Here is a 72,089-nt window from a genome sequence, read left to right on the forward strand (position 1 = left end):
TGCAGTGGGTTAAAGCTCTGGCCTGAAGTGCTGGCATCCCTTATAGGCACTGGTTCTAGGCCCAGCTGCTCCTCTTCTGATCCAGCTCTCTGTTATGACCTGGGATAGCAGTTGAAAATGGTCCAAGTCCTTGGGACCCTGCACTCATGTGGGAGACCCAGAAGAAACTCCTGGCTACATAACAGCCCAGCTCCAGCTGTTGCAGACATCTGGGGAGTGAACCAGCAGATGGAAGATCTGTCTCTACCTCTTTCTGTAACTGTCTTTCAAATAAATAAAATAAACCTTTAAAAAGAAATTTATTTCCTTATTAATGGTGATGTATTCTTGCCTTCCCACTTTCTGGTATGTACTAGATTCTTCCTAAGAACAACAACCAGTTATTTCCTTAGCAAGTATCAAAGTATGCAGAGCTTGGGGCTGGCACTGTGGTACAGCAAGTTCAGCAGATGCCTGCAGTGCTACGATCTCCTATGAGGCCTGTTTGAGTTCCAGCTGCTGCACTTCTGATCCAGCTCTGTTAATCCTCATGGGATGGCAGCAAATGGCTCAATTACTTGGATCCCTGAATACATGTGCATGACTGGGATGAAAATCCTGGTTTTGCCCTGGTCCAGCCATGGTCTGTGTGACTATTTTGGGAGTAAACCAGCAGATGGTTCATCTCTCTTCTCTGTCTGTCATTCTATCTATAAGTGGGACTTTCAAATAAATCTTTAAAAGAAAAAAAAAAAGATGTACAACCAGTATGATTCTGGGTGTTCCAAGTTGCTCCAGAAGAGCTGGGTGATGATTGAACTTTTCCTCTTGAGTCACTGAAAAAAGCGAAGGATTTAATAGCCTTGAATTTCAAAGATTTCTTACCTGAATCATACCCTGGATGGTCACTAAAGGAGGCAATGTAAGGTTTATTGGTCAACTGAACCACTTGGGGAAGTACACTATTCTTGGGGTGATGCAGTGCCTGCATATGAACTCGGCACCTGAATAGATGGAGAGTGGTGAAACTGTCAGGGAACTCTCTGGTATGTTGATTTTTAGCATATGTGGTTCTGATACAAAAATGAGGCATCCACTTCTGAATTAGGAGTTAGAAGAGCAAGTTTGAAGTTTGGATAGCAACGAGGGAGCAAATGTAGATGTGGTTGAGGTAGATATAATTGAAAGTGTGCTATTGGGGCTGGTGCTGAGGCGCAGTGGGTTAACGCCCTAGCCTGAAGCACTGGCATCCCATATGGGCACTGGTTCAAGACCCAGCTACTCCACTTCTGCTCCAGTTCTCTTCTATAGCCTGGGATAGCAGTATAAGATGGCCCAAGTCCTTGGGCACCTGTACCCATGTGGGATACCCAAAAGAAGCTCCGGGCTCCTGGCTTTGGATTGGTGCAGATCTGGCCAATGTAACCAATTGGAGAATGAACCATCAGATGAAGGACCTCTCTCTCTCTGCCTCTCCTCCATGTATAACTCTGATTTTCAAATAAATCAATCTTTGGGGGAAAAAAAGTGTGCTACTGGACACGGTGTCTGTCTTCATGTTGAGTAGAGAGCACAAACAGCCTAAGCTCTAAATGATAGTTATTTCCCTTGGGCTCAAGTTAAACCACTCAGCCTTGACCAAGCTTAATTCTCAGTAAGAGCATAACTCACTGGAATCACTTATCTTTCAAAAGGTCATAATGGGGGCTGGCACTGCGTTGTAGTAGGTGAAGTATCCACCTTCATTACCTGTAACCCATAAGGGTGCCAGTTCAAGTCACAGCAGCTCCACTTCCAATGTAGCTTCCTGCTGATGGCCTGGGAAATCAGAAGATGGGCCAAGTGATTGGTCCCCTGGCATCCATGTTGGAGACATGGATGGAACTCCAGGTCCCAATTTCAGCCTGACTCAGCCCTGGCCCTGGCTGTTATAGTTATTTGGGGAGTGAAATGGAAGGTGAAAAGACCTCCTTCTCTGTGTCTCCTTCTAGTTTTAACTGCCTTTTAAATAAATATTTTTAAAAAGCATAGCAGTTGTATTTAAGCATAAAATATACACATGGTAGTATCTGATAAATAGTAGAGATGTAAAATCAATGTTTTAGTTGAGTGAGCTGCAATTTACACTAGTGTATTCTCTTCACAGCAGGGCTCAGAGATGATTGAATCTGACATGCATACAAGACCCCATCCCTAGAAGGGGCACCTCAGTGTCTTTTCTAAAACTCCCTGCTCACAGGTTGTATGTGGATGACTCCCACTGTGGGAGGATTACAGTCCTAACTTGATGCAGTCTCCACAGCTATCAAATCCTTGCATATTTAGGCTTTTATCACTTCTTGGCCTTTTAGCTAAGATCAAGTATAATACTTGGGCATCTTTTTGAGCAAGTACAGCTTTTGAAAACACAGAAGAGACATTAAAATGAAGTTATGCCGGCGCCACAGCTCACTAGGCTAATCCTCCGCCTTGCGGCGCCGGCACACCAGGTTCTAGTCCCAGTCAGGGCGCCGGATTCTGTCCCAGTTGCCCCTCTTCCAGGCCAGCTCTCTGCTGTGGCCAGGGAGTGCAGTGGAGGATGGCCCAAGGCCTTGGGCCCTGCACCCCATGGGAGACCAGGATAAGTACCTGGCTCCTGCCATCGGATCAGCGAGGTGCGCCGGCCACAGCGCGCCAGCCGTGGTGGCCATTGGAGGGTGAACTAATGGCAAAGGAAGACCTTTCTCTCTGTCTCTCTCTCACTGTCCACTCTGCCTGTCAAAAAAATAAATTAAAAAAAATGAAGTTATAATATCAACAAAAAAGCACCATTCAATGAAAATAAGTTACACAGGATAAGAGGACTTAATTATCTGTAAATACTCTCAGAACATCCTCCAGAATCACTCCATGAAGTGAGTGAACCCTTACTGGGTAACACAAAGATTCTTGATAATAAGTCTTGACATATACCTGAGTATGCCCATAGCTTCAGTGAAATACAGAAGCTACTTACAAGAATAGCCATCGCAATGTGCTAAATGTACCATGATCTATTGAAATATAGGTACATAGTAGGCCTTGTCCAGGAAGTCAAACACAAAATGTGTGCCCTGTACTGTATAGTTGAAAGGCAGAATTAAATAGAGAGGGTGAGACAGAGACATCTTCCATATGCAGTTTCACTCCCCAAATGGCTGTAATAATTAGGGCTGGATCAGGACTAAGCCAAGTGTAGATATAGGAAACCGAGGACTTGAAACATAATCTGCTGCTTTTCCAGAGGCATTAGCAAGGAAATGGATCGTAAGTAGATATGCCAGAACATTGGCCCAAGTGGTCTCCAGTTTTAAAGACTTTGCCAGGCGGCACTGTGCCATAGTGGGTAAACTGTTCCACTTCCATTCCAGCTCTCTGCTATGGCCTGGGAAAGCAGTCAAAGTTGTCCCAAGTCCATGGGCCCTTATATCCATGTGGGAGACCTGGAAGAAGATTTTGGCTCCTGGCTTTGAACGAGCACAGCTCCAGTTGTTGCAGCAAATTGGGGAGTGAACCACTTGTTCAATTCACATTTTTAATATAGACTATATTTTTTACAGTGCTGCCAATATATACAAGGAATATTTTGTCTTGAGATGTAAAATCCCAAATGAATTTGACAGTAAATAGCAGAGAACTGGCTCACTACCTAATACTAAAAGGCAAAATTACAGAGAGAAGGAAATACAGAGAGAATCTTCCATACACTGGTTCACCACTCAAATGGCCACAATAGCAGGGGTTGGGATAGATCAAAGCCTCCACATGTGTGAAGGGGAACAAGGACATGGGAGATCCTTTGCTGCTTTTCCAGGTGCACTAGAAGGGAACTGGATTGCAAGTGCATTGGTTAGCAATTAATCCTCTTCACCAATGTGGAACTGGACTGGCCCAGTAACAAGGGAAGGTCCATCATGGCAGTGAGGAAAAACAACAAAATCAAGCTACAAGCTGATCTATCAGTGGTGCTTTCAAAAAGCTGAGAAGGGCGCTGTGAACAGAGCTACTGATGTTGATCTAAACTAACACTAATAAAGCCACAAGAGTAAGGATGGGTTCTTACTGCATGTTTAGCTGATATCAGCTAACATGTTAGATGGGGCCAATTTGTCTCTAAAGAAAGCTACCACTTCAAATGAGAAATATTAACTAGATATGATGCTTGGTATTATGCTTTGTACTAGAACCTATCTACTTCTGAACTTCATCACACAAGATCACCCACTGGGTTTGTGAAAAAGGAGGCACCTATAACACGTGGCAGGAGGAAGAAATATGCTCTTGTGAATATGCCTCCTCCTATGCTGCCAGTTCTGGTCAGTATGGAGGGTCACTTCTGCCAACATGGGGAGATGCCAAGCCATACTCTTCCATAACCTAAATGTACTCTAAAGACAAACTCTTGAGGTCATCCTTGTGGCATACCAGGCTGAGATGCCACATTCAGTGCTGTTGTTTGGGGAGTGAATCAGCAGATGGATGATCACTGTCTTGCCTCCCTTCTCCATAGCCTTTCAAATAAATAATTTTTTTACAAAAAAGTTTTGGCTTAGGGGGCTGGCACTGGAGCACAACAGGTTAACCTACGACCTACATTGCCAACATGATATCTGTGCTGGATAATGTCCCAGCTGCTCCATTTCCCATCCAGCTCTTTGCTATGGAATGGGAAAGCAGTGGAGTATGCCTCATGTCCTTGAGTCCCTGCAGCTCTGTGCAAAGACCTGGAAGAAGTTCCAGGCTCCTGGCTTCAGATAGGCCCAGCTCTGGTGGTTGTGGCCATTTGGAAAGAGAACCACCAGAGGGAAGACCCCCCCCCCCCAACTTTCTCTGTAACTCTGCCTTTCAAAAAAATAAATCAATTTTTAAAAAAAATTTCCCAAAAGAACATGAATAGCCAACCAGTAAGAGGAAGGTCACAAGCACCACTGACCACTCAGGAACTTGAACACAGCTGAATACGTACCTGTCAGTCCCAATTTCAAACTGTAATAACACTTACCTTTAACTTCTTGGGGAGCCCTGGAGTTAAGAAATAGATGTCCTGCTCCTTTCTCTGGGATATGAAATAAATACTTCTTTCCTACACCACCCCATTGATTGGTTACTGTGTGCCAGGCAAGCATGTACAGGTTAGGGGATTCCATAGCAACCCAAGTCCTTAGGCCTCTGCAGCAAAGTGGGAGACCCAAAAGAAGCTGCTGGCTCCTGGCCAGATCAACTCTGGCAATTGCAGCCACTTGGGAAATCAAATACCATTTCAGAAATCGAATACCATGTTTCACTGTGTTCCCAGGCCATAGCAGAGAGCTGGATCAGAGGTGAAGCAGCCCAGACTCAAACCGGAGCCCATATTGGATACTGGCACTACATGCAGTAGCCCAACTAAGCCACAGTGCCAGCCCTAGCAATTTTTCAACTATTTCTGGTTAAGGTCTGGGGTGCTCCTTTTCTGATCCAGTCTGCTGCTACTGCACCAGAGAAATCAGTGGAAGATGGCCCAAGTACTTGGATCCCTGATGCTCATGTAAGAGACCTGGATGGAGTTCCATTCTCCTGGCTTTGGCCTAGTCCAGGCCAGCTGTTTGACATTTGGGGAGCTCTCTAACCCTACTTGTTCTAAAGTAAAATACTGTTGCATGAGGAAAAAGTAAAGATATGGAACAAATAACTGAAAAGAATTGCATCTGTTTCTCCTACATGGAGGCAGGGGATCAAGCACATTTGTCAACTTCCATGGCCTTCACAGTTGCAATAGCAAAAAGCTAGATCCGAAGCTGCTTAACTGGAATGCAAACCAGTACTCTGGTATTGAATGCCATCTTTTATTCCTACTGAATTTCTCCAAAATTCCAAGTTCAATTGAGTTGTCCTACTTCAGTAAGTTTATTTACATAAATTTATTAAGAATCCACTCTCAAAAATTCTTGAGAGCATTGGCATATCTTCTGAAGTCAGGAGTTTGCAATCTTGCAGTGAATAACATTGCCATTAATTAGTAGACATTAAACCTTCAAGGACTTGGGTACTGCATGTAAAAAAATTCTAAGCCTACAGATGCTGAATGGTAGAATGTCCTGAAATTTTCCCAGGAAAACAAAATAAGAAAATCTTGTGATATATGGTGACCAGATGCTCTGCCTGTCTTGTGGAGAGGCATCCCACTATGAAATTTTCCCATGTACCTATCTCCTACCATTTACATAGCTAATGTTTCCTCAGCCATTGCCATGTCCAGTAAACTCTCTAAAAAACACTCCATTTTTTTCAATTCACCCAAAACTCAACTCTTCATATTTCTAGTTTCCTTCCCCCATACTACACACTTGTCAGGCCCTCACGAAACACCTTCACAGATGGAAAACTCACTACCCTCCATTTGCACATGATGTATTACAGAGTGGCTGCTAATTTAGGATATTCCCCTAAAATCCTTTCTAAAATGCCAGTTGGGATTAAAAATGCCTTTAACATTCAGAAATAATTTGTTTTACCCATGTGAAATTGTCCTGAACATTGGACTGTTGCAGAAAAAAACCTTAAGTTGATTGTTGGCAGTGGAGAACATTTTAACAATTTATTACACGTTGTACTAATGCCATCTGACCCATCTTATTCTGGTAAACAGAAAGTGATTGGCCAACCAAAAAGACAGGACCACAATAGCTAACAAATATCTTCCTATGTGGGGCTATTGGGGGGCAGGACTAATTGGGTGCGCAATCCCATAAGATCAAGCTATCTAGGCAGAATTAAGGAACTTGTGTGCATGGGCAGTTCCAAAGGAAGCCAACTATGACCCTCAGGATGCTCAGTGAGTAATATGAACATTGCAAGAAGAATCTGTGAGTTACACAAAGAAAATCTACCTACTTCTACCCAGCAGAAGGAGCTTTGCACGTAGCACAGCATGACTTATATTAATGCTGTACTGAATGTAAACAATATCCAACATACATTTCCCCTTAAATATGACATCACACAATGACATGTGCTGTGCTTTTACAACATGAATGCATTTTTTACTTGTAAATGTAATATCCATTCACAAAATGATTTAATATTAAAAATAACAAAGATGGAACTCATAACACAAATATGAAAAGGAACATGCTATTTATACTGCTCCCTAAACTGGAAGAAATTCAAATGTCCAAAGGTGAAAAGATATATTCATCCAACACAAAATTACTTCAGATTATATTAGAACAGATTACAAACAGCAGAGATAAAAAAAACCTCACTATATAAGATTTCCAATAACACTAAACTTTTATAAAGATTTATTTATTTACTTACTTACTTACTTGAGAAATAGTTACCAACAGAGGGGGAGAGAGAGAGCTCTTCCATCTGCTGGCTCACTCCCCAGTGGCTACAAGGCCAGAGCTGAGACCTTCCGAAACCAGAAGCCAGGAGCTTCTTCTGGGTTTCCTTCATGGGTACAGGGGCCCAAGGACTTGATCCACCTTCTACTACTTTTCCAGGACAACAACAGGAAGCTGGATTGTTAGTGGAGCAACAGGGACTCAAACCAGCACCCATATGGGATGCAGGCATTGCAGGAGGATGCTTAAAATACTATGCCACAGTGCCGGCCCCAACACTAATTATAATGTGTCCAAGTGAATCCCTATCATAGCCTGATATTCACAGAAGTGTTAAATATAAAGAGTACGGGCTGATGGATGGGAGACATCTCTCTCTCTCTCACTCTCTGCCTTTGCTCTTGGTAACTTTCAAGTTACAGACAAGTAAATAGATAAATCTATTAATAATTTCAAGAGAAGGCTTTAATCTATACAGAGAGTAAAAATATGACTGCAAAGTGCCTGTATTTTTGAGAGCAGAATAACTAAAGGAACATTATTATGACAATACTCTTACCACTGCTGGTCACAAGCTCTCCCAACTCTCTGGTGACATCATTGGGTGAGCTACCAGGGAGGTCAATTCAGACATTATCCACCTCAACTTAGCATCAGTTCAAGTCACAGGAGTTGCATTTTGAGACAGCCTCATGCAGGACAGCCACATAAATCATGACATTACCGCTGAGTTGGAACAGCAACCATGAAATTGCTGTGCTAAGCCTTCATGATTGGCTGGGGGCAATTAAAAATATTGGAGGGGAATTGAAGCCAAGCCTCCTGAAAGGGAGGTTAGAATTCTATTGTTAAATCAGTAGTGGGGCTGCTGTTGAGGCATCTGCAGTGCCTGCATCCCGGCTGCTCCTCTTCCAGTCCAGCTCTGCTATGGCCTGGGGAGCAGTAGAGGATGTCCCTAGTGCTTGGGCCCCTGCACTCATGTGGGAGATCGAGAGGAATCTCCTGGCTCCTGGCAAGGATTGGATTAGCTCCAGCCATTGAGGCACAGCTCTGGCTTTGCAGGCATCTGGTGAGTGAATCAGCAGATGAAGAGCCTCTCTCCCTCTCTTTCTCTCTGCCTCTCTATAACTCTACCTTTAAAATAAACAAACAAACACTTCTGCCCTTGAGGTTTGGTATGTCAATTAAGCATAATGTGGAAAAGGCTCAGGAAGCCCTTTGGATCTCTTTACTGGACATAGCAAATGAATAGAAAAGACATGCAGTGTAATGACTTGCTTAGGGAACATATTATCCAACACTATTCACTTACAGCATTCAAACAAAATTAACTGATTCCAGTGAGTAAAATTCTAAAACAACTGTTGTAAAACCAGAAAATGTTCCTCTATATAAACATATCAGAGAACATGAATGAGGGGAACTCATCCACTACTTGTGGAAATACAAATTAATGCAGCCACTGTGGAAAACATTATGGATATTTCCTAGAAAAATAGACAGCAATATATCCAAAAAATGTGAAGGTATTGTATCACAGATACCTAATTAAACAGGTTTATAGTAACATTGTTCCAAATAGCCAAAATATGGAATCAACAAAGGATGAGTTGGTAAAGACAATGTGGCACTTATACACAAAGGAATACTTTTCAGCTATAAGAATAAGAACCTATGGACCCAAGGCTGTAGGGTGGTGGGGTAAAGCCACTGCTCGCAATGCTGGCATTCCATATGACCCCCTGTTAAGTTATTACCTGAACCACACTATGGAGGTCACTAAAGGAGGAAAGGTCAAGGTACTTCAATTAGAATGTGGGAAGATGTTAGAATGTTGCTCCTCTGTAAAAATTACAGCTCATTGCCTCTTTAGTCCTTTGTCAAACACTTTGACATTCACACTTTACTTTTTTAATGCTTTGATCACAATTAACCTGAACAATAAAGCATAATATAAAGCTAATCTCCTTTGGTGCCAAGGAAAGTCAGAGACAATAAAAAACTAACTTTCAAGCTTTCCTGTTTTTTCTCACTCTATCTCTTTCCTTCCTTTCACCCACACCACACCCTTCCACCTTCTTGCAACATCAGCATTTACTCTCCACCCTGAAGATCAATCAAAGATCTTCTTGATGTCTTCAAATCAACTAGAGATACACTAGGCTGATGCTATGGTACAGTGGGTTAATGCTTTGCCTGAAATGCCAGCATCCCAGTTCTAGTCCAGCTGCTCTGCTCCCAATCCAGCTCTCTGCTGTGGCCTGGGAAGGCAGCAGAAGATGGCCCAAGCACTTGGGAACCTGCACCTAAATGGGAGACCCACAAGAAGCTCCTGGCTTCAGATTTGCCCAGCTCAAGCTATTGTGACCATTTGGGGAGTGAACCAGTGGATGGAAGACCTTTCTCTCTGTCTCCCTGTCTCTGTCTGTAACTCAGTCTCTCAAATAAATAAAATCTTCAAAAAAAAAAAAAAAACTGCAGATACAACAATACCTGTATGGGAAGAGTCACTAAGCATGCAGTGTAGAAAGTTATTAGTTCAGCTTTTTACCGGCTTCTGTTAAGAGTTGATGGATGGAAAACTGTCATTGTAAACTAGTAGTGAATAGGTGGTGCACCCAATGAGTTAAGCACTGTACATCAGTTGTGCTTGAAAGAAGTTGCTGATAAGGAAGTTTGAGAGACAGCATTTGTGGCTCTAATATAAAAATGAAGCACCCACTTCTGAATTAGGAATTTATTTAGAAGTGCAAATTTGAACTTGGGAAAGCTATCCAGGAGCAAATGCAGATGAGGCTGAGTTAGTGTGTGCTACAGGATATGGCATAATTGAAAACATGCTTCAGGATATGGGGTAGATCTTGTTGATGTAGATGGCCCAAGTGAATGAGTCCTTTCACCCATGTAGGAGACCTGAAATTAGCTCCTGGCCCTGGCTCCTGGCTTCGAATCAGCTCAGCTCTGGCCATGGTGACCATTTGGAGAGTGAACCAGTAGATGGAAGACCTTTCTCTCTGCTTCCACATCTCTCTGTACTCTGTCTTTCAAATAAATAAATCTTAAAAACTGTCTCTTTATGGATCAGCTCTGTGGTGCAGCAGGTTACAAGGCTGGTTGCAATGCAGCCATCCCATATGGGTCACAGTTTGAGTCCTTGCTGATGGCCTGAGAAAACCGTAGAAGATGGCCCAAGTGCTTGGCCCCCTGCACCCAAGTGGGAAACTCAGAAGAAGCTCCTATCCCTGGTCTTAAAATTGGCTCAGCTCTGGTCATTGTGGCCATTTGGAGAGTGAACCAGCAGGTCGATCTCTCTCTCTCTTTCTCTATGTCTGTTTCTATCTCTCCTTATAAATTTGTCTTTCAAATAAGTAAAATATTAAGAAAATCCTTCAAATAAATATTTTAAATATTTTAAAAACCATACCAGTTGTGTTTAAGTTGTGTTTAAGTCTCTGGTTGATACATAGTGGGGATACAAAATTAATGTTCTAGTTGAATGAGTTGCACCTTACTCTAATGTATTTTCTTATCAACCAGGGTGACACTTGATTGAATCTGACATACATCCAAGGTCCTTTCCTCAGACTGACCATCTCCATGTCTTTCCCAAGACTCCCTGCTCACAGGCTGAATGTAGATGTTTCCCACTGCGGGGGGATTACAGTACTATCTTGTTGCAGTCTCCACACATAACAAATTCCTTTCAGTACTTAAGCATCTTCTTGAAGAAGTACACCCCCTTGAAAGGCACAGTAGGGAGGGGGCATTAAAATGAAAAGCTACAGCTACAGTTACAATCATGGACAGAGATCAGCTTGAAATTATTTTTCCCTAGCAGACTCTTGAGTCTTGGGAAAAGAAAGATTTTGGGGCCTCTACTGTGGAACAGCGGGGTTAACACCCTGGCCTGAAGTGCCAGCATCCTATATGGGCACTGTTTCGAGGTCGAGATGCTCTACTTTCAATCCAGCTCTCTGCTATGGCCTGGGAAGGCAGTAGAAGATGGCCCAAGTTCTTGGGCCCCTGTACCTGCATGGGAGACCTGAAAGAAGTTCCTAGCTTCTGGCTTCAGATCTGCACAGCTGCAGCCATTGCGGCCAGTTGGGGAGTGAACCATAGGATGGAAGACCTCTCTCTCTCTTCTCTGCCCCACTTCTCTTTGTGTAACTTTGACTTCCAAATAAATAAATACATAAATCTTAAAGAAAAAGAAATATTTTGTCTTGAGATATAAAATTATAATGTATTTCCCTGCAAACAATGGAGAACTGGCTCACAACCTGATACTTTCTTGAGCTAAAGGCTTTCTGCTCTCTCCCCCCCTCTCCTTTCAAATATAAATAAATAAGTAAAGCTAGCACCAATAATATGTATTCATTTTTTTGTTCTGGAGGCTGAAAGTCTGAGGTCAGAGTGTCAGCAAGGCCACATTTTCTCTAATGATGGGGAAGAATACCTCCTTGCATCTTCCTTGCTTTTGGTAGCTGCCCGCAGTCCTTGGCATTCATTGGCTAGAAGCTGTATGTCCCAAATCTCTACCTCTGTTGTCATGATGTTTTCCTTTCTGTGTGTCTTCAGGTGACCTTCTTATGAAAATACCACACCTTGAATTTAGGGCCCATCTTGATCTGGGATGATCTTAGTTTAGCTAGTTAGACCTGCAAAGATTCTATTTCCAAATAAAATCACATTCTGAGATTTGAAGTTGACATGAATTTGAGTGAAATAATATTCAACCCAATACAGTCTAATATGCTTCTTTTTCACTTCATTTAAGGAAACTTTTAAAACTACTTTTGCTGTTTACAAAGAAAATAGAGTATCTCATTAAATTTTGAGCTTCCAGTTATTGGATATAGTTAAACAAAAGCTCAAAACCTTTTAAGAGTAGACTTGAGTAGATACACATGAATTGCTGAACTTGACATTAACTGAGAATTAGAAATTAGGTCATAGGTCCCTCTTCAGCTTTCCATTAGCCTACTAAATCATGTTTCACCACCTAGATATTCACCTGTGACCTTATAAAATATAATGAATCCCCTGGGTATTGGCAGTATATTTGGCCTGGGTCAGAGGACTATGCAACTTATTGCTGAAAACAGTTGCTCCACCAGCCCAATGATTTCTTTCTCTTGTCTGGAAATGTAGGGGCTGCATAAGGGGTCTGGGTAACGTTAAACCATATAAGGACTCTTTGCCAAATGGGAAGTGGCTTGGGAGTTTCCCTCACCCAAGGACAGCAGGCTACTATAGTTCTCTGGTATCACATTCCCATACAAGATCTTCTGAGCATTGTCCAGGTCCTGTTGCTCCTCCTGGCTGAAGCCCACAGTCAAAACCTGTAACAGCACATGTCTCCAAAAGACATCAGCTCTGAGTCAAAAAAAAAAGAGAGCTACTTTCATTTCTGCGTCTACTATGCTTCCCACATGAGAAGCTAGTTTTTGTGTGCTATATGTCAACAGAAAAGTGAGAATAAAAACACATTACCTGTATATTAACTTTGTAATTACAAAATTTACTATACTCTAGTTACTCATATTATAAGGGCCTGAAAGCCCAGCAAGAACAAGATGAGTAAAATTCTGATTCTGTAAGGAAATCACAATGTAATCTGTAGGCATGTATATACATATCTAATTGAAAAGTGTTAGCTCAAGTGAGACAGATGTTCAAAGTAGATCAGGGTAACAAGGTTTTTAAAAATAAATTTGGGAGCCGGTGCCGCGGTTCACTAGGCTAATCCTTGACCTTGTGGCGCCGGCACACCGGGTTCTAGTCCCGGTCAGGGCGCAGGATTCTGTCCCGGTTGCCCCTTTTCCAGGCCAGCTCTCTGCTGTGGCCAGGGAGTGCAGTGGAGGATGGCCCAAATGCTTGGGCCCTGCACCCCAGGGAGACCAGGATAAGCACCTGGCTCCTGTCTATGGAACAGCGCGGTGCGCCAGCCGCAGCACGGTGGCCGTGGCAGCCATTGGAGGGTGAACCAACGCAAAAGGAAGACCTTTCTCTCTGTCTCTCTCACTGTCCACTCTGCCTGTCAATTAATTAATTAATTAATTAAAAATAAATTTGGGGAGGATGACATTGTAGCATTTTAAGTAAGGTCACTACCTATGATGCCAGCATATAATATGGACACCTATAACCTAATCCCAATTTAATTCCTCCTGAATATTCTCTTTTTAATGGTAGATTTAAAGGATTTTTTTTTTATCATTCCTTTGGATAATGCTGACTGTGAAAAATTTACCTAAATAATACCTGGGGTTTTGGTGGCAGGACCTCAGATTTGCCTTTTCATCTTCAATGTCAAAATAGATCACTTACTCTTTTGGGTTGTTTATTTATTTATTTATTTATTTATTTTGACAGGCAGAGTGGATACTGAAGAGAGAGACAAAGAGAAAGGTCTTCCTTTGCCATTGGTTCACCCATGGGGTGCAGGGCCCAAGCACTTGGGCCATCCTCCACTGCACTCCCTGGCCACAGCAGAGAGCTGGCCTGGAAGAGGGGCAACCGGGACAGAATCCGGAGCCCCAACCGGGACCAGAACCCGGTGTGCCGGTGCCGCAAGGCGGAGGATTAGCCTATTGAGCCACGGCACTGGCCTCTTTTGGGTCTTAACCTAATTGATATCTATCTTCCCTTTTCAAAACAGGAAGAGAAAAATTAGATAGGAAGATGAGCAGTCGGAACAAAAACAGGAACCCATATCAGAGGTAGGCACCACATCACCAGCCCCCAGATTTGCATTTAAGACAAACTCTGGAAGGAGAATGGAGAGAAAGAAAGGAAGAATTGGATAAGAAATCAGAAAGAAATATCATCACTAACCATTAAACATAGAGTATTAAGAATAGAGAACACAAGAGATAGGAAGCACAAACACAATTCAGCACCAATGGGTTGTGTGGAGGGTTAAAATGAGTTCAAGTCCATGATGTGTGCATGAAAGACTGCATGGACATGGCACAAGAAATTGAAATTGGGGAAAAAAATCAACAAGAATATGATGGAAAGAAGTGAGACTGAACTTGGACACATTGTGTTTGAATTTTCTGTTGTTAATTGTGTTGGGATCAGCAACTGGCAACTAGAAATACAATGTAGAGCTCAGTAGAGACCAAAGCAGCAGAATTTCAGTGAATAGAGTGAATGAAATATCCTAAAGAAAAAGATCAAAGAATGCAGAAAAGGAGAGAGAAGGGGATCTGAAGAAACCTTGTACCTACTGGAATAGGAAGGGAAGAACATAATAAGAAAAGGACAGGAGAGAAGGAATATTGATGTTTATACCGGGGATAATAAAAATCTCAATGTTAAAAAAAATCTCTGCCTCTTGGGTCCAGTAGTGTGGTGCATCAGGTGAATGCTCAGGCCTGAAGCACCAGCATCACATATGGGTGCCAGTTCTAGACCCAGCTGCTCCACTTCTGATCCAGCTCTCTGCTATGGCCTGGAAAAGCAGTAGAAGATGGCCCAAGTCCTTGGGCCCCTGCACCTGCATGGGAGATCTGGAAGAAGCTCCTGGCTCTTGCTTAGGATGGGCCCAGCTCGGGCAGTTGTGCCCAATTGGGGAGTGAACCAATGGATGGAAGACCTCTTTCTCTCTGCCTCTCCTCTCTCTGTGTTACTCTTTCAAATAAATAAATAAATCTTAAAAAAAAATCTGCCTCTCCAGTGTAACACTCACTTTCAAATAAATAATAAATAAATCTTTTTTAAAAAAGGAAATTATGGCATATGTACTCCACATAATATTAACAGAGATTAAAAAATAAAATCCTGTTATTTGCAACAAAATGCATGAAACTGGAAAACATCACACTTAACCATATGTTCTCCCTGATCTGTGATAACTAGTAGAGCACCTAAAGGTAATTATAGAATTGAAATTGACAATTTGAGAAGAAATAACTTTGAACAGCCTTTCTCAACTATTGAACAGTTTTTTCATATTATTTGTTTAACTCTTTAATTAATATAGTTAATCATGTGTATAAAGTTAATTGCAAATAGATCTTAGTAAAAAATAAGAATGGGAATAGGAGAGGGAGGAAGAAGAGGTGTGAGAGTGTGGTGGGAGGGTGAGCATGGTGGGAAGAATCACTATGTTCTTAACATCATAATTATGAAATGCATGAAGTTTGCATTCCTTAAATATAAAGTTGCTGAGAAAAAAGATATAAGCTTAAGGAGCATTCCAGAAAAATTTTAATTTTGATTATTTCGGTAAAGGATATTAGGCAGTAATATTTAAAATGAAAGAATGAATTATGTGTTTTTAATCTTATTTATTTTTAATGATTAACTAACTTCTTTTGAAAGACATAGTTTTGAGAGACTGAAGACAGAAATAGATCTGCCATCAGTTGCCCCGCTCCCTAAATGGGTGTAACAGCTAGAGCTGAACCAGACTGAAATCAGGAGCCAGAAGCTTCGTCTGGTCTCACACATAGGTGAAACCCAGTGCAGGTGCCCAAGCACTTGGACTATGTCGCTCCCCGTCTTCGTGGAGGAGCAACACAGGACCCTGCGCTGTTCTTTCGTCTGCTCGGCCCTCCCCGGGTTTGCTGCTGGTTCTTCCCGGGTTGGGTACTATCCCTTCCACCTCTGTGGAAGGGCAGTTCCCCCTGGCCACATTCCCCACTTCCGCAGGGGAGCGGCACTCCGCCGGCCGGCTCTCTCGGGGGCTGCACAGGTGTTCCTTCAGCTAGATGTTCCCCATAGATGTTCCCTATAGATGTTCCTGGTGAATGCCGTCTCTCTCCTCCTTTATAGTCCTCCTCCGCCAATCCTAACTCGGCTGCCCACACGCCGAGCACGCCGCTCTCCTCCAATCAGGAGCAGCTCCTGCAGCTTGTCAAGTTGGTGAGAGGCAGCTGGGTAGAAGCTGTTTACTCCTCTCCCAGCGCCATATTGTGGGAGAGCAGATGCATAGAATAAGTCTTAATTCCAGTAACAGTCTAGTCCGAGTTGCTCCCCACAGATCCCCCTTTCTTTTTATTTTTTGGCGTTGATACGCGCCTGTCTTCGGTGTCCCGCGGCACACACTCTGCTCTACTTGATAGAGTTGCCACAGGCTCTTACAAGTCCTATCAATCAGGCAAACCAAATCCGGGTCCTCTCTTGGCCATGTTGTGAGGAGGTTTTTAGGCGCTGATGCGTGCCTGTGTTCGGTGCCCTGCAGCGCATGCTCTGCTCTGCCTGCAGGGGCTTACAAGCCCTATCAGGCAAACTGAATCCAAGCCTTCTCATTGCCTTTTTGTGGGGAGGCCTTACTGATGTTAATTCGTGCCTGTCTTCGGTGACCTGCGGCGCATAAGCTGCTAGCCGCCGCAGGTGCTCATCGTGCTCATCGCCTCACTTAATCAGGCAGACCGAATCCAAGCTCTCACATTGCAGTGTTGTAGGGAGGCCTTTCTATTTCTCTATTTCTCTATCTCCGGGCATTCCTATTTCTCCCATTTTACTTCTATCTTCCAGCATTCCTATTTCTCTCATCTTACTTCTAAACTTCTGTTTCTCTTATCCCCGCAGCTTCCCGCTGCCCGCCCCGAGGCTGCTTCTCGGCGGCTTCCCGGCTGAGCCACTTCAGCCCGCGCCTCTCTCATCTGCGCAGCTTCCCGGCTTTGCGCGGCTTGGCTTCGCGCGCTCTGCGGTCTCCACGCCCTTCGCGTCTGCACCACGGCCTCACGCCAGCCCCGTTCCCTATCTATTCACGCCCCGTGCTCTCTCTGCACGCGGCGGCTTCCGCGAGTAACACAGCGTAGCTTACGTGTCCGCCACTAGCATTCAATCTAAGTTCCCCGGGCTAGCCTGGCGAATTCAACCCAGCATACGTCTCCGCCCCACGGTTTGGCTTCCTGTCCTTTGCTCCCCGGGCTAATCAGACGGATCCCAATCTGGCTTACGTTTCAGCTTCTGGTTTCAACCTTTCGCCCCCTATTCCCGGGCTAACTTGAGAATCCCAAAATGGCTTCCGTTTCCGCCTTGGCCTGCCCCCCGCGGCTTCAATTTCCCTAACATTTTCTCTACCCGGTATGTTTCCCCAAGCTTTCCTCCAACAATACTCCTCCCTCATTTCTCCTGGCCTCTCCCCACAGTCCGCATCCGAGTCTGTTTGTTCTAGCTTTCACTTTCGCTTTCGACCTTAGAGATTTCTCCCAGCTTCCCCTCGTAGTCCGTATCTGAGTCTACGCCTAGGCTTTCAATAGCTTCTTCCGGCACCCTTTTCGTCCGGCTTTTCCCTAGGCTGTTTGCTAGTCTCTCTCTCCGATATTTTCCCAGTTCTTCCCGTTTCTTCCCTCCTAAGTTTGCTATCCGTTCTAGGTTTCCTATCCGAGCTAGGTTTCCTATCCGAGTCACGGCACCATTATGTCGCTCCCCCTCTTCATGGAGGAACGACACTAAACCCTGCCTAGGCTTCATATCCGAGTCACGGCACCATTATGTCGCTCCCCGTCTTCGTGGAGGAGCAACACAGGACCCTGCGCTGTTCTTTCGTCTGCTCGGCCCTCCCTGGGTTTGCTGCTGGTTCTTCCCGGGTTGGGTACTATCCCTTCCACCTCCGTGGAAGGGCAGTTCCCCCTGGCCACATTCCCCACTTCCACAGGGGAGCGGCACACCGCCGGCCGGCTCTCTCGGGGGCTGCACAGGTGTTCCTTCAGCTAGATGTTCCCCATAGATATTCCCTATAGATGTTCCTGGTGAATGCCGTCTCTCTCCTCCTTTATAGTCCTCCTCCGCCAATCCTAACTCGGCTGCCCACACGCTGAGCACGCCGCTCTCCTCCAATCAGGAGCAGCTCCTGCAGCTTGTCAAGTTGGTGAGAGGCAGCTGGGTAGAAGCTGTTTACTCCTCTCCCAGCGCCATATTGTGGGAGAGCAGATGCATAGAATAAGTCTTAATTCCAGTAACAGTCTAGTCCGAGTTGCTCCCCACAGACTAACTTCTTTTTTTTTTTTTTTTTTTTTTTTGACAGGCAGAGTGGACAGTGAGAGAGAGAGACAGAGAGAAAGGTCTTCCTTTTGCCGTTGGTTCACCCTCCAAGGGCCGCCAATGGTGTGCTGCAGCTGGCGCACTGCGCTGATCCAATGGCAGGAGCCAGGTGCTTCTCCTGGTCTCCTATGGGGTGCAGGGCCCAAGCACTTGGGCCATCCTCCACTGCACTCCCTGGCCACAACAGAGAGCTGGCCTGGAAGAGGGGCAACCGGGACAGAATCTGGTGCCCCAACTGGGACTAGAACCCGGTGTGCCGGTGCCACAAGGTGGAGGATTAACCTAGTGAGCCATGGCGCCGGTGGACTAACTTCTGCTGCTTGCACAGGTATGCTAAACAGGGAGCTGGATTGGAAATGGAGCAACCAGGAAACAAACCAAAATCCTTAAGGGATGCTGGCATCCTAGGCAGCTGTTTAACCCACTATACCACAATGTCACAATGTCAGCCCCAGGTTTTCATTTTAGATTTGAGCAGCTTGAGGTGCCATTTGGATGGCTATAAGGAAACACTCAACAGGGAGTAAATATAGTGGTCTACATGCTGTGCAAGAAGCCCAAGCTGGAGATACAGATGTGTCAGATGATATAGGGTCAACCTGTCAAGGTGAATTGCAGAATGCAATCAATAGGACACCAGTAAAAAGAGAAGAAACTTTCAGTGATGTCATGATACAAACAGGTTAACTTCCAGGAGAAGGCGTGCAGCAGTTTCTATCATGGCAAGGGAAAAGAGTCATTTAGCCTAATGCCCTGGTCCCACAGCAGCATTTCCAGCTGTGCTTTCAGGGCTGGCTCCTAATTTTAGATTTTGCAAATCTAGACACTAGAAGTCAGTGTTGACAACTCTAGAATGTAGGCTTCTCAACTCAAGTGAGAGGCCAGGACTACATTCCTGGTTCTCACCTATGACCCTGTCTCAGCCCTGCCTGCTGTGGGTGTTTGGAGTGTAAATCAGTTGACTGAAAGTCACGGTCTCTCTCTCAGTGCCAGTGTTGTGGCATAGTATGCTATATGTCCACTTATGGTGCCACCATCACATACGGGCACCAGTTTGTGTTCTGCATGTTTTTCTTCTTCTTCTCCTTCTTAGTAGAGTTACAGAGAGGGAGAAACAGAGAAGTCTTCCACCCACTGGTTCACTCTCAAAATGGTCACAAAGAACTGGAGCTGGGGCACCAGCTGTAGCGGCCATTTCGGGGGTGAAGCAACGGAAGGAAAACTTTTCTCTCTGTCTCTCACTGTCTAACTCTCCCTGTCAAAAAAATAAAATAAAATAAAATAAACTACAATGTGAAAGAAGCTGAGGAATAAATAACTTACTGGCAATAAATTCATTTTTGTTTGTCTCAGGTACATGTAGATGTCTCCAGGATCTTATCTGAAAGAGAAGAGAAATTATTCAGAGAGAGTGGTGAGACAAATAGTCTAGATTCTTCCTAAAGTCTACTGTGCTAGCAATATCATGAAGGAAATGCATATAGACAAATGGGCATATAAGCTGGGCAACAAAAATAAACTACCCTCCCTATGGGGGAATATAGGCTTTACACATGGGAAGAGCAGAAAAGACCCTGAAAGAGCACACACAACTCTACCAATCAGTCAGGTTAATATTTTTGTTGGGCTAATTAAAATATTAATTTGTTACCAATTCTGTAAAAAACATCAATGCCAGGGCCATCACTGTGGAGTAGTGGGTAAAGCTTCCTGCTGCAGTGTGGGCATCTCATATGGGCACCAATTCCAGTACACCTGCTCCACTTCTGATCTAGCTCTCTTCTATGGACTGGGAAAGCAATGGATGAAAACCCAAGTCCTGGGGCCAGCACCGTGGCACACTGGGTTAATCCTCTGCCTGTGGGACCGGCATCCCACATGGGCACTGGTTCTAGTCCCGGTTGCTTCTCTTCCAGTACAGCTCTCTGCTATGGCCTGGGAGGGCAGTGGATGGCCCAGGTACTTGGGTCCCTGCACCCATGTGGGAGACCAGAAAGGGTCACCTGGCTCCTGTCTTCAGATTGGCAGAGTTCCAGCTATGGTGGCCATTTGCGGGGTGAATCAATGGAAGGAAGACCTTTCTCTTTGTCTTTGTCTCTCTCTCTCATGGTCTATAACTCTACCTGTCAAATAAAAAAAAAAAAAAAAAAGAAGAGAAGACCCAAATCCTTGGGTCCCTTGCACCAACATGGGAGACTTGGAAAAATCTCCAGGCTCCTGGCTTCAGATTGGCCCAGCCTCAGCCAATGAGGCCATTTGGGGAGTGATCAGCAGATGGAAAACCATCTCTCTTTCTGTCTCTGTCTCTCTGTAACAGCCTCTCAAATACATAAATAAATCATAAAAAAATCAATGTCACTGCCTAACTAATTTATAGTATTCATCAGGATTGTCCAATTAATTAGCAGTACACCAAAAAGAAACCTGCTTTCATTAGTATCTATATTACACAGAAAATTACTCAGGCCATACTAACTGTTTCCCTTACAACATCTCTTGCTTTTATGTAACTAAACTTTCATTAAAGTATGCAGCTTAAAAATTAGTTTTTGGCCACAATCTTATGTATAGGAAAAATTGACATAATATATCCATAACAGCTTTCTTTAACTGTTCTATGACAAGCCTCTCTGTATACAAACCTTGATATAATTCTTCTCCACAGGGACCCCTGACATTTTCCAGTTCACTTTTGTTCTAGCCCATGAGACAACAGTATATATGATACCAACATAATTTGAAAAGTATTTTACCTTTGGGAGTTTCCTTTCTTGTGCAGTAATCATATGGAAAATCCTGAGACTTTCCTGTTGGACACATAGGGCCTAGGTCACAGGCTGCACAAACCAGACATTGGAAGAGTAGGCATCATGATACACTAGGTTAAGCTACTTCTCTGGACATACCACATATATATCAGAGTGCTTGGTGTGTGTCCTGGCTATTCCACACCTCCAAACCAACTTACTGTAAGTATTTTTTTAAAGTTATTTTTTGAAAGTTTTAGTTATTGATTTGAAATGCATAGTTACAGAGACACAGAGACAGAGAGAGGTCTTCCATCTGCTGGTTCACTCCCCAGGTGGCTGCAATGGCTAGAGCTACACTGATCCAAAACCAGGAGCCAGGAGCTTCTTCCAGGTCTCCCACACAGGTGCAAGGGCCAAAGGACTTGGACCATCTTCTACTTTCTCAGGCCATAACAGAGAGCTGGATTGCAATTGGGCAGCCAGAACTCAAAATGATGCCCATATGGATTGCTGGCACTGCAGGTGGTGACTTTACCCACACCACAGCACTGGCCCCAAGTGTTCTTTTGAGTCAACAGATCATGGCTCAAAAACTTGGATTTCTGCCATCTGCATGGAAACCAACATGGAGTCCCTACCTCCTGGCTTTCATAGATAGAACCCTGGCTGTTGTGGGCTTTTGCAGAGTGATCAGGCAGCCTTGGTTGGCAATGTTCAGATTTTTAAATATTTCACTTTTCTAGATTTTTGAGTCAGTATTCTGAGTCCTATTGCTTCTTTATTACCAAGAATTCCAAGACCTAACTCAGTATGGGTGCTATGTATAGCATAATGTGAGAGTTAAGATGAGATGAGAGAACTCCCAACATTGTATCTAGGTAGCATACCTTAGAAATAGTGGCAGTCTGTAAAAGTTGCAAATCTACCTACCAGAGTGGTGGGACAGTTAAGGGATTTTAATAATTTCCCAAAATTTAATAAAAGGAAAAATGGTAACATGGTAAGGGCTGGCTTCCCATGATTCCTAACCATCTTCATCTTTCTGCACTACACACCCTCACCCATCACCCTCATCCATCCATGATCCATGCCCACCCTGCAATGGCTTGCCTGGGCCGCAGCTCGGTGCCCAGCCACGCCTGTGGGAGGGAGCTCCAATAGGAGAATAGCAGCTGTAGGCACCTGATCGCAGCTGGGGGAGGGGACATGGATAGCAGAGCACCACCACTCCAGTGGGCCCTGTGGGTGCTTGCCTGGGCCAAGGGTAGAGACTAAGCCCCGACCTCCCTGTCCCCAGTTTGGGGCCAACCAGAGTACACCTGTGAAATGCATGTCAGTAGAGAAGAATTGTGGTTACCAGCGAGTGAGGGGGAGAAATGGTGGATTAAGGACAAAGGGGATACATTGGTCATGGGGTACAAAGTTTCCAGTGGACAGGAGAAACAAGTCTACAGCTATACTGCAAAGCATGGAACTACAATGCTGTATTTCAAGTTAAGAGAGGCTTTTGAAAGTACTCACCATACAGTGTAGGAAGTGATGAATGAATTATTCTGATTAGACAATTCCAGAATTAACACTCATCGGATGATCACATTGTACCCCACAGATATCTACAGCTATTTCTCAGTTGAATAGTTTAAAAAGGCAAAGATTACCAGGCTACACTAAAAAAGCTAGGAACAATACAATGTGTATTAATATAAAGAGAAATGTTTAATGATTTCACAGTAAGACAAAAATGAATCTTAAAGATTTGTTAAATTGAAAGGCAGAGTTAGAGAGAAGAGATATAGATCTTCCATCTACTGGTTCACTCTCCAGATGGCTGCAACACAGAGCTGTGCCAATTCAAAGCCAGGAGGCAGGGGCTTATTCTGGGTGTCACATGTGGGTGCAGGTGTCCAAGTACTTGGGTCATCTTCTGTTGCATTTCCAGGTACATTAGCCAGGAGCTGGATGGGAAATGGTGCAGCTGGGACTTGAACCTGGGCCTGTATGGGATGCCAGTGCTGTAAGCTGCAGTTTATCTTTGTTTAACACAGCAGTGGCCCCCAAAAAAAAAAAAAAAAAAAAAAAAAGGGATACAAAGAGTTCAAAAGCTGAATGATGAAAACAATACATATAGAAGGGGCTGGGGCCATGGCTTAGAGGGTAAAGCCATCCACCTGCAGTGTTGGAATTCCACAAGGGCACCACTTCAAGTCCCACCTCCAGTGCCGGCATCCCATATGGGCACCGGTTTGAATCCCGATCGCTCCACTTCCAATCTAGCTCTGTTGTGCCCTGGAAAAGCAATAGAAGATGGCCCAAGTCTTTGGGCCCCTGCACCTATGTGGGGGACCTGGAAGAAGCTCCTGGCTCTGGATCGGCAGAGCTCTAGCTGTTGCAGCCAACTGGGGAGTGAACCATTGGATAGAAGACCTCTCTCTCTCTCTCTCTGCCTCTCTTTCTCTCTGTGTGTAACTGACTTTTAAATAGAAAAATAAATTCTTAAAAAAACAAATGTGTAACTGTTCATATAGATAGGCTCAAAGGGATCACATAAATAAGATCAAGTGTATACTAATAACAATAGAATTAAAAAGGAGAGAATGATCCAACATGGGAAGCAGGCCACACAGCAGACTTATAGAATGACAAATGCCCTAAACAGCACATTGACATCAGAATCAGCTTTAAGTCCTTTGGATCTAGCTAAAAATCCCATGAGAGCATTTTAGGCATGGAAAGCCAAGAACTGTAGCAAAAAAAAAAAAAAAAAAAAAAAAAAAAAATCTACATAAATGATCTCTGTGAGTGAGACCCCAGTGGAAAGAAGAGGACATCAAAGGAGGTACCTTTTTCAGAAGGCTAGAGAGAACTTTACACTTTTTTTTATGGCCCTGTCTACATACTAACAGAGTTTGTGGACTCAAAAGGCTTCCATAGCCTTGGCAGCTCATGACAAGAGTCTCAGGTGATCATTGACACCATAAATAAGTGTCAATTGTTAAATCAACAATAGGAGTCACTGTGTACTTACTCCCTATGTAGGACCTCTGTCCTTAAAGAGTTGTGCTATGAGAATTAACAGTAAAACTCATCTTCAAAAGTACTTTAGACATTGTGTGTCTCTGCAAACTGTTGAAATCTTTACTTAGTATAGAGTTGGCCTTCTGTATATAAATATAATTAAAAATGAATCTTTATGAAGAATGGGATAGCAGAGGGAGTAGAAGGTTGGGACAGGAGTGAGGATGGGAGGGTGGGAAGGGGGGAAGAACTGCTATATTCCTAAAGCTGTACCTATGAAATGTGTATTCATTAAATGAAAGCTTTCTAAAAGAAAAAGAGCCAAGAATGAGCCAAGTATCTGGAGCCCTGCTATCCATGGTACAAACCTGGCTTGAGTTCTAAGTGCTAGGCCTTAGGCTAGTGGCGTCCAGGTATTGCGGTAGCTGGAGAAAGCCAGTTGATAGGAGATCCCTGTGCTTCTCTCTCCCTTTTGCTCTGTTTCTTAGTTCCTCAAATAAAAAAAATAAAATATTTACAACTCTGGAAACCAAAACCAGAAGGATATTAGAGAATTCTTCAAACTTGTAATAAATAAGAATCATATTCCCAAATGGACAGTGAGTTATTGAAGAAACCACATGGGAAATTCAGAAATAAGATGATTAGAATCAAAGTACACCACAAATTAATGGAAAAATGCAAAGCAAGGCTTGGGAGGAAATAGCTGTAAAGATCTATATTTCATAATAAGATATGAAATCAATTATCTACAATTCTACCTGAAGAAACTAAAAAAAAAAAAAAAAAAAAAAGGCAGAGAAAACTGGAGCCAAAAAAGGCAGAAGAAACAAAGAGTGGAGTAGGGTGGAGAAAGGAATGTGTGGTGCTCCCCACTTTGTGTAGGAAAGACACAGTGCTGTGATTCTGGCACATAGCAAGGGATGCATGCTTCTCCCACCAAGAGCCTACAGCCTCTGCACCGTGATATGAAGCTACCCAGATGTAAATAATCAAGCCCTCTTATTATCCTAGGCTTCCAAGGTAAACATTTTAACATTTTTTATTAACATTTTTAACATTTATTTATTTATTTTAAAGGCAGAGTTACAGAAAGAGAAAACAAAAGAGACCTTCAATCTGTTGGTTCACTTCCCCAGTGGCCACCACTACAGGGATGGGCCAGGCTGAAGCCACAGATAGAAGCTTCATCCTTGTCTCCTACAGGGCTACAGAGACCCAAGGACTTGGGCCATCCTCTCCTGCTTTCCCAGGTGCATTAGCTAGGAGATGGATCAGAATTGGGCCACGAGGAATCAGACCAGTGCCCATTTCAGTTGCTGCTGTCACTGGCAGCAGCTTAACCTGCTATGCCACAATGTCATAAAGATAAGCATTTCTAACTCAGGCCACAATAAAGGAGGAGAAAATAGCTTACAGGAGATGACTAGAAATTTGAAAGGAGTCAATCAAATGGAAATTTAAAAAAGCTGCAGTTCAGAAGATGATTGAAAATGTTATTAGAGGTTGCCCTCATTGTGGCATAAAATGTTAAATAAACCTCCCCCTTCAGTGCTGGCATCACATATGGCCACTGATTCAAATCAAGTCCTGGCTGCTCCACTTCTGATCCAACTCTCTGGGGTGGTCTGGAAAAGCAGTAGAAGATGGCTGAAGCCCTTGGGCCTCTGCACCCATGTGGGAGACCCTGAAGAAGCTGCTGGCTACTGGCTTCGGATTGGCCCAGCTCAGGCCATTATGGCCATTTGGGGAGTGAACCAGTGGATGGAAAACCTCTCTACCCATGCCTCTCTGTAATACTGCTTTTCAAATAAATAAATAAATCATTTTAAAAAATAGAACAATGTTTTAACTAAGACATAAAAAACCCACAAATTTCACCAGTTCATTGACTCTCCTATGATTACTTTTTCTCTTTTGATCTCCATTAGCAGTTTCACAATTCTGTTTTATTTTTCAGAATTCTAGAAATTCATGGTTACCCCATTGATCTTCCATAAGAACCCCATATTTATAATTAATTTTAATGGTCTTATAAATATAAATCTTCCTGGAGAAGAACTAGAACAGTGAATGACAAAGACAAAATCATCACAATTGAAATTTTTAAAGTAATTTAGCAAAGGAGATGCCCACAGGATTTGAAAAAGCACAGCAGTATCTTACAAACCAGTTCATCATTTCAGTCATTGATAGCACTGGAGCAATTTCAAAATTCTTCTAAAGTACCCAAGGAACCCTCCTCCCCTTTTTTAATAACAGCAGCTTGTAATATTTCACCATTGGACTTCTCAATGTTACATAACCCCTGGAAAACTTACATCAATAACATTTCTATATCAATGTAACAACCTAAAATTTATGATATTGCAACTAGATAATACTTTTCATGTAAAGTGAGCCTAATTAGCCATCATCTCTGCAAGTTGAAAACTACATCTTTTGTTGATTTCCAGGGATCCACAAAGAAATCAAGGGCAAAGCAGTTAATTTAGAACTTTGATTTTGAAAAAAATGTCAAAGATATCAAAAATTTAAAAATACTTGGTTAACATAGGATCTCTGATCATTATGAGACAATAATCATTCACTTATATAGAGTCAAATTATGTTTAAATATATTTTACATATTAAGTATATTTAATATTTGATTACTAGAAATATACACTTAAAAGATATTAAAAATCAACTCTTAACATTCAGTTTTCTAAACCCAAAGATAGAAAATACATGAGATTATCTTGACAAAACACAAAATTTCTTTCCCTCATGTAATTAGTTACCAAAAGATAAAGAAAATCCTTTTGTACTGTGCTTCTTCTAGTGGGAAGTTCCCCCAGATAACTTAGAAGTTAAACCTAATGGAAGGGTACCCAAACTTAGACACTGAAATAGTATGTGTGGAGGCTGTAAGCATTCAACCTTATAAAAGAATGAGAACACTTAGAAACAAGTACACCTGAGGCCGGTGCTTTGGCACTGCAGGTAAAGCCACTGCCTGCAGTACTGGCATCCCATAGGGGGTCAGTTTAAGTCCTGACTGCTCTACTTCTGATCCAGCTCTCTGCTATGGCCTGGAAAAGCAGTAGATGGCCCAAGTAGTTGGCCTCTCTGCACTAGTGTTGGAGACCCAAAGGAAGATGTTCCTGGCTCCTGGATTCAGATTGGCATAACTCCAGCCATTGCAGCCTTTTGGGGAGTGAACCAGCAGATGGAAGACCTCTCTCTAACTCTCTCTCTGCCTCTCTGTAACTCTGCCTTTCAAATAAATACATAAATCTTTAACAAAAAAGACAATAACATATCTTAGAAACAAAAGCATAAAAATCCATAGAACAGTTTAAATACATCTAGAAAAGTCAAGTATAGTGGCCAGTGTTGTGGCATGTTGTGTAAAGCCAGCCCCTGTGACACAGGCATCCCATCCTACATGGGCACTTGTCCAGTCCTGATTATTCCATTTCAGATCCAGATCCCTGCTAATGTGCCAAGGAAAATAATGAAAAATGGCCAAGTCCTTGGGCCCCTGCCACCCATGTGTGAAACCCAGAAGAAGCTCCTGGCTCCTGGCCATTGTGGCTCAGGTCCAGCCATTGTGGTCATCTGGGGAATGAACCAGTAGACCAAAGATCTCTGTCTCTTCTCTCTCTTTGTGAACTCTGGCTTACAAATGAAAAAATCTTTAAAAAAAAATTAGGTACTCTTAGTATCCTAGTCTTCTAAGATAAGCATTTCTCTTTAAGACTAATTAATTTCAAAGGTAGAGTTACAGAGAGAGAACAGAGAGAGAGAGAAAGATCTTCCATCTGCTAGTTCATTAGCCAAATGGCCACTACAACCAGAACTGGGCCAGGCAGAAGCCACTGCCAGGAGACTCATCCAGGTCTCCCACATGGGTTCAGGGTCCCAAGGACTTGGGCCATCCTCTCCTGTTTTCCCAGGTGCATTAGCTAGGAGATGAATCAGAAGTGGGCCACGAGGAATCAAACCAGTGCCCATATGGGTTGCTGCCATCACAGGCAGCATCTTAACCCGCTGTACCACAATGTCAGCTGTAAAGACAAGCATTTCTCATGACAGGCCATAACTAAACAATAAAGGAGGAGAAAATAGCTTATAAGAGATGGCTAGTTGTTGGAAAGGAGTCAATCAAATGGAAATTTTAAAAAATTGCAGTTGAGGAGAGGGTTGAAATGTTATTAGAGGGGCCAGGCACTATAGCGTAGTAGTCTAATCCTAGAAAAGCAGTTGGTGGCTCACTTGGTTAACCCTCCACTTTGAGTGCTGGCAACCCATATGGGTGCTGGGTATAGTCCCAGTTGCTCCTCTTCCAGTCCAGCTCTCTTCTGTGGCCCAGGAAGGCAGTGGAGGATGGCCCAAGTGTGTGGACCCCTGCACCCACGTGGGAGACCTGGGAGACAGGGAGGAAACACCTGGCTCCTGGCTTTGGATCCACACAGCACTGGCTGTAGCAGCCATTTGGGGGTGAAGCAATGGAAGGAAGACCTTTCTGTCTCTCACTGTCTAACTCTGTCAAATAAATAAGAAAAATAAAAAACAAGAAGTTGCAGTTGATTAGATGGTTGAAAATGTTATTTAGAGGGCATTGTAGGCTAATCCTAAGCAGTGCAAGGTGTGCTTGAGCATGGGGGATCTGCAAGAAGCTCCTGCCTCCTGTTCTGGATTGGCTCAGCTCCAGCCATTGTGGGTATTTGAAGAGTGAACTAGTAGATGGAAGACATTTCACTCTCTCTCCCTCTCTCTACCTCTCTCAAAATTTTTAAAAGTTATTAGACTGGGGCAGGCACTGTGGCATAGAAGGTCAAGCCTCCACCTCAGTGCCAGCATCTTATATGGGTACCAGCTCAGTTGAATCCCAGCTGCTCCACTTCCAATCCAGCTCTTTACTAATGCACCTGGGCAAAGCAGAGAAATGTGGTACTTGAGCCCCTGAACCTGTATGGGAGACCCAGAAGAAGCTCCTGGCTCCTGCCTACTGGCTCCTGCCTGACCCAAACCCCAGTCATTTGGGTAGTGTCATTGGATGGAAGATCTCTTTCTTTCCCTCTTTCTCTCTTTGTATCTCTTCCTTTCAAATACATAAATGTGTTGTAGAAAGTTATTAGACTTTAAAATCAAATATGAAAAACCTCTTGCACAAATCATTAATATTTATATTTTTGTAAAAAAATTTACTAACTTAATGTAGGGTATAAACCCTAGTTTTATTTATTTGAAAGAATTCCAAAAAAATAAAGACAATGAGAAAGTGATCATCTGGATCACTTCCCAACTGACTGCAACAGCCAGAGCTGGGACAGATTGAAGAAGCCAGAAGCCAGGGAAGTCCATGTGGTTCTCCCACATGTGTGGCAGGGGTCCCAGCACTTGAGCCATCTTCTGCTATCCCAGGCACATTCGCAGGGTGCTGGATTAGAAGTGCAGCAGTCTGGACTCAAAGAAGCACTCTTATGGGATGCAGGTATGATAGACTGCACTTCACCTATGATGCTGGCTGTACCTTGAACATTTTTAATGTCAGGGCTGGAATAGTGATGTTGTGGGGAAGGCCACCACCTGTGATGCTGGCATCCATATGGTCACATGTCACAGCTGCTCTACTTCAGATCAAGCTCCCTGCTAATGGCCAGGGAAGAGCAGAGGAAAATGCACAAGTGTTTAGATCCCTGCCACAGATGTAGGAGACCTGAATGGTGCTCCAGGCTCCTGCCTTCAGTCTGGCCCAGTGCTTGCTTGCTGCAGACGTCTGGGATTGAACCAGTAGATGGAAGATGTCTGTCTCTTTCTACCTCTCTAACTCAGCCTTTCAAATACATAAATAAAACTTTAAAGAATTCTAAATTTTGGTATGTTGATTTAGAATTATTTTTATTGGGGCCAGCACTGTGGCATAGTAGGTTAAACCTCCACCTGCAGTGCTGGCATTTTGTAAGAGCACTGGTTCAAAATGCCCTAGAAAAGCAGTGGAGGATGGCACAAATCCTTTGGCCTCTGCACCCATGTGGGAGACTTGGATGAGGGTCCTAGCTCTTGGCTTCAGATTAGCAAAATCCAGCCATTGCAGCCCTCTGGGGAGTGAATCTGTGGATGGAGGACCTCTCTCTCTCTCTCTCTCTCTCTCTGTTATTCTGCTTTGCAAATACTTAAATAAATAAATCTTAAAAAAATATTTCTTATCCTTGATAACTTGATTTTTTTTACTTTGAACTTTTATTTGGCAAAGCAGCACTGCATAAACTGTGCAGTAACAAAGACAGTTTACACAGAATGTTAAATTCATATACATTATTAGCAAATTAAACAAACAAAAAAACCCTAAGCTACAAATCCCCTATCACTTTTAGAGAGAAAGAATGAACTCTGTCAGTTATGTCCAATCTTAACAGCAGTGTCTACAGCACATCACCTGCCATTTTAAGTTTCAGTACTTACAGATGCCTACTTGGAAGGTAACAAAGCAGTTGACTGTATCTACAACATGCTATTCTGTGACACCACCTCAAAAGCTTTAAAAAGAAAGCTCATCTCTACTTTCTTAGTAGCATCTAACAGATATCCAAATACCAAGAATCTTAACTTGTGAATGGTGGTGTTATCTGATACACAGAAGAAATTTGATATATTAACATCAGAACAAAATTAAGTGTCCATGAAAAGGAAAGCCACTCCTCAAAATCAGTCATAAACTAAAATTTTCGATTTTGCAGAAGCCCTATTTTCCTATTTTAAACTGTGGGCATGTGAAAGAAGTAACACACACATTCCTATTCTGCAGCCTTCCTCTGCCAGTCAGGCTCTCTGCCTCTTTGAGGAATAAGAAACCCCTACCAAACCACACATTTTCATGCTGAAAATAACAGTGTGATGAAGTCCAAGTGAGCTGTGATGCTGTTGGTTTCCAAACAGCATCAAAAAGCTTTAGGGCCTGAGATGAACAATCCACTGAAATATCATGGGCTGGTCAAGCTGATGGTCTTAGAGTTCATTCCCTGCACATGTGGAAGAAAAGAGCAGAAAATAAAATCACTCCCACCTAGACCATTGTTTTTATCTGTTAAAGGCACATATACCACCCCTACCAAAGGCTTCATTTTGACACTGCCATCTTGCAGGTAACTTATTGTTTAGTGATAACTTAGCAAGGAATTTTGAACAGCTGTGTATTAACAACTTATGAAAACATTTACCAAAAGACCCAATCCCTTCTATATATTTTAAGCCAAGAGTACATGTATTTAGAAAAATCTATCTTTTACACTTAGCAATTCATTTTTTATTTTTTATGAGCATTTATCATTTATTGGAGAAAAAAAAAGTCATCCTACTGCAGAGTAGTTCTTGGTCTCTCTAGCTGCTACACGGCTTTATCTCTCTGTAGCCACTGTAAGTCAGAGATGCTCTTATCCCTGGCAGGAAAACCTGAGGTTCATTACCTCATGTCAAATTGGATAGGGTCCCCAAATCAGTAATCCATCCCATGATCACCTTGAGGAGATGATCTGGGTTGTGCATGGCACAAGCATCATGAGCCATCAGGGGTGGGATTCCCTTTGTACCCAGTCATCCTCCTCACCTTGCACAGCTTGTAGTTCAGTTTGTATACCACCTCCTGCTCATGTCTGCCACCACATGCCTTCTGCTGTGATGTAGTGATCAGCAAAATGGCCCCTTGGTGTCAAGGATGAGGCAGAAATGCTCACCTGTCTTCTTGATGCTAGCCAATGTTTGCTCCATCTCACATGTATCCATGAATGCAGCAAGGTATGCAACATCAGTTTTTGAACCTGGTTGCTGATTCTGATCAAGCACTGCATACAGTTCTTTACCTCCTCTCCAGTCACTGCATACTTGAGTCCATTTCTCAGGCAGATGATGAGAGGGAGACACCCTTAGGTTGCAAGGACATGATGATGCACAAGGTGCCACAGCAAAGTGCAGAGAAAGCAAAGACCACCAATTCATTTTGAGCACTTATACTTAGATTGCCTGAAAAACTAAAATATTAGATAAGTATGGTTATTCTTAGGTTATGATCTTGCCAAAGAACAACTTTAAAATTGAACTTCATAGAAAGCAAAGAACATTGCATCACTTTCATATATTGTTTGTGCTTAGCTGAAAATTATATTTTGATTTTAACACAAATAAGCACAACAAACTTTTAAACATACTACAGGTACATGTATATAAGGCATAGCATATGTTATGAGACAGAAAAATATAGAAATCGCTGCAACAGTTTTTAAATCTTTTAACTCCATTACCTGACAAATAATCAGGCCCTTATGGCTCACCACGTGGGTTGCCAATTCAACAGAAATGAATGTTGGCAAGAGGAAAAAGCTTATTTCTAGAAGCTGGCATCTTGGGGAAAGATATTTATCTTTTTTTTTTAAAGATTTTATTCATTTGGGGCCCGGCGCCGGCACCCCATATGGGCACCGGGTTCTAGTCCCAGTTGCTCCTCTTCCAGTCCAACTCTCTGCTGTGGCCCAGGAGGGCAGTGGAGGATGGCCTAAGTGCTTGGGCCCTGCACCAGCATGGGAGACCAGGAGGAGGCACCTGGCTCCTGGCTTCAGATCAGCACAGTGCCAGCTGCAGCAGCCATTTGAGGGGTGAACCAATGGAAGAAAGACCTTTCTCTCTGTCTCTCTCTGTCTATAACTCTACTTGTCAAATAAATAACTAAGTAATATTTTATTCATTCATTTGAGAAACAGAGCCATGGAGAGAGGGAGAGCCAGAGAAAGGTCTTCTACCTGCTGGCCCACCCCCAAAATAGCCAAAATGGCCAGAGCTGGGCTGATTCAAAGCCAGGAGCCAGGAACCTCCCCAGCTGGGTGTTGGGCCCAAGCACCTGGAGCATCCTGCACTGCAGAAAGCCGAATCAGGAGAGAAGCCAACATGCACATGAAATGGTGCCCACAAGGGAAGACAGCACTACAGGTGAAGGCCTAGCTCTCTATGCCACAGCATGGCTCCAAGAGAAAGCTCTTGATGTAAAATGTTCTCTTTCTCCCAAAGAGTTTTTAAAGGACAAGGGTAGCTTCAGGGGGAAGTTAGAAATAATGAGTCACTTTAACCGCTGATATGTAGATGTTCAAGCTTTTTTCTGATGGAGACCTCTTAACCAGGGGAGTCAGCATCAGTTGGTTGGAGGATCCTTGTCAGTGGGGTCAAAAGTCCACCATTATGAGGCCAGCACCATGGCACTGTAGGTTAATCCTCTGCCTGTGGTGCTGGCATACCATATGGGTGCTGGTTCTAGGCCTGGCTGCTCCTCTTCCAATCCAACCCTCTGCTGTGGCCTGGGAGAGCAGTAGAGGATGGCTCAAGTCCTTAGGCCCCTGCACCTGCACGGGAGACCTGACTCCAGATCAGCACAGCTCTGGTAGTTGAATTACTCTGGTAGCTCCAGAGTAATTCAGGTAATTCAGAATATCAGTAAATGGTTTTTGCTATACAAAATGTGAAAAGGAAAAGGGAAGGAAGATGGTTTTATTATGGTTACAACTCCTTTTTAAAACTCCCAAAGAAAAATAAATAAAAGTTCTAATCAATTAAATATAATTACTTCTTGCTTTTAGTAACCTAAGTTAACCCTATTGTTCCACAGCTGAAGCCTGAAAAACTTACTTGAGCATTTAACTTGGAAAGCAACTCTAGTCCCAGTGATGGTACTGGACACTAACATACACAAAGATAATTATATCTTCATTTCAGGTTCAGTTGGCACTCTGCTCAAAAAACACCTTTTATCGTATTAATTCTTGTTCCTCACAGTCAATTTCATCAGAGGCATCTGTGGAAATTTACAACAGGTTGTTAAGAGATCAGGGAGCCAGGAAAGTGAGGGTTTAGTTCAGGTAGGAGAGAGGGGAAAGTCTGGAAACTAGGGCAGTGTCCATACCACTCAGAGAGCAGGCCAAAGCCACATGCAGCAAGCACCTCGAGCTGCTATCCACCACTTATCACCAGCAGCAATGCAGAAGCAGAGAGCGTTCGTTATTTAAGAGAGAGAAGTAAACATGGGTTCATACTGAGCACCAGGAACTAGCCGCATGGAGGAGCATCTAGGCCTGGAAGCCTAGGACGCAGAGCTACAGAAAGCCCCCTCCTGGCAAGAGGTCAAGGGAGAGAAGGGCCGGACACATCATGTCCTAGGAGTTTAACCCACTTCCAAAGGGGAGTGGTTAATTAACCTGATTGGCTGGTTGGCACCCAGGTGTGGCCAGGTAGGGGCATGACATCACACAGGGGCGAGGTGAAGGCGTGGCCTTCCAGCTCACAAACCTAATCAATTTTAACCTGCATGCCTGCCGACTTCAACTCTGACTTTCAAATGAAATAAATATTTTAAAAATCCACTTAACAGCCATCTTCTCTTAAATTTAACACATACACAGGCCATGCAGTATTACAATAGAACACCACTTTCTTCTTAGTAATAGGATTGTAACTGTAGCTGCTTAATCAGCCACAACACAACTCAAGGTGCTTTTGGATGGAAATTAAATTGAACCACTCGTATTTCACCCAATGAGTACTCTTCCAAACCATATCCAAATCTTCCTCACAGAGGGGCTGAGGCAAAAATCTTAGAATCTTGTCTCCCACATGAAGCAGGCAGGCATACAGGTTAAAATAGATTAGGTTTGTGAGCTAGAAGACCACGCCTTTGCCACGCCCTTGGTGGCCACATGCCCCTACCTGATGCCTTTGCCATGCCCCCGTGTGGCCTCATTCCCCTACCTGCCCACACCTGGGTGCCCACAAGCCAATCGGGTTAATTAACCACTCCCCTTTGGAAGTGGGTTAAAAGCCCAGCCATGATGTAGCCCTGCCTGCTCTTCTTCTCTGGCCTCTTGCCAGGACAGGGCTTGCTGTAGCCCTGCACCTCCAGAGCACAAGGCCTTCAGGCCATGTGTTCTAGGCTTCCAGGCCTAATGCTCACTCATGTGGCTGGTTCCTGGTGCTTGGTATGAACCCCTATTCACCTCTCTCCCCTAAATAAAGCTCTCACTCTCCTATGCATCTTTCTCACTAAATAAAAGCTTAAAACGTACCATGCTGCCTCGTTTATCTGTACCCGTATTTAGAATTCTTCTCTAAATATTAGGCAAGAACCCTCTTGGGCTTATTAATATCGAGGATTTAGTAATAAGCCCATGGTGAAATCATATGTCACCCCAAATTCCGGTAGCACATGTGGCACCCCAGATAGCATTTCTAGGGAACTTTAAGGGGCCACAATTTAGTATGGATTTTATGGGGTATTCTCCGATTTCACACAAACCAGTGTTAGAGTTGGATTGCTCTTGCCACCCCAAAAACGCTCCAAGAGACCTTCTCTCATGCAGTTAACAAAGGGTAAGGTTTATTGATGATCCGACATGTCGGGGCCCCCGTCCCAGTACAGGCGAGCGGCCCCAGATAGTCTTGGGTTGGGGTTTTTATACACGTTTAAACAAAGAAAATCAATCATTGCATAGATCAGACAGAGGTATAGAGTAAACAATTGATACAAGTTAAGTGATTTTACAACCAGTTGATTTATGAATACAGGGAGTACAGGATATGGAGTAAGGGCCTGATTAGACCTCAGAGAACCATATGGCCTATACAGAGAGTATCAAAAAGCCTCTTATTGCCAAAAGGGAGGGCCACACAACAAACACAACAAAGTTGCAGGAACTGCCTTGATGATACCTAGGAATGCAGCTGAATGGGGATAAGGGACACATGGTGGGGTCAGGGGTCCAGGAGGCAAAGAGATATATGGTGACTTCTTCTATCTTACTTAGGTGAAACTAAGGTTACGCTCACATTGGGGTAATTTACTGACTAATTAACTTTATAGAGAATGGCTATGCAGAGCAAGTCTAACGAGGTCAGGAAAGTTCACCAGAGGAGGTGGGGGGGGGGAGCGGCTTTTAACTTTTTAACCCTTCACCAGTGCCACAAAAAATGACCTAAGCCAGGTCCAAATTCCATGAACCCAAAGATCAGAGACAGAAATTTCAGTCTCAGAGCTGTTGACTCTGTACACAAATGGAAGCCATTATGCTAATAGGTAGCTAATGCGCAGAAGGAAGAGAAAAGAAAGTCCCGGAGAGAAAGTGCTCTCAGCAGCTGCTGGATGTCCCGAGTCCCAGCCAGCAGGTTAGCTCACAAGCAGCTCTGGGGAGGGAGTACAAGTGGCCATTGCCCTCCTTACCAGTGTGAGAGGGTCAGGCCACTGGAAGAATACACCCAGCTTCTGGATCGCTCACCAATGTGGTTATTGAGTGAACAATCCAGCTCTTGATGCTCGCCGCTTCAATTCACCAAAGATGAGGCCTGGCCAGAGGAAAAGGTTTATTGCAAGAAGGCAGCAACAGCCTTGGGGAAAGAAAAAGAAGTTTCTCTCAATCCAAACACCCAGTACAGAGGATTTTTAAAGAGACAGGGTAATTGGAGGGTGAGGATTCAAATAAAACAATGAGTCTATTCAATTGACAATTATGCAGATTTTCAGGCTTTGTTCTGAGGCACAGCCCACTACCCAGTCAGAGGAGGCCAGGGTGTCACCCCAGGGGCTTTCTGCCTCAGTTGTTGGGGGGGGTGTTCTTTGTCACTTGGGGCAAAAGCCTGACATTCCTAATCATCTCCTTTTTTCAGATGGCTTCTGAAATTCTTATGCAAATATTATTCACTAGATTACAGCAACAGAGGGTGCCTTCATTAAGGTAAACATTTGAAAAGGAAAAATGCATTTATTGTGGTTACAGGATTACCATTCTGTTGGAGGAGGGTATTTGAGGGCTTATAAAGAGGTTTTAAGGAAGGGTGTGCTGGTGTAAGGACTAGATGACCTAATGGGGAGTCCTTTTAACAGTGGGCAAAGACACTTGCTTCTCCCCAGAACCTGTGTATTAGCAAGACAGAAGTGGACTGCCCACTCCTCTGAGTTTCTAGTTTTATCATGAGAATAGAAGGGAAGTTAACAATCCCACCCTTCTAACCTGGTTTTACCACGAGAATTTGCCTATTGGATAGTTCCCAAGGTTTTTTGTTTTAACAAGAGCAGGCTAGACAAGATTATGATTCTGTCCCTCTGATAGATTGTTAGCTGTTATTATTCTGCTCATCCAAACTGCAGTTAAAAAACTCCACTCCATTTTTCAGGTTTCCCTCTCTTGGAGACCCCCTAGTGGCTGCTGTGGCAAGAGGTTTCTCATGTAAATAAATCTGGCTTTGCTCACTGCCTGTCCACATGGAAATTCCTTGTGAGACATGCACCCTAGGCACCTTCCTTCATCACCATTTTCCTCCATTACTTTGGTGTGGTGAAGTCATGGAAGAGTTGACGGTCTCTGGTTTCAGATATCATGGCTTGTTGCTAGATCGATGACAAGGCTTAAGTTCTCTGATTCCTCCTGGTGGTCCTCAAACCTTCCAGCACCTGTGTCCTTCAGCTCTACCTCAGCCTAATGGTAGAACAGAGACCTGGGGCTCCCCTGCTCTCTTAAAAACCTACTGTAAATTTCCACAGATGCCCCTATGAAGTTGACTGTGAGGAGAAGACTTAATAATCACTGGGATTTCTAAGGGTTGGGTGTCTGGGTGTCTACTTCTCACTGTTTCTACACACACGCACACACACACACACACCAGTCATGGACAAAATATTTCCCAGGTGCAAAATTAGGTAATGTTATCAGACTCAGTAACCTCCTTTGCACCAAGCAAACAGGTTTCTCCTGGTGTGCCTTTATTGGAGGGGCAGGGTTTTGTAGTGTAAAGTACTGGGTTGCTTTCCTAGGCCTGCTTCTAAGGCTGCTGCATTCCTTCTGCAGAGCACATGTTTTGTTTCCCATGACTGCTTTCACACACATAGGCTAATTTCTATCTTCCTGTCTAAAAATATTATTAAGAGCATGAAAATATTTTTTTTAATTTATTTGATAGATAGAGTTAGTGAGAAAGACAGAGAAAAAGGTCTTCCTTCTGTTGGTTCACCCCCCAAATGGCCGCTATGGCTGGAGCTATGCCGATCCAAAGCCAGGAGCCAGGTGCTTCCTCCTGGTCTCCCATGTGGGTGCAGGGGCGCAAGCACCTGGACCATCCTCCATTGCCTTCCTGGTCCACAGCAGAGATCTGGACTGGAAGAGGAGCAACCTGGACTAGAACCCAGCACCCATATGGGATGCCGGCAGGTGGAGGATTAGCCAAATGAGCCATGACACCTGCCCCATGAAAACCTTGAATAGAAAAATACCCTTAGAAACAAAAGCTGAAGGAATTGTCTGATTACATGAAAAAAATTAAACACATTAAGAAAAGACAGAAGAATCAAGTATCCTATGACCTTAGGCTTCTAAGATAAACAGTTTTAATGTTAGGTCACAAGAGTCAGAACCAAGGAGGAAGAAATAACTTGCAGGAGATGCCTAGAAATTTGACAAAGAAAATCACCAATTAAGTAGAAACTACTAAAAGGAGAAACAGCATTAAAAATAGATTTCAAAATGAAACAGCAAGATTATTACAAATATGTATGTTACCGGAGGGAAGGCCATGGAAGCTGTGGGGTTCTTGTCTTCACACAAGAAAGAATTCAGGTGTGAGACAGAGGGCAGAGTGCTAAGGCTTTATTGGGGATAGGGCATCCGTCAGTACAGAAGGGACAGAAAGAGCGCCCAGTTGCTCGGACTGGGGAGAGTGAGGTTACATGGTTGAGTGGAAAGAATACACCTGGGCAGGCCAGGTGGGTGGCTCAGCAGAGAGGCAGAGGGCAGAGCTCGCAGTCTGCTTAGACTCCCTAGGTTTTTAAGGGAGTCTGTTTACCCTCCTCCCCCTCTCCTCCAGGACAAAGGATGGAGAGTCCAGGTGGAAGGGTTTGTTGGGTGAAAATTAGCAAATTCCTCCCCAGATTTGCTGGCAAAGTAAGGAGGCTTCCCTTAGGGCATCTGAGGAGGTTTTATTGCCCCATGTAATCAAGTAACCCATTTGGTCCTGAGCAGAGAGAATTCCCCTGGGAGCTTTCCTAGGGGAGGGGGGGAAGGGCTGGTACCCCCAGGGAGGTTATCAGGGTCTGGGGTCTGAGCAGGACTTTGAAGTGCAAGTTGCTGGGCTTCCAGAGTTTCCACAGTAGGTGCTGGTCTTCAGGCCTGCCTCACAAACACATAGGCTAAATTCCTGACTTCCTAACATTTATATGCTTTGAATAACCTTATTGCTTTCGCATAGTGAAAAATCCATAGTTCTGTTTCTTTGAACTTTCATAAATGCTACCAAAGGCAATCTAGATGAGCCCTTGCAAGAGACTTCCTCCCTAGAGACCCCATTTCAAATCCTAAAGGCTCTTCTACAAGCACCTGCCTTGAGTCTTCCTAACCCACTTAAACTGTTCTTCACTCTACCCTTCTCCAGCCTGTTAGGGTCGAAATGCGTCCACCACCCGAGGAACAACTCCAAGAGACACTCTCATGCAAACAGCAGGGGGTTTATTGAACCAGCATGCTGGGGCTCCCTGAACACGCATGAACAGAGAAGCCCTGAGAAGTCAAGGGCCAGGGTTTTTATAGGGTTTTTAGAGACATTTTACATCACAGCAAATCATCTCATTTGGCGGGAAATTCAAAGGACATCTCCTAGATTTGATTGGCACATCCAGTGGCGGGAACGGACCCACTAAGGTGGTTGGATGGCTCTTGGGGTTGATGCCCTTTGAATTGAAGCATAGGGTCTGGGCCATTGGAGTGTACGTGCCAAACTGCAGGGTCTCACACAAGGTCACACAAGATCACGGGAAGGTTTGTGGCTTATCTAGGAACTCAGGGACAGGGAACTGGTCAGGTGAGACAAGATACAGGAAAGGGGTAGGCAGGGGCTCTGCACAGCTGGGTGGGTGAGGCAAAGGCCACATAGTTTTGGTCCCTTATCTTTACAGCTGCACCTAATTTCAGCTTTGGGGGAAAAAAGTTTAGGGCTGTAATTTTAAACTTAATTTTTCACATCCCACTGTTACTTTTCATCCCTGCTCTTCTCTCAACCCAGCTACTCTCCTCCCCACTTCTCTCATCCCCTCAAACCCTATTCCTGTCCTCACTTCCTTGATTTTTCCTGACTACATTTCATCACCTCAGACACTCCTATTCCCAGAGCCCTGGATTGGGTCATTGATGGTAGTGCTTCTAAAGCTCCCCCTTTTCCCACTGGATATGCAATAATTGAGGGGCATCGTGATGTCACCTCCTCCTCTTCCCTGTATAGGGTCATAGAGGCTGGGCCCCTACCTCAAGGCACTACCTCCCAACAGGCCGAGTTGTTAGCCTTGGTTCAAGCCTTCACCTTAGCCAAAGGAAAGACAGTCAATATACATACAGATTTCCGATATGCCTATAACATTATGCATTCCAATGCCCAGATATGGCAAGCCCGAGGGACCCCTATAATAAATGGCAAGCTGATTAAAACTCTACTTGATGCTGCTCAGCTGCCAACAAAAGCTGCTATTATTCACTGGAAAGGACACCAGAAAGGTAAACAATCCCTATCTGAAGCTAATAACAAGGCTGAACTGACAGCTAACACAATGGCTCCTGGGGAGAGGATCCCATCTTTTCTCTGTAACTTAGCTCCTGTGTATTCAGACCTAGAAATCTCTCAGTTTCAACAACAAGGGGAATCTAGAAAGGACTCATGGTGGTTTCTAGATGAAAAACTAATACTCCCTTCTTCTCTCCAAGTTACCTTTCTAAAGAACCTCCATTCTCTCTATCACTCAAACTCAAACTCTCTTCTTCACTTCCTGAGATCACATATACACCTAACTCCTGCCATAAGAGAAACTCTGCATAACATATCTCAGACTTGTAGCCCCTGTCAAACTGCTAACCCCAATTCTAATATCAGGCCACCCCATTCCCCACTCACCAGGCCCATGGATCACTCCCAGGAGAGGACTGGCAGATTGACTTCACCCATATGCCACCAGTTAGGCAAACACGGTACCTTCTGGTGATGGTGGACACCTTCCTGGGGTGGGTGGAAGCTTCCCCTACTACTAACAAAAGAGCTTCCACCATTTCCACTGTATTATTAAATGATATTAACCCAAGATTTGGATTGCCTGCTTCCATCAGTCAGACAATGCACCAGAGTTTACCTCTAAAATGACTCAAATAGTATCTGCCTCTCTTCATAGCTCATGGCATTTTCAGATTCCCTATTGTCCCCCCTCCTCAGGAAAAAGTAGAATGGATGAATGGAATTTTAGAACAGGCTCTAACTAAACTCTAACTCTCCACCCAGGTTTAGTTGGACTGGGTAAAACTCCTCCCTTTAGCTCTGTTAAGAATCAGATCTCTTCCCCAGAAGCCCTTAATGCTTAGCCCATTTGAAATTCCCTATGGAAGGCCTCTCCTTCCACCTAGCTTCCCTCCCCTACAGAGCTCTGAAGCTATTCCTCCTCCTCTCAATTTCTCTCTTCTTACTGAAATGTGCTCTGACTTATGGATATATGCAGACACACATCTACCCAAACCACACTCTCTGCCTCCTGACTATATCCCTACCTTTCCACCTGGTGACTGGATTTCTCTAAAACAAAATGAGGCTGCTCTAAAACCAAAGTGGAGCAGGCCCTACCAGGTGATATTGACTACCACCACTACAGCCAAACTCAAAGGGCACCCTCCCTGGGTGCATTTTACTTCGTTAAAACTAGTTACATCTCCCTCATATAAGTCCACCCCAACAGGACCCACCTCTCAGCTCGACACGCTAACGTGAGGCATTTACAAGGTAACTCTGCCTCATTTTGGCCATTGTTTCCACCATGGGCCATGGCTCTAGTGTCTCCTTTTGCCCTCATAATCATAGTGCTCCTATTTCTGCCATGCATAATTAACCCATTCCAAAGGTTCTTGCAGGAACAAATAACTGCTATATCTCAAGCCAACTCACAGGAGCAACGCAAGGCTGCTCTTCCTCTTCAATCAATCCTATCCCAAATATAGGTCACTGCTCAAGTCCTGGCTCCATGTCTAAGCCCCCTATCAGCAGGAAGTAGCCAGAGAGAAATCGGCACCCCTCTCCTTATCTATACTCAGAGTCAGGATTGATGGAACAATGACATAAGCCTCAGCCATTCTCCCTCATTGCCCAAAATAGGTAAACACTGGAATGTATTCCTTGCCCTTGAAACTCAACTGGATTTCACACCCTATTGCCTTCATACCCCACCCCTTACAGCCACCTGAAAGACCAGTTGCTCTGAACACCTGAAAGACCAGTTCCAGGAATTCCCCTCTGCCTGCTGGCCCCTACCCAAAATATAAAAAGGCCCAGCCCCTGGGGTTGGGGACTTCTGCCCTGTGCTCCACTAGTGTGCATGTGGGCAGTTGATCACCCACCTCTACAGACTTATTTTCTCTGAATAAATGCAGTCTGTCTGTAAATTTGTACACTGCCCCCTCTCTATTCTGCACCTCTTTCCCTAACATTTTGGTGCCCTGTGTGGGGAAGCAAAAATCTGCAACTCTTTTCCTAACAATTACCAATGCTCAATTTTGAGAAACTCATAGAATTAATTTCCTTCTAATCTAGCCAAAGTAATCTCACACAAAATTATCTGCTACAAATCTGTAACATTCTTATATTACCTAAGTTATTTATTCTGTTTTGTTCCTCTCTCTCCTTGCCAAACACCAGTTTTATTTCAGGTTAGACAAAGATCACTTGCTTTCTTTGTTATTCAAAACACATCTTGAGTACCAAGACACATTCTCATTCTCACGTTTATAGCTTCCTTAACATTTTTCTCTCCCCTATCTATTGGTTCCTTAATTTGCAATTTAAAATGATCCTAAAAAGCCTCTAAAATAAGAACAAAGCATTTTAATGAAACATAAAATTTCAAATTATTTTAAAGTAGTTAAATCCAAAAGTCCATTGTCTTTTACAACTTTTACAAGACCAACAGTACAAAAGTTTGAAAACATTTCTTTTATGTTTTTTATTATTATTATTATATACTTATTATTAACAATTACAGATTTTTTAAGAAACTAAAATATTAGACTAGTATGGTTATAATCTTGAGTCATGTTTTGCCAAAGAACAACTCGAGGAGTTAAATTTTACTTCAAACAGGAATTAATGAACATTGTGTTATGCCACTAACCTGCATCATTTTTTCTTGTCAAAATTGAGCTTTTATGACTTTGAGTATCCAAAAAAGTAAGTATAACTTTTGCTTGACCAGCAAATCCAGGCACAAAACATGTCAGTAACCCTGAAAATATTTTAATTTATATCTATCAACAAAGTTAAAACAACCTATCAGATACTTACTTAGGTCACATGAATCAAAAGATATTTGAGGCCGGCACCACTGCTCACTAGGCTAATCATCCTCCTGCGGCGCCGGCACCCCAGGTTCTAGTCCTGGTCGGAGTGCCGGATTCTGTCCCAGATGCTCCTTTTCCAGTTCAGCTCTCTGCTGTGGCCCTGGAAGTGCAGTGGAGGATGGCCCAAGTGCTTGGGCCCTGCACCCGCATGGGAGACCAAGAGGAAGCGCCTGGCTCCTGGCTTCGGATCTGTGCAGTGCTGGCTGCAGCGGCCACTGTGGGATGAACCAACAGAAAAAGGAAGACCTTTCTCTGTCTCTAACTCTTCCTCTCAAAAAAAAAAAAAGATATTTGGGTTAATTAAATAGTTTTAATTTATGTGAACACTCATTTGCCTATGTCAGTTAAAACAAAGCTCTTAAGGAATTTTTTACCATTCAGACATAATATACAATATACAACATAATATACAATATACAACAAATACACACATATATATAGCATATATCATGAGAAGGAATAATGTCATTTTGAAATCAGACACGACCCCCTAAATTCCACACTGAAATGTGGGCCTTAAGTTTCCCAGAAGTGCTATCTGGGTGCCACATGTGTTACCAGAATTTGGGGTGCCACATGATTTCACCATGAACTTATTAATCCCCAATATTAATAAGCCCAAGAGGGTTCTTGCCTAATATTTAGAGAAGAATTCTAAATACCGGCACAGATTAACGAAGCAGCATGGTATGTTTTAGGCTTTTATTTAGTGCGAGAGGTATCTAGGAAAGTGAGGGTTTAGTTCTGGTAGGAGAGGGAGGAAAGTCTAGAAACCAGGGTAGCATCCATACCAAGCAGGGAACAGACAAAAGCCACGTGCAGCAAGCACCTCAAGCTGCTATTCACTGCTTACCACTGGCAGCAAAGCAGAGGCTGAGAGTTAGGTAAATATGGTTCATACTGAGCACCAGGAACCAGCCACATGGAGGAGCATCTAGGCCAGGAAGCCTAAAGCACATGGCCTGAGGGCACATGTCCTGGAGGCACAGGGCTACAGCAAGCCCGTCCTGGCAGGAGACCAGGCAAGAAAAGAAGGCCCAGACACACTGTGTCCCAGGCTTTTAACCCACTTCCAAAGGGGAGTGGTTAATTAACCTGATTGGCTGGTTGGCACCCAGGTGTGGCTAGGTAGGGGGATGAGGTCACACAGGGGTGTGGTGAAGGTATCAGGTAGGGGCATGACATCACACAGGGGCATGGCGAAGACATGGTCTTCCAGTTCACTAGTCAATTTTAGCCTGTATGCCTGCCTACTTCATCGCCCCTTTATAAAATATTTAACTCCTTTTGAAAATTATCGACATAACAGAATTCTTTCAATAATTTAATTAACCATAATTTTTTTCTCAATTGGGACTGGCAGGAATAAAATCTTAACATAAGCATTTAGTTTGGAAAATAACTCTAGTCCCAGTAAAAGAGTTGAACATCTACACATGAAAAGAAAATTGTATCTTCAGTTCAGATTCAGTTAGCACCTTAATAAAGAAATATTTTGTAGTGCATTATTTTTCTGATTCTTGTTCCCTGCTTTCAATTGCACCAGGGGCTTCTGTGGGAGTTACAACTGGCTTTAAAGGACCAACGGGACCTCATGGGCCTCCTCATTCTTTAGAATGCAATGCAAACAAATCCATGCATTATCACAATTTTTCTTAGTTATGAGGCCAGAAATATTGGCTGTCCTTATCAGCTCAGAGGGATTTGGATGGAATTAACATCTGATTACCTGTATTTTACCCAAGATAAACAAATTTTTACTCAGTGACTCTTCCAAACAAAATTTCCCTTGTGGAGGGACTGACTGATCAAAGAGTCTTAAAATATCATCTCCCCAGGGCCGGTGCTGTGGCGTACTAGGCTAAAGCCTCTGCCTGAGGTGCCAACCTCCCATCTTAGAGCTGGTGTCCCTTACGGGTGCCAGTTCTGTTCCCGGCTGCTCCTCTTCTGCTGCAGCTCTCTGCTATGGCCTGAGAAAGCAGTAGAAGATGGACCAAGTAGTTGGCCTCTGTGCCCATGTGGGAGACCTGGAAGAAGCTCCTAGCTTCAGATCAGCCCATCTCTGGCTGTTGCAACCATTTGAGAAGTGAACCAGTGGATGTAAGACCTTTCTCTTTGTCTCTCCCTCTCTCTGTCTATAACCCTACCTCTCAAATAAATAAATAAAAATCTTTAAAAAAAAAATCTACCACCAGTTGGTACTGGAACAAATGACCTAAGCCAGGTCCAAATGGCATGAAGCCCAAATGTCAGAGGAAGAGGATTCCCAGTGGATATCATGTTTAAGCAGTCTTGGAGCCTCAACTCCCCAGCAAACACCATTTCTTTGTGTCAACAGATATTCGGAGGAAGCTAATGCCAAGGCAGGGATAAAAGGGAGAGTCCCCCAGAAAGGATGCTTGGCCTCAGCTGGGGCTGTCTCTGAAATCCCTGCCCAAGGTCTGCTCATAACCAGCAGCCACAGTTGAGAGCTGACACAGGGAGACAGCCTCACCCCCCTAGGAAGAGCTGTGCTAAGAGGACTGGGTTGTGGACTTGGTGACCTGCTTTCTAACTGAGGGGAATTCTGTGATCCAGGAGGAGAAAGAAGGGACAGGGGTCCCAAAACTCACAGCTTCTCCCCCCAATGCTGTGTATGAAGTCTGGATTCTCCCTGAGGACCCATGAATCCTAACCACACAATTTGGAAAAATACAGAGCTCTAGGGCTAAGCCAGTCACCACATTCAGGAATGAAACAAGATATCCAGGGTCCCATGCCAGCTGCCAGCCCAGCTGCCATCCTGCAAGAGGGAGGCACCTGGCCCCCACACACTCACCTCATTCCAGATTCTGAGCTGCCCAGGCATCCTTCCAAGGGCTCTTGTACTGAGAGAAGTGCACAGAGAGGCAAGGACTGAGCATCGTGGCACCTGCATGAGCAGCAGACTGGAGAAGCTGTTTAGCAGCATACAGAAAAAGACCTCGCCTCGCTCTTCATTATTGCTCCTGTGCGTCTGATTGGACAGCTTGCTGAGCCAGTGAGCAGGCAGCAATCAGATGATGCAGCCAATCAGAGTCACAGCTGCCAGATTTCCCCAAGGGGTTGGGGGGAGGGGTGCAGTTCATCCAGGTTGTGGCTGGTGGGGGAAGTGAGGGTTGAGTGTTGGGCTCAGGTCTGGTGGTGCTCATGGGGGCCTAGCTATCCTAAGAGCCAGGGCTGCTGTCACCTTCCTGCTGACCCAACCATACAAGATTGGAGACACTCCATCCACTGTGATCCTGCTGGGATCTTAGGACCTGGAGCTTCCAATAACCTCCTTTACAAGGGATGCAATTCACTCACAATTTACTGAATGCGGAGCTTTTCATCCTCTTCATGTTGTTGGCTTAATTGTCTTTTAGGTTTTTCATTTTGGTTTTTTCAATGATTAGAAAATATTTGTTGGCTCCGCGGCTCACTAGGCCTGCGGCACTGGTACTCCGGGTTCTAGTCCTGGTTGGGGCACCGGTTCTGTCCTGGTTGCTCCTCTTCCAGTCCAGCTCTCTGCTGTGGCCCGGGAAGGCAGTGGAGGATGGCCCAAGTGCTTGGGCCGTACACCCACATGGGAGACCAGGAGGAGGCACCTGGCTCCTGGCTTCAGATCTGCTGCTCCCTTGCCTGCAAAGGAACAACACTGTTCGCAGCTTATCGGTCTTCAGCAGACTTTTAATGAGAAAATAACAGTGACAGAGAAAGAATGAAGGGAAGAGAGTGGACAGGAAAGCCCCCTCCTTCCTCAGCACACAGCTTATATACAAAATCTGGCCAATTGCAAGTGGGCTCAAGTCCATGCACGGAACACTCCAATCCGCTGTCTGTTCACGCAGTGTGCACGCATCCTTGGGCCAATCAGATGAGGTGTCACGCAGCAGGCAGGCTCACTGCGTGGTCCTCGGCGCCATCTTGTTGTTTACGAGGCAGGCTCAGTGCCTCTGGAAAGTCCTGACCGTGGGAAAGCATTGCCCTAACCGAAACTAGCAACATCCACCTTGTGATAAAGACACAGCAACAGCTATCAGACTGACCTTGACGTGGGGGCTCCATGGCTGCGCATCCCATGGAGCCCCACAGGATCAGTGCAGCACACCGGCCGTGGCAGCCATTTGGGGGGTGAACCAACAGAAGGAAGACATTCTCTCTGTCTCTCTCTCACTAAATCTGCCTGTAAAAAGGAAGGAAGGAAGGAAGGAAGGAAGGAAGGAAGGAAGGAAGGAAGGAAGGAAGGAAGGATCTAAAAGTATTCTTTTTAAATTTTTTTTGACAGGCAGAGTGGACAGTGAGAGAGAGAAAAAAGTCTTCCTTTGCCGTTCTTTCTTCACCTTCCACTGCAGTTTAGTTCACAGTGCAAATATGGAATAGGAAATAATCCGCAAGAACATGAACATAAAACTCACTTGCTGGGACTGGCATTGTGGTACAGCACATTAAACTATCACTTATGATGCCTGCATCTCCTATCAGAGTGCCAACTTGAATCCTAGCTGTGTTCTTTCTGATCCAATCTCCTAACCTGTGTCTAGGAATTAGCAGATAATGGCCTGATTACTTGACTCCTTGCCACCCACATGAAATACTCAGATGGGGTTCCTGACTCCTGGCTTCAGTCTGGCCCAGGCCCAACTGTTGAAGCCATTTAGGGGAGAGAACCAGTGAATGGAAATCTCTCTCTCTCTCTTTATTCCTCCCCTATGTATGTGTATCTCCCTTCTCACTCTGCCTTTCAGCAAAATAAATAAAATATCTCCCTTCAGGATCAAGCATCTGGGGGATACTACACTTTAGAAAGAAATGGATTGACTTGTTCAGAGTACTCAAAGCAGTTTCTTTATATCCCAGTTCTTTCTCTGTACATATTTATGTTTTTATAGTACTGATTATGGCACCAGTGTGAGTTTTCATTCATTTTCTCATATCTAGTGTGTGACCTATTAAAAAGCAGCCTTCCTGATTGTGTGTCTTTTTGCTGCTCCATCCCAAATACTTAGAACAGTGTCTAGTGCCTGACATGTGAAGATCATTTGTTGAATGAACAAACTGAACTATTTACTAAATGTTAATGAAGGAGCTTATGTTCAATCAGTCCATTTATAAAATAAAGCTCAGCCAACTATGAAATGTTTATATTGTACATAAAATATATATGAATTTGCAATCTGCCTTTGAACTCGGTCATAAGCATCAGCATCCTGGTCTCCTTAATTTGTTGTAGGCAGTAAGAAGACTTCTGTTTGCTCTGTTTAAAGATCCCCATGGTTCTCAGTGTTCAGAGAGCTTTTCTGCTGGTGACCTTCCATGTCCACCTGGTTTCTCTTTGTACCAAGCCTGGACTTGAGGATTGTGATTGTGGCTATGGATCCCAGCTCAAAACTCAAAATGTACCCACTGAAATATTTTCTGATTTCTTTTTTGATTTCCTCTTCAAGCCAATGGCTGTTTGACACTGTGTGGATTGACATCCACATATGTGTGACTTTTCCCATTTTTCTGGAGTTGATTTCTATTTTAATTCCATTGGTGTGGGGAGCAACTCGGACTATACTGTTACTGGAATTAAGACTTATTCTATGCATCTGCTCTCCCACAATATGGCGCTGGGAGAGAAGAAAACAGCTTCTACACAGCTGCCTCCAGTTCAGCCAATAAACTGTAGGACTTGCTCCTGATTGGAGGAGAGCAGCGTACTCGGTGTGTGGGCAGCCGAGTTGGGATTGGCAGAGGAGGACTATAAAGGAGGAGAGAGACGGCATGCACCAGGAACATCTAAGGGGAACACCTGTGCAGCCCCCGAGAGAGCCGGCCGGCGGTGTGCCGCTCCCCTGCGGAAGTGGGGAAAGTGGCCAGGGGGAACCGCCCTTCCACGGAGGTGGAAGGGACAGTAGCCAACCCGGGAAGAACCAGCAGCAAACCCGGGGAGGGCCGAGCAGACGAAAGAACAGTGCAGGGTTTAGTATCGTTCCTCCACGAAGAGGGGGAGTGACATAATGGTGCCGTGACTCGGATAGGAAACCTAGGAGGGAAAAACCGGGAAGAAGTGGGAAAATACCGGAGAGAGAGACTAGCAAAGAGCCTAGGGGACCTCCTCGCAGCTTTTCCTCTAAGCAAGGGAAACGAGGGGGGAGGAAAATTCATGCATTCGTAAGAGCAGTCGTAGAGACGTCCCCCTGGTTTCTACAGCAGTGGAGGCAGGTGGGACGGAAATTACGCGAGGCTGGGGAATCGATAGAAGTGCTGAAGCTGTGGCAGCTCGTTGATCAGGTGCTTCAGGACCCCACGGAAGGGATCGAGTTGTTGCTTAATGAGGGGAGTGAATTGCAGGAGGAATTATGGCAGGGTAGCCAGGTGAGCAGCTATTGTAACGAACAAATGAGAAGAAAATCAAAGAAGGATTTAGAGAGCCAGGAAGCTTATGGGGGGGAGAAGGAAGCTGAGGAGGGAACCTCGCCCCCGAGAGAGATGCCAAGAATATATCCTGGCCATACAAGGCTGGCAAATTCAACCATAAAGGATGAATCACCACCCCGGTATCGCCCATTGGTACTACCAAAGTTTCCTCCTGTAAAGAAAAGCCCCTTTTTTCCACATGAGATTGAAGAAGAGTGGGAGGAAGAAGGAGTGATGGAGGGAGTAGGTATGCAGGAGGAGATAGAAAGGCCAAGAACCAAAAACAAGCAAAGGGGAGCTGTTTATAGAAAACCTGCTTGGGAGCAGTACCAGGAACCAGGCCAGGTGTTTCCTGTACTTCAGGATCAACAGGGAAACAGGGGTTGGACGCCTCTTGACCATAAATTACTTAAAGAGTTGCAACAATCAGTACAATTGTATGGGCCCCATGCAAGTTTCACTCAGGCAATCCTTGATAACATTGGGCAGCAAGGCCTAATACCCGAGGATTGGAGAAACTTAGTACAGGCGGTGTTAGGCGGGGGTGACTTCCTCTTATGGTTAGCTGCTTATAAAGAATTTGCGCGAGAATATTCAAAGCAGAACTATCAAGCAGGGAATCAAGCATGGGATGAGGAAATGTTAAATGGAGAAGGGCGATTTGCCAATCCCGATGAGCAGGCCCGATTACCAACAGCTGTCCTCTTACAAGTGAGAGAGATAGCAAGAAGAGCCTGGAAGGTGATACCCAGAAAAGGAGAAGTAAGACACAGCCTAAGATAGTACAGGGCCCTACCGAACCTTACGCTGACTTCGTGAACAGATTAATGGAAGCAGCAGGAAACATTTTTGAAACTGTGGAAGAAGCAATGCCCTTAGTCAGAAGATTGGCGTATGAACAGGCCAATAAAACATGTCGTGAAGCTCTTAGACCATGGCAGCATAAAGACATCCCTACCTTTTTGAAAATCTGTAGGGATGTCATGGATGATGTAGCTTCTGGATCACATGCTGCAGTAGCAGTAACCCGACAATTTAGACAGAACATGAGGGGACGAATATGCTTTAGATGTGGTCGAGAAGGGCATCTAATGAGGGAATGTAGGGCCAAATTTCCAGCCCGAGATCGGCAGGGCATAGAGAACTCGAGAAGACCAGGCCTTTGCCCACGCTGTAGAAGAGGGAATCATTGGGTCAGTGAATGTTACTTTAAAATGAATAGCGCAGGCAATCCCCTGAGGATGCCAAGTGAGCCGGGCCCCATAAGAAGATCAGGTGTATATGGACAACAGCAAAAAAACGGAATGTGGGCCCCTGCACCCCGGGGCCAAAACAATCGGTGGGTGCCACGGTCCCAACAATACAAAAACCAAATATTTACCGCGCAGAGTTACGAGCCACCGAATATTCGGTACTAACACCTCAAATGGGGCCACAAGCCATAGAGGTGAGGGCAGAAACAATTTCAGCGGAGCATAACGGACTTGGAATAATTGTAGGAAAAGAAACAAATGCTTTAAGAGGCCTAATGGTCATCACCGGAGTCATTCAATTACCTTTTGATAAGTTAAAAGTGCTAATACAATCTACAAAGGGTATTATACAAATCAATCCAGAAGAACCTGTGGCTCAAATGCTGATTATGACTGGAGCGCAGGATGTTCATGGACCCCAAGGGGAGAAATTTGCAGCCTTGTCCCTGTCTTTAGCAGATCACCTCTGTGGACCTTAACCATTAGAGGAAAGTCGATTCAGGGCCTGCTAGACACAGGTGCAGATGTAAGTATAATTTCGGAAAATGATTGGCCGAAGTCATGGCCCCTTCAGCCAGGAGATAATACTTTAGTAGGCCTAGGTGCGGCCATGACACCATCAAGACGTGCTCAGGTGCTTCATTGGCAGGATCAAGAAGGGAACAAGGGAAATGTGCAACCTTATGTTAGTGCACTCCCCATCACATTATGGGGAAGAGACATTTTAGAACAATTGGGACTGACGTTAACAAATGAGGACCAATTGGAGAGTTCTACAGGACAGCGTATTATGTATAAAAAGGGATATCAGGAGAGAGGATTAGGCTCCAGAGAAGGCAGAAGGGACCTAGCCCAGCCCAAAGGCGATTTTAAAAGACAGGACACGGGTTTTTCGTGGGGGCCACTGAGATGCAGCCGCTGCCATTGTCATGGCTGGACAACAAGCCAAAGTGGATACCACAGTGGCCCCTTACCCAGGAAAAGTTGGCTGCGGTAAATGATATAGTGTCACAACAATTAGAGGCAGGCCATTTGCAACCATCAACCTCCCCATGGAATACGCCAATATTCGTGATAAAGAAAAAATCAGGGAAATACAGGTTGTTGCATGATTTACGGGCTGTTAATCAGCAGATGCAACCCATGGGGGCATTACAACCCAGACTCCCGGTTCCTACTATGATCCCAAAGCATTGGCCACTAATAGTACTCGATCTGAAGGACTGCTTTTTTAGCATACCTCTACATGAACAAGACATTCAGAGGTTTGCTTTCACTGTACCTTCCATTAATCATCAAGGTCCCGACAAAAGATATGAATGGAAGGTGCTTCCCCAAGGAATGACTAACAGTCCTGCCATATGCCAGCTATATGTTGACCAGGCAGTAGAGCCGGTTCGACAACAGTGCCCAAAAGTACAAATTTTACACTACATGGATGACTTGTTAATAATGGCTGAAAGTGAAAGTCACCTAATGGAAGCATATAAGCTGCTGCTATTATATTTGGAAAAGGTTGGGTTACAAGTAGCGCCAGAGAAGATACAAAAAGGGGAAGTAGTACAGTACTTAGGGCTTAAAGTAACTTCTGAAAAGGTAACCCCATTAGAATTTGAAATTGCAATAGATGGGTTACAGACCCTTAATGACTTCCAAAAATTATGTGGCAATTTAAATTGGTTGAGGCCCTATTGTAAATTAACTACCGAAGATATGATGCCATTATTCAATATTTTAGAAGGAGATGCCCAGCTTGATTCCCCTCGTAGATTGACAATAGAAGCCCGCTTGGCGTTACAGAAAATTGAAAAACAAATTAAAGCAATGCAGATGGAAAGATGTGATCCACAACAAGCCCTAGAAATATTAATTTTTATGGAACAGCTGTATCCCTTCGCAGTCATTTGGCAAGGAGGACCCTTGTTGTTTGTATACCCACATTCACATGCACCACGTGTACTATACACCCAAGGCATTGCGGTGGCTGATTTAATATTAATATTTACAGCAATAAAAAATGGCGGGGAAGACTCCAAAGCGATGTGTAGTTCCCTTTGCTCAAGAGGCAGTAGAAGCCTTTACAAGGGAATGCTGGCAATGGGCATACATAGTTCTCATTCTACAAATAGAGATTGACAATCACTACCCTCGCCATCCATTTGTTAACTTCTGCACACAGGTTTCAATAAAACGGGTGCAGAAGGTGCGAAGGGATCCAATTCAAGGGGCAGTTACCGTATTTACGGATGGAGCTAAAGGCGGAACAGGAGCAGCTATATTTAACAATCAATGATATTTTGTTTTAACAGCATCCCCTTCTCCACAACATGCAGAATTAGCTATTATTGCAACAGTATTACGCAGAGAGAGTGCACCCATGAATATTTTGTCTGATAGTGCATATGTGGTGAATGCAGTTCAGATGCTCGCTACACAGTGCCTTATTCTTAAATCCTCCTCAGTCTATTCTTATCTAAGTGAAATTCAGGGGTTATTAAATCAAAGAGAGCATGCTATTTACATAGGCCACAGAAGAGCTCATTCTAATTTACCTGGCCCACTTACTCGAGGAAACATGATGGCACATCATTATTCAAGATTCTTGCTTGCATGCACCGCTTTGGAACAAGCTAAAGAATATCACTCTAAATGGCAATGTTAACACCCCCACTTTAAGTTTTAAATTTAATATTCCCCGCAAGCAAGCAGAAGATATTATTAGATCCTGTGAAAAGTGCGTTGTTACCATAGTTCCAAAGATTCCTGCGGGAGCCAATCCCCGTGGCCTTAAACCAGGACATATCTGGCAGATGGACGTTACACATATCCCCTCTTTTGGGCGACAAAGCTGTGTTCATGTCACTGTAGATACATATTCAGGTGTAGTTATGGCCACAGCCATGAATAAAGAAGGAGTACAACAAGTAATCCAACACTGCTTGCAGGCTTTTGCAGCCTGGGGAGTTCCTCATGTGATCAAAACGGATAATGGCCCAGCGTATACATCAAATCATTTTGCTGCATTTTTGAAAGAATTCAGAATCTCCCATATTACCGGTATTCCATACAATCCACAAGGGCAAGCTGTGGTAGAACACGCTCACTTATATTTAAAAAATTTAATAATTAAACAAAAAGGGGGAATAGGGGAAATGGCCACATCCAACAAGGATGCCTTGGCCCTAGCTCTTTATACAATTAATTTTTTGAACAAGAAAAAGAACGGTAAAACACCTGCAGAAATGCATGCTCAATCAGCTGATAAGGAATCAATACAGTGGGTAATGTGGAAGGATTTACAGGACAACCAATGGAAAGGCCCGTTCCCCTTACTCAGAAGAGTATGAGGCGCCGTTTGTTTTTTTCCACAGGGTGCAGCACAACCAATATGGACCCCTGAGAGAAGAATTCGGTTGGTAAACCTACCAGCAGAAGATCTAGAAGAAAAAAACTCCATTTGAGGAAGAAAACAATGAATAACCAATCCCTGGGATCTTTGGAATATGGGACATTTTTCAACGAACTCTGAAGTAGCACGACAAACAAGACAGTCAATAGCATGAAGATCACGCTGAACTTTACACAGGCGTGTATCAATGCCAAAAAAAAAATAAAAAGAAAGGGGGATCTGTGGGGAGCAACTCGGACTATACTGTTACTGGAATTAAGACTTATTCTATGCATCTGCTCTCCCACAATATGGCGCTGGGAGAGAAGAAAACAGCTTCTACACAGCTGCCTCCAGTTCAGCCAATAAACTGTAGGACTTGCTCCTGATTGGAGGAGAGCAGCGTACTCGGTGTGTGGGCAGCCGAGTTGGGATTGGCAGAGGAGGACTATAAAGGAGGAGAGAGACGGCATGCACCAGGAACATCTAAGGGGAACACCTGTGCAGCCCCCGAGAGAGCCGGCCGGCGGTGTGCCGCTCCCCTGCGGAAGTGGGGAAAGTGGCCAGGGGGAACCGCCCTTCCACGGAGGTGGAAGGGACAGTAGCCAACCCGGGAAGAACCAGCAGCAAACCCGGGGAGGGCCGAGCAGACGAAAGAACAGCGCAGGGTCCTGTGTCGTTCCTCCACGAAGAGGGGGAGCGACAATTGGAGTTATGAAAGACAATGATATGACTCCAATTTTCTAAATGTTGTTGATGCATATTTTCTGAATTAACAGATGATCCCACCTGGAGGATTTAGACAGCTGTTGAGAAGAACACATGTTCTGCTGCTGTCAGGTAGAATGTTCTCTGTGTAACTGTTAGGAAAAGTTGATTTATAATATTGTTCAAATCTACTACTCTTTATTGATTTCCCACCTAGGTATTCTACTCTGTGTTGAAAGTGGAATATTGATATGTTCTGTTTGTTCCATTGCTGTTTATCCCTTCAGAGCTGTCAACATTTGCTTATATATTCTGGTGTTCTGAGGTTGGGTACGCATGTTGTTCAACCTCGAAAAGTACACAGAGGAACAACTCAAGAATATCAAGAATAATATGGAAACAAAATGAGGAATTCAAAAAACACATAGAACAATGAAGAAGAATCAATCAAATTTCAAGATGCAGAAAATGGTGAATAAAAAGAAAAAAATCAAATAGAAAAGTTCTACTCCAAGGAAACACAACAGACAAAATCTTTTGTTATGCAGAAATGGGGTTGGACTTGTGTGATCTTCAAGCTCTGATGCATTTCACTGGCACAAATCCATGTCTTCTACTGAGAACATTGTCCCAGGACTTCTTCAGGGAGTGATCCATCCCACCTGTCAGTGCAAGTGGTAAGTGAGGATGGAACTAGCTCCTGCTGCAGGGGCAAGGGTCATGCTTGTTCTTCCTGCTGTGGCATTGTTGGTGCATGAGGAGTTGGGGCTCAGGTGTGCACATTTTATGAGGGAATGCACAGGCCCCAGGATTTAGCCCTGGCTGTGGACACAACATCTCTCTGTTCAGCACAAGGTACACCTGCTTCCACCTAGTGTAAGATGCCCAGGGATGACCAAATTATGTCTCCCTCAAACACAGCCAGGAGGGAGGGAACCCAGGCCACACCCACATTGAACATGGCTTCTATACTCTGTCATCAGTGTCTTTAGTGAGAGAGGATGGCATCTGATTCCTATTTCAAAAAAAAAAAAGACATAGCAACTCAGCAAAATGGAATCAGGGATGTTACTGTTGTGCAAATGGGCAAATATGAGATTATACAAAATTTATAAGTATTAACTGCACTTCTGAGAAAGCATAACATTAACTTTTATGAGATGTGTATTTGGCCACTTTTTTCACATCAACTTTTTTTTTAAAGATCTGTGTTGTTTATTTGAAAGGCAGAGTTAGAGAAAGAGAGGTAGACAGAAAGAGATCTTCATCAGCTGGTTCACTCCCCAAATGTCCACAATGGGCCAAACTGGGCCAATCTGAATCCAGGAGCCAGGAGTTTCTTCCAGGTCCCCCATGTGGGTGAAGGGGCCCAAGTATTTGAGCCATCTTCCTCTGCTTTCCCAGGCACATTAGCAGAGAGTTGGATGGGAAGTGGAGCACCCAGGACTTGAACCGGCACCCTTGTGGGATGCTGACATTGCAGGCCAGGGCTTTAACCTATTATGCCACAGCTCTACCCCCATTTGACCACTTTTAAAATGTACTGTTATTGTGGTCCTGACAAAACAAAATACAGCTGATGAATTTTATCATCTTAAGCATTTCTAAGTGTATGGTTGAGTAGTGTTGAGGATATGCACATTGTTGTGGGACCAATATTCAGAACTGTTTCTCCTTATGAGACTGAAACTCTCTACCCATTGAAGGAAAGTTTTTTTTTTTTATAATTCCACCACCTCTAGTTCCCAGCAATTGCCATTCTACGTGTCATTGCCCAGATTGTGGAGTTTTTAGGAGGTATGGTGATATTTTAGGGTCACATAATTGAGAGGGTAGAGGGAACCCTCCTGGATCTCAGTTTGTCTCTGCAAAGCTGGGTCCTGATTGTACCCAGGCATTCCCAAGGTTTTGGATTGGGCTATGTGGCATATATATGTGAGATTATGGATGTGGCAGGAGGCAGATGGAGGATGAGTCTTTGGAGAGGTCTTTTCTGCTGAGGAATCCCATGAAAGAGGATCACAAGAAATGAAATCAATTTCTTGATGAAAGTCTACAATAGAACCTGGAACTCAGGGTGTCTAAGCTTTCTTTGCTGAAGCCCCACTGGAGAAAGCCATCTGTTCTGTTCTGTCCTGACTTTCCAGGGGCCCAGACTCAAGAAATCCTGGATGTGAATACTTTATAACTGAGATATTAGCTCAGCTCTCACTATTGATACCTCAGATGTCGCTCCCCCTCTTCGCGGAGGAACGACACAGGACCCTGCGCTGTTCTTTCGTCTGCTCGGCCCTCCCCGGGTTTGCTGCTGGTTCTTCCCGGGTTGGCTACTATCCCTTCCACCTCCGTGGAAGGGCAGTTCCCCCTGGCCACATTCCCCACTTCCGCAGGGGAGCGGCACACCGCCGGCCGGCTCTTCTCGGGGGCTGCACAGGTGTTCCCCTTAGATGTTCCCCATAGATGTTCCTGGTGCATGCCGTCTCTCTCCTCCTTTATAGTCCTCCTCCGCCAATCCCAACTCGGCTGCCCACACGCCGAGTACGCTGCTCTCCAATCAGGAGCAAGTCCTACAGTTTATTAGTTGAACTGGAGGCAGCTGTGCGGAAGCTGTTTACTTCTCTCCCAACGCCATGTTGTGGGAGAGCAGATGCATAGAATAAGTCTTAATTTCAGTAACTTAGTCCAGTCCGGATTGCTCCCCACACTCAGACATTTGGGCAGGAAGGACCCCATGGTGACATTGTTGTCCCAAAGAAGGAAACTCTAGGCAAGGTCACCACTCTGACCCCACTTGGGCATTGCAACACTACTTCCCCCTTTGTGGGTATTTTTGGGAGCTTCATGTAGGCTGTCCTGTCCCATCTAGGAACAATTTGTTGGAAGAGTTAAAATCTGGGTCAGCCTGTTAGGTCTACACTCTAGGTCATGGCAGGCAGAATGGGTAGAGGAATTTGTGCTGGCACTCATCTTTTATGTGAATCCCAAGCTAGAGAAATATTCAGACAGAAATCTGTGCTTGACCTTGCTAACAGAAAGTTACCTGGAACAGAAACAGTATTGATAGCCAGATGGGGTTATGATACCTCCAGACCTGGCTTTAGAACCACTGCAGGAAGTTGAAGATGTACTTAACAGAGTCATACACTTCTCCTTGGGTGATGGGCAATTTCACCACACTGACAATGAAGTGCAATGCTGATTCACCTTGAGTGCAAGTGCAGAGGGATCTTCATAACCATGGCCAGTAATGGCCAATGCGACCTCCTGCTCCTGTTCTTTAAAAACAAACAAAAAACCCAGGTGCATAATTTGATGAAGATATAAAGATTTTCAGCTACATGTACAGTGTCAGTGGTAATGTAAAAGGATGCAACCACCACAGAAAACAGTTTGAATGCTCTTCATTACATTGAAAATAAAAATTTTTGTATGATCTGATAATCTCAGTTCTTATTAAATATCTAAAAGCATTGAAAGTTCATATAAATAAAGTATTAGCACTGTTTGCAACAGCATAATTCACTGTAGCCAAGACTTCTAGTGTGGCCTGCACTCACAGTGGAAAGTTATGCAGGCACAGAGAAAAGAAAATCCTGTGCCATGGATGAACAGTGGGCTTATTTTCCTAAGTGAAATTAGCCACAAGTATCAGTCCCCCAAGGACAAATGCTGAAGATTCCAACTTATGAAGTATTTAAAGTAGTCAGAGAGGCCAGTGCTGTAGTGCAGTGGTTTAAAGCCCCACCTGCAGTGTCGGCAATGCCATATGGGTGCCTCTTTGATTCCTGGCTACTCCACTTCTGACCTAGCTCTCTGTTATGGCTGGGAAAGCAGTAGAAGATGGCCCAAGTCCTTGGGCCCCTGCACCTGTGTGGAAGATCTGGAAGAAGCTCCTGACTCCTGGCTTCAGATCAGCTCAGCTCTGGCTGTTTTGGTCATTTGGGGAGTGAACCAGTGGATGGAAGATCACTCTCTGGCTCCACCTCTCTCTGTAACTCTTTCAATTAAATAAAATAAATATTTTTTTTAAAAAATAGAATATGAGAAGCATAAAGTTGAAGGGAAGTTATGGATGGTAGGGAGGGTATGCTATTCAGTAGAAATGGAATTTTTAGATGAAAAAGTCCTAGAGATCTGGTGTGTGTGTGTAGACACATGTACATGTCACTTACCTTAGAGTGACATCTGTGCTTGTGAGATACAGTACTCAAGCCCTCTTCTACCTGACCTTGTATAAGAAAAGGGCTCCCCCTCTTTGTCTTTGGTCACTCTTCAGGTGCTTGTGAGTAGGACTGGTGGCAGGCTATTCCCAAATGTGTGGAGATTCATGATTAGAGTCATCTAGGAATGTTGGGAAAGACTGCAATGTAATATCTCCTCTCTCCCCAGCTTGGTCTCCGTAGTTACCACACCGTATTTCGGTGAGAATACAAGAAGATAACACCAGTCTCTGCTGAGTTTATGACAATGCGATTGCAATTGAATCCTATGAATGGATCCTCCTTTATAAGAAAATGGGCAGCCTCTCATCTTGGCCTGAGACTTCTAAGTGCATCCAACAAATATTAGTTCCAGTTTTATTTATTTTCTTTTATTTGTTTAAAGATTTATTGATTTATTGGAAAGTCAGAGTTACACAGAAAGAAGAGAGGCAGAGAGAGAGAGAGAGAGAGAGAGAGAGAGAGAGGTCTTCCATCTGATGGTTCACTCCCCAATTGGCTGCGACAGTCAGAACTGCACCAATCTGAAGCCAGGAGCCAGGAGCTTCTTTCGGGTCTCCCACATGGGTGCAGGGGCTCAGGACTTGGGCCATCTTCTACTGCTTTCCCAGGCCATGGCAGAGAGCTGGACTGGAAGAGGAGCAACTGGGACAGAATCCAGCACCCAAACCAGGACTAGAACCTGGGGTGCCAGCGCCACAGGTGGAAGATTAACCAAGTGAGCTGTGGTGCTGGCCTCCCAGGCAGGTTTGTAAAGATGTTCAAATGTGACTGTGGAGAATAAGATTTCTGCCAAAGCAAAGACATTTTCTTCCTACTACACAGCGTGTGGCTACAGGGACTAAGTATAGTTTATGGTCCACTAATAAGAAGAGCGCTGAGCCTTGTGGGAAGGTTGGCTTCCCAAAGACATGCTTATCTAATATGCCTATCTAAACTTGTTCCAGAGAAACCTTAGAATTAGATGAGCACATGGATGAGCTGTACAATATGCGGTTGTCATCTTTTTTTTTTTTTTTTTGACAGGCAGAGTTAGTGAGAGACACAGAGAAAGGTCTTCCTTCCATTGGTTCACCCCCCAAATGGCTGCTGCGGCCAGTGCTGTGCAGATCGAAGCCAGGAGCCAGGTGCTTCCTCCTGGTCTCCCATGGGTGCAGGGCCCAAGCACTTGAGCCATCCTCCACTGCCTTCCTGGGCCACAGCAGAGAGCTGGACTGGAAGAGAAGCAACCAGGACAGAATCTGGTGCCACAACCTGGACTAGGACCCATGGTGCCAGCACTGCAGGCGGAGTATTAGGCTAGTGAGCCATGATGCCGGCCGCGGTTGTAATCCTTATCAATAAAGAAAATGCACTGGGTTAGTCTGGCAGCACTTTGCAGAGGAACAGTTCCCATGTCCTGTCTCTCCTTTCACTTGCACACCCCAACATCTGGTGCCCGAACAAGGACCATGGCACAACATGCAAGGGGTGGCTCACCACACCTGGCAATGATACAGAAACATTGCTCATCTCTTCAGGATCCTGGTGAGTCATTAAGATGGGGAATTCCCTGTACCTGGTGCAATGGAAACATAAAGCTGGGCTGCATTATCTCCTTTAGAAAGAGAGACACTCTTTACCAGAAAAGGCAATTGGGTGCTTGCTCTAAAAAATTAGTAGTTGCTACCCTTGGTACCCTGATGAAGGCACTTTAGAAGTAACTGATTGTTGGGGCCAGCACTGTGGTGTAGCGGGTAAAGCCACCACCTGCAGTGCTGGCATCCTGTATGGGCACTGGTTGAAGCCCTGGTTGCTCCACTTCCAATCCAGCTCTCTGCTGTGACCTCTATGGTAGTAAGAAGATGGCCCAAGTCCTTGGGCCCCTGCACCCATGTGGGAGACCTGGAAGAAGTTCCTGACTCCTGGCTTCAGATCAGCACAGCTCTGGCCAATGTGGCCAACTGGGGAGTGAATCAGAGGATGGAAGACCTTTTTTCTCTCTCACCTCTCCTTCTCTCTCTGTGTAACTCTGATTTGAAATAAATAAATAAATCTAAACAAAAAAGTAACTGAGAGAAAGTTGGTCAAAAATAACATCAGAAGCCTTGAGCTCCTGTTCTGTTTTTGCATGTGTGATATCTCTGCTGGGATGCCATTAGTAAGGTTACAATTCCCTTGGCCACTGTCCCTGACCAGGAAGGTCGGTCAATGGGCTTGTCCCCACTGCCTCACAGAGACCTCTGCACTCTCAGCACCTGCTGTTGTGGTGGTGATATCTGAGTCCCCTTCAGGTGTGTCAGCGATACTAGGTACGCTTCCGCAAGCCAAGGAGCAAGGGGAATCACCAGCGTTATTTGTCCTGTAGCTTGACCCAAATATGCAGCTCCCTGGCATGAACATCTTCCTTATAATGTTTACAGAGGGCTAAAAAAGGGCTTAGTGGAGTACAAGAAACAGAGTTCTTGTACAGTGGGCATACTGGAGGGAATTGGAGAAGGATGTGAGATGGTGCCATGGAACTGGAAAACTTTAGTTAAAATCTTGGTTACTCCAGCCCAGTATACTGTTTGGGCTCAGGAATAGAGACTGGGCTTCTGTACAAGCCACAGATTAGCTAAATAACAATGTCCCTACCAATTTTGAGCAGTTGCTAAGAGAGGGAGTGTATTCAGATCTTGGTCGACAAGTTGCTTATCCTTGAAGGAAGGCTTATGTAACAATTTCTAACATTAATTAAAAGCATGGAAAAAGATTCTTGATGTTAAAGACCTGTCCACTTCCTTTTCTACAGTCCATCAAGGGCTGACTGAGGGCTATATGTCCTTTGTGGATAGGCTAGAAAAAGCTATTGGACATCAGGTAGATAATCAGGAAGTGGCAAAATATTACTAAAACAAATGGCTTATGAAAATGCAAATCAGAATTTAAAAATGTTTTAAAAGCTGTTGTCTACAAAACCTGAAACTCCAATGGCAGAAATGATTAAATTCCTTCAAACAGTACAGACTGAGACTTACAAAACTAATTTACTGGCTGCTGCCCTTAAACATCCTGATAAAACAAAATACTTTGGCTGTGGGAAGCAAGGTCATTTTATTATTTCTTTTTCTTTCACTTTTTAAAAAAGATTTATTTATTTACTTGAAAGGCAGAGTTAGAGAGTCAGAGGTGGAGAGAGAGAGGGGGAGAGGGCTTCCATTGGCTGGTTCACTCCCTAGATGGTTGCAATGGCTGCAGCTGTGCTGATCCAAATCAAGGAGCCAGGAGCTTCTTCTGAGTCTCCCAAGTGGGTGCAGGGGCCCAAGGACTTGGGCCATCCTCTACTGCTTTCCCAGGCCATAGCAGAGAGCTGGATTGGAAGTGGGGCAGCTGACACTTGAACCAGCACCCTTATGGGATGCTGGCACTCCAGGCAGCAGCTTTAACTGTTATGCTACAGCACCAGCCCCATCAAAGTCATTGTAAAAGAAACTTCCTGTCACTGACAAAATCAGTTATTCAACCTTCAAAAAAAGTGTCCAGGGTCTGGAGCTGTGGAATAGAGATCAGCTCTCTGCTGATCATTTTAAGAGTAGTTAATTTTGAAATTATTTCAAACTTACAGAAATACCATGAGTGAGTCCCATTCATTGAGAATGCCTAGTTATTATCCTTTTAGCACTTTTGCCCCTGACCCAAGATGTTTCTGCTAAGTACAGGGTGGTCCCCTGATAAAAAGCATATGAACCCCAATTTAGGGAACCAAAATAAATTCCTCCCTATAACCCAGTCCACAGAACTATTACATTTTTTTTCAACCATGTTAAAATATCTTTTCTCCCATTGTGATTCAATATTCTTTTTCTGGAATTCTCCTTGACACTTTTCTAATATGAAAACTCTTAATAGGTATCAAGAGCAGAGATGACTCAAGCTGGGTCCCTCCAGTGTTCCTTTCTGAGAAAATGTGGGCCCTGTATTCTCATCAGAAGCTCCCTGTTCTAATGCTGGGCTCTGCTCAGTCTCCCATCTGCACTATGATGGATGCTATCAACTTGGTATTTAGTGAATTTCTGCCAGATTGATTCACATGCAACCTTTTAAGGATTTATTTATTTATTTTGAAGGCAGAATGACAATGAGAGGGAACTATATCTATATCTACATCTACATCTTTTAAAATGATTTATTTATTTATTTGAAAGTCAGAGTTACACAAAGAGAGAAAGAGAGGCAGAGAGAGAGAAACAGGTCTTCCATCTGCTGATTCACTCCTGAATTGGCTACAACAGCCAGAGCTGTATCAATCCAAAGCCAGAAGCCAGGAGCTTCCTCCAGGTCTCCCATGCTGGTGCAGAGGTCCAAGCACTTGGGCCATCTTCTACTGCTTTCCCAGGCCATACCAGAGAGCTGGATCTGGATCTCTCTCTCTCTTTCATCTCTATCTCTATCATCTCTATCTTTATCTCTATCATCTCTATCTCTATCTCTATCTCTATCTCTATCTCTCCCTATCCCTATCTCTATCTATCTCTATCTCTATCTCTATCTCTATCTCTATCTCTATATCTCTATCTCTATCTCTATCTCTATCTCTATCTCTATCTCTATCTCTATCTCTATCTCTCTCTGTGGTTCATTTCCAAAAGAGTTGCAAGAGTAAGTTCTTCGTCAAGCTGAAACTAGGATGAACGACTGTTTCCCGGTCTTCCACATGGTGGCAGGGCCCAAGGACTTGGACCATGTTCTGAAGCCTTCCCAGGTGCATTCACAATATGCTTGATCAAAAGCAGAGAAGCTGGGATTTGAAGCAGCACCACAGCACTCTGATGTAGAATGCTGGTGTGGCAGGCAGTGGCAAAACTTGCTGAACCACAGCATTCGTATATGCTGTGCTCTATACACTTTTGTATTTCTTTTTGGAATGTGCGGACTTTTATTAAAAATATTCTAATGTTATGCCAGTATCATATTTACTATCAAATTTTCATCCAGTACCTTTGATAGTATTTTTAATCATCAACACTATATGAAATGCTGGTTTTTTTAATTCCCAATATTGTTTCTCCATTTATATTTTGATCTAGCATCAAAGCTAAGGGCTCACTCTTCTGTCCTAGTTAGTGTGTCATTATGTACTATATCACTAGCAGTTCATAGATTCTTATCTTGTTAAAGGTATTATAGTTTGAAATTATGTGTTCTGATGCTCAATTTATTCCAGATCCTAGTGGAATCCTCTTCAACACACCAAATTAGGGCCCCAATATCTACAGTTGGTGTAAGTACCATCCTAGGAGAAAAGATTCACTAATTCTTACCTCTCTTCCCTGAATTACATTTTCCTTAAAGGTGCCATTTCTTTCATCAAATCTTGTTACTATTAATGAAGATTTACAATTCAGCTGTATTTTTCAATGTTTTCTCTGGAGATGTTCTTCAGTACTTAATTAAAAGGCCATTTTACAAACCAAAATCTCATCAAGTCACACTCCTCTTTCAACCATGTGGATGGTTTCCCATGACCTTTGAACAGGGACCATAGGATTTACTGTGGTCTTCAGAAAGACAATGCTATGGGTTGTACCCTCTTAAGTCTTCTCTACCAGCTGTCTGCTTGCTATTCTTTTCTTACATGCTAGGACTTGGAAGGCTCTCAGTTGTATCACAGACTTTACAAATTTCCTCTCAACCCATCAAAATTACTAGAAGTTCCAAATGTGAGGCTAAACTGTTTGTTTGTTTGTTTTTAATAAAAAAATTTTATTATTTCTTTTGAGAGGCAGAGTTACAGACAAAGGGAGAGATAGAGAGAAAAATCTTCTATCCACTGGTTTACTTCCCAGTAGACACAACAGACTGAGCTGGGTTGATCTGAAGCCAGGGGCCAGAAGTCTGGAGCTTCACTCTTCTCCCCCACATGGGTGCAGGAGCCCAGGCATTTGGGCCATCTTTGACTGCTTTCCCAGGCCAAAGCAGAGAGCTGGATTGGAAGAAGAACAGCTGGACCTTGAACTGGCACTACAGGCAGAGGCTTAGCCCACTATGCCACAGTACTGGACCCTAAGTTCTTTTAAAATAAGATGTACAGTATTTGAAAGGCAGAGAAAGAGAGAGAAGGGTGTGGGGAGCAATCCGGACTGGACTGAGTTACTGGAATTAAGACTTATTCTATGCATCTGCTCTCCCACAATGTGGTGCTGGGAGAGAAGTAAACAGCTTCCGCACAGCTGCCTCCAGTTCAACCAATAAACTGTAGAACTTGCTACTGATTGGAGGAGAGCAGCGTACTCGGCGTGTGGGCAGCCGAGTTGGGATTGGCGGAGGAGGACTATAAAGGAGGAGAGAGACGGCATGCACCAGGAACATCTAAGGGGAACATCTAGCTGAAGGAACACCTGTGCAGCCCCCGAGAAAGCCGGCCGGCGGTGTGCCACTCCCCTGCGGAAGTGGGGAATGTGGCCAGGGGGAACTGCCCTTCCACGGAGGTGGAAGGGATAGTAGCCAACCTGGGAAGAACCAGCAGCAAACCCGGGGAGGGCCGAGCAGACGAAAGAACAGCACAGGGTCCTGTGTCGTTCCTCCACGAAGAGGGGGAGCGACATAATGGTGCCGTGACTCGGATATGAAGCCTAGGCAGGGTTTTGTGTCGTTCCTCCACGAAGAGGGGGAGCGACAGAAGGGTTTCAGGGAGAGATAGAGATCTTCCATCTGCTGGTTCATTCCCCAAATAGATGCAGGAACAGGGAGATGGGACATAATGGAGCAGCTGGGACTCAAACCAGTGCTCACAATGAGATGCTGGCATTACAGGTAGTGGCTCCATGTGTCAGCTACTTCATTTCTTCTTTTTTTTTTAACTTTTATTTAATGAATATAAATTTCCAAAGTACGATTTATGGATTACAATGGCTTCCCCCCCATACCGTCCCTCCCACCCACTACCCTCCCCTTTCCCACTCCCTCTCCCCTTCCATTCACATCAAGATTCATTTGAAATTATCTTATTATACAGAAGATCAGCTTCGTATACATTAAGTAAGGATTTCAACAGTTTGCTCCCACACAGAAACATAAAGTGAAAAATAATAGATGATTTTTTTTTAAATGATGATGAAATCAGATCAGACCTATTGTCATGTTTAATCCCAGTGAGAGTCAAGTTGGGAGTTGATAATTTCTTTTTTTTTTTTTTAACAGAGGATCAGTTTAGTATGCATTAAGTAAAGATTTCAACAGTTTGCACCCCCATAGAAACACAAAGTGAAATATATTGTTTGAGTACTCGTTATAGCATTAAATCTCAATACACAGCACATTAAGGACAGAGATCCTACATGAGGAGTAAGTGCACAGTGACTCCTGTTGTTGACTTTACCAATTGACACTCCTGTCTATGGCATCAGTAATCTCCCTATGCTCCAGTCATGAGTTTCCAAGGCTATGGAAGCCCTCTGAGTTCTCCGATTCTTATCTTGTTTAGACAAGGTCATAGTCAAAGTGGAGGTTCTCTCCTCCCTTCAGAGAAAGGTACCTCCTTCTTTGAAGACCTGTTCTTTCCACTGGGATCTCACTCGCAGAGATCTTTTGCCAGAGTGTCTTGGCTTTCCATGCCTGAAATACTCTCATGGGCTTTTCAGCCAGATCCGAATGCCTTTAGGGCTGATTCTGAGGCCAGAGTGCTATTTAGGACATCTGCCATTCTATGAGTCTGCTGAGTATCTCACTTCCCATGTTGGATCACTCTCCCCTTTATTTATTCTATCGGTTAGTGTTAGCAGGTACTAGACTTGTTTATGTGCTCCCTTTGACTCTTAGTCCTTTCATTATGATCAATTGTGAACTGAAATTGATCACTTTGACTAGTGAGATGGCATTGGTACATGCCACCTTGATGGGATTGAATTGGAATCCCCTGGTATGTTTTTAACTCTACCATTTGGGGCAAGTCAGCTTGAGCATGTCCCGAATTGCACATCTCTTCCCTCTCTTATTCCCACTCTTATGTTTAACAGGGATCCCATTTCAGTTAATTTTTAACACTTAAGAATAACTGTGTATTAATTACAGAATTAAACCAGTCATATTACATAGAACAGACAAAAAAACTACTAAGAGGGATAATGTATTAAGTTGTCCATTAGCAGTCAGGGCTATGCTGATCAAGTCACCATTTCCCATAGTGTCCATTTCACTTCAGGAGGTTTCCTTTTTGGTGTTCAGTCAGTTGTCACCGATCAGGGAGAACATATGGTAATTGTCCCTTTGGGATTGGCTTATTTCACTCAGCATGATGTGTTCCAGATTCCTCCATTTTGTTGCAAATGTTGGATTTCGTTGTTTCTTACTGCGGTATAGTATTCTAAAGAGTACATGTCCCATAATTTCTTTATCCAGTCTACCGTTGATGGGCATTTAGTTTGGTTCCAGGTCTTAGCTATTGTGAATTGAGCTGCAATAAACATTAGGGTGCAGACCGCTTTTTTGTTTGCCAATTTAATTTCCTTTGGGTAAATTCCAAGGAGTGGGATGGCTGGGTCAAACGGTAGGGTTATCTTCAGGTTTCTGAGGAATCTCCAGACTGACTTCCATAGTGGCTTGACCAGTTTGCATTCCCACCAACAGTGGGTTAGTGTCCCTTTTTCCCCACATCCTCGGCAGCATCTATTGTTGGTAGATTTCTGAATGTGAGCCATTCTAACCGGGGTGAGGTGAAACCTCATTGTGGTTTTGATTTGCATTTCCCTGATTGCTAATGACCTTGAACATTTTTTCATGTGTCTGTTGGCCATTTGGATTTCCTCTTTTGAAAAATGTCTATTGAGGTCCTTGGCCCATCTCTTAAGTGGGTTGTTTGTTTTGTTGTTGTGGAGTTTCTTGATCTCTTTGTAGATTCTGGTTATTAACCCTTTATCTGTTGCATAGTTTGCAAATATTTTTTCCCATTCTGTCAGTTGTCTCTTCACTCTCCTGACTGTTTCTTTTGCGGTACAGAAACTTCTCAATTTGATGCAATCCCAATAGTTAATTTTGGCTTTGACTGCCTGTGCCTCCCAGGTCTTTTCCAGAAACTCTTTGCCTGTGCCAATATCTTGAAGGGTTTCTCCAATGTTCTCTAGTAACTTGATGGTGTCAGGTCGTAGATTTAGGTCTTTAATCCATGTTGAGTGGATTTTTGTGTAAGGTGTAAGGTAGGGGTCTTGCTTCATGATTCTGCACGTGGAAATCCAGTTTTCCCAGCACCATTTATTGAATAGACTGTCCTTGCTCCAGGAATTGGTTTTAGATCCTTGATCAAATATAAGTTGGCTGTAGATGTTTGGGTTGATTTCTGGTGTTTCAATTCTGTTCCATTGGTCTATCCATCTGTTTCTGTACCAGTACCATGCTGTTTTGATTACAACTGCCCTGTAGTATGTCCTGAAGTCTGGTATTGTGATGCCTCCGGCTTTGTTTTTGTTGTACAAGATTGCTTTAGCTATTCGAGGTCTCTTGTGCCTCCATATGAATTTCAGCACCAATTTTTCCAGATCTGAGAAGAAGGTCTTCGGTATCTTGATTGTTATTGCATTGAATTTATAAATTGCTTTTGGGAGAATGGACATTTTGATGATATTGATTCTTCCAATCCATGAGCATGGAAGATTTTTCCATTTCTTGGTATCCTCTTCTATTTCTTTCTTTAAGGTTTTGTAATTTTCATTGTAGAGATCTTTAACATCCTTGGTTAAGTTGATTCCAAGGTATTTGATTGTTTTTGTAGCTATTGTGAATGGCATTGATCTTAGAAGTTCTTCCTCAGCCATGGCATTGTCTGTGTATACAAAGGCTGTCAATTTTTGTGCATTGATTTTATACCCTGCTAGTTTGCCAAACTCTTCTATGAGTTCCAATAGTCTCTTAGTAGAGTTCTTTGGGTCCCCTAAATAAAGAATCATATCATCTGCAAAGAGGGATAGTTTGAGTTCTTCCTTCCCAATTTGTATCCCTTTAATTTCTTTTTCTTGCCTAATAGCTCTGGCTAGAACCTCCAGAACTATATTGAATAGCAGTGGTGAGAGTGGGCATCCCTGTCTGGTACCAGATCTCAGTGGAAATGCTTCCAACTTTTCCCCATTCAATAGGATGTTGGCTGTGGGTTTTTCATAGATTGCTTTGATTATATTGAGGAATGTTCCTTCTATACCCAATTTGCTTAGAGTTTTCATCATGAACGGGTGTTGTATTTTATCAAATTCTTTCTCGGCATCTATTGAGATAATTATATGGTTTTTCTTCTGCAGTCTGTTAATGTGGTGTATCACATTGATTGTTTTGCGCACATTAAACCATCCCTGCATACCAGGGATAAATCCCACTTGGTCTGGGTGGATGATCTTTCTGATGTGTTGTTGCATTCTATTGGCCAGAATTTTATTGAGGATTTTTGCATCTATGTTCATCAGGGATATTGGTCTGTAATTCTCTTTCAGTGCTGCATCTTTTTCCGGCTTAGGAATTAAGGTGATGCTGGTTTCATATTCTGAATAGTTTGAGAAGAATTGGAGTTAGTTCTTCTTTAAATGTCTGGTAGAATTCAGCAGTGAATCCATCTGGTCCTGGGCTTTTCTTTGTTGGGAGGGCCTTGATTACTGTTTCAATTTCTGTCTCAGTTATGGGTCTGTTTAGGTTTTCAATGTCTTCCTGGTTCAATTTAGGTAGGTTGCATGTGTCCAGGAATCTATCCATTTCTGATAGGTTTCCCTGTTTGCTGGCATACAAGTCCTTGTAGTAATTTCTGATGATTCTTTTTATTTCTGTGGTGTCTGTTGTTACGTTTCCTTTTTCATCTCTGATTTTATTGATTTGGGTCTTTTCTCTTCTTTTTTTAGTTAGTTGGGCCAATGGGGTGTCAATTTTGTTTATTTTTTCAAAAAACCAGCTCCTCGTTTGGCTGATTTTTTGTAATGTTTTTCTTGATTCAATCCTGTTGATTTCTTCTCTGATTTTAATTATTTCTCTTCTCCTACTAGATTTCGGTCTGGTGTGCTGTAGGTTTTCTAGATCCTTGAGGTGAATTGAAAGCTCATCTATTTGGTGCCTTTCCAATTTCTTGATGTAGGCACCTATTGATATAAACTTTCCTCTTAACACTGCTTTTGCTGCGTCCCATAAGTTTTGGTATGTTGTGCTGTTATCCTCATTTACTTCCAGAAAGTTTTTGATTTCTCTTTTGATTTCTTCTATGACCCAGTGTTCATTCAGGAGCATGTTGTTCAATCTCCATGTGTTTGCGTATGCTCTAGGGATTCCTGAATTGCTAATTTCCAACTTCATTCCTTTATGGTCTGAGAAGCTGCATGGTATGATTCTAATTCTTCTGAATTTGCTGAGACTTGCTTTATGGCCTAGTATGTGGTCAATCCTAGAGAAGGTTCCATGTACTGCTGAGAAGAATGTAAAATCTTTAGCTGTAGGATGGAAAGTTCTGTATATATCTGTTAGATCCATTTGGGCTATAGTGTCGTTTAAATCTACTGTATCCTTGTTGATCTTCTGTCCTGTTGATCTGTCTATTTCTGAGAGTGGAGTATTGAAGTCCCCCAGTACTATTGTACTGGGGTCTAAGTCTCCCTTTAAGTCCGTTAACAAATCTTTTAGATAAACCGGTGCCCTGTAGTTAGGTGCATATACATTGATAATTGTTATATCTTCCTGTTGAATTGATCCCTTAATCATTATGTAGTGTCCCTCTTTGTCTCTCTTAACGGTTTTTGTGGTAAAGTTTTGTTGTCTGATATTAAGTTGGCTACACCCGCTCTTTTTTCATTTCTGTTGGCATGGTATATCTTTTTCCAGCCTTTCACTTTCAGTCTGTATGGATCTTTGTTGGAAAGATGTGTTTCTTGTAAGCAGCAAATAGATGGGTTTTGTTCCTTAACCCAATCAGCCAATCGGTGTCTTTTAACTGGACAGTTCAGGCCATTCACGTTCAATGTGACTAATGATAAGTGGTAACTTTGCCCTGCCATTTGCCAAAGATAAGTTCTAATATATGCTTTGAATTCCCTGTGATCTTTTGCTGTGAGCTTTCCTTCCTTGGTTTCCTTCCTTTACCTTCTTTCATATTGATGACCGTGTTTCTGTGTTTCTGTGTGTAACACATCTTTAAGCATCTTTTGCAGGGCTGGACGAGTGGCAACAAATTCTTTCAATTTCTGTTTGCTATGAAAAGTCTTTATGTCACCTTCATTCACAAATGAGAGCTTTGCAGGATATAATATTCTGGGCTGGCAGTTTTTCTCTATTAGTACCTGGGCTATATCTCGCCATTCCCTCCTAGCTTGTAGAGTTTCTGATGAGAAGTCTGCTGTGAGTCTGATTGGCGATCCTCTGAGAGTAATCTGACATTTCTCTCTTGCACATTTTAGGATCTTTTCTTTATGTTTCACTGTGGAGAGTTTAATTACAACGTGTCGTGGTGAGGATCTCTTTTGGTCGTGTTTATTAGGGGTTCTGTGAGCTTCCTGTACTAGGATTTCTCTGTCCTTCTCCAAACCTGGGAAATTTTCTGCTAATATCTCACTAAAAAGGCCTTCTAATCCTTTCTCCCTCTCCATGCCTTCAGGAACTCCTAGAACCCGAATGTTGGGTTTTTTAATAGTA

At 43.8% G+C, this 72,089-nt stretch overlaps 2 long non-coding RNA genes across 5 annotated transcripts; one reads left to right on the plus strand and one right to left on the minus strand.

Annotated features, from left to right (window-relative positions):
* Positions 1-19,597: 19,597 nt before the first annotated feature.
* LOC127486772 (uncharacterized) lies at positions 19,598-44,558 on the minus strand. Of its 4 annotated transcripts, XR_016217727.1 has the most exons (7): positions 44,366-44,558; positions 43,457-43,780; positions 36,333-36,496; positions 33,752-33,917; positions 31,816-32,109; positions 24,463-24,585; positions 19,598-19,710 (listed from the first exon to the last, which is right to left on the minus strand). It is a non-coding gene; the product is annotated as an uncharacterized LOC127486772 (long non-coding RNA). The 4 variants fall into 4 exon arrangements; XR_016217724.1 differs by lacking the exons at positions 19,598-19,710; positions 24,463-24,585 and adding an exon at positions 30,307-31,104; XR_016217725.1 differs by lacking the exons at positions 19,598-19,710; positions 24,463-24,585; positions 43,457-43,780; positions 44,366-44,558 and adding exons at positions 30,307-31,104; positions 38,662-38,980.
* Positions 34,963-37,825, plus strand: LOC149123283 (uncharacterized). Its single transcript, XR_016217728.1, has 3 exons — positions 34,963-36,277; positions 36,776-36,843; positions 37,283-37,825. It is a non-coding gene; the product is annotated as an uncharacterized LOC149123283 (long non-coding RNA).
* Positions 44,559-72,089: the final 27,531 nt, after the last annotated feature.

This window comes from Oryctolagus cuniculus, chromosome 12 (assembly GCF_051225735.1).
Source record: "Oryctolagus cuniculus isolate XC-2025 breed Fujian yellow rabbit chromosome 12, ASM5122573v1, whole genome shotgun sequence".
Classification (NCBI taxonomy): domain Eukaryota; kingdom Metazoa; phylum Chordata; class Mammalia; order Lagomorpha; family Leporidae; genus Oryctolagus; species Oryctolagus cuniculus.